Below are 72,089 nucleotides of genomic sequence, written 5' to 3' on the forward strand. Positions count from 1 at the left end.
AAAGAGCACCCTACCCAAGGTCCACACCTCCACCCTATCCCCATAACCCAGTAACCCCACCCAACACTAAGGGCAATTTTGGCCACTATGGGCAATTTAGCATAGCCAATCCACCTAACCCGCACATCTTTGGACTGTGGGAGGAAACCGGAGCACCCGGAGGAAACCCACGCACACACGGGGAGGATGTGCAGACTCCGCACAGACAGTGACCCAAGCCGGAATCGAACCTGGGACCCTGGAGCTGTGAAGCATTTGTGCTATCCACAATGCTACCGTGCTGCCCCAGGTGGGTATTCACTGAGGGTGGCATTCCGAAAAACCAGCATTAGAGTTATAGGCTATGAATATTAACCTTCATGCTCCAAGCAAACTGCTCGGCCTGGCAGTGCAGGTTCAGCTAATGCTTGCGTTTGAGCTGAGAGCACAGGATGCAATTGAAAAGTAAAAGTTGCTGCCATTATATCATGACCTCCATCTGCAACAATCACAGGTTCGCACTAGCAACAATGGATGCTACCTTTAAAAGGTGGAGACGGGGTGGGGGGGGGGGGGTGGGGGTGGGGGGGCGGGAACACAGTTAGGGACTTCTACACGGATGACAGATTATCAACGCTCGAGAAGCTGACGGAGAGGTTTCAACTGCCCAATGGGAATGAACTACGACACTTACAAATCAAAATCTTCCTCCGTAAAGAAACAAAATACCCACGGACACCAGGACACTCACTGATAGATGAGCTGTTGGACACGGGCGACTTTAGGGGCGGGGGAACTGCAAAGACCTGTAAAGCCAACTATTAGAAGAGGCACATTACCCGCTGGATGAGGCAAGGGAAAAATGGAAGGAAGAACTAGGGATAGAAATAGGGTGGGGGTTCTAGAGCGAAGCACTGAATAGCGTAAATTCCACTTCCAAATGTGCCTAATGCAGCTGAGAGTGGTGTAGAGTGCATCCAAGCAGAACCCGAATGAGGTTCTGCCGGAGGTGGAGGACAAATTTGAATGGTGCCAGGTAGGCCCGGCCAACCACATCCACATGTTCTGGGCATGCCTCAGACATTTGGGGTTCTGGACAGCCTTCTTCGAGGCAACGTCCAAAGATTTATTTTTATTCATTTACTGGATGTGGGCGTCGATGGTTAGGCTAACATCCTAGTTGCCTGATAAGCCACCAATAAACACACGACGAGTGATGAACGTAACTGAGGCTTAAATACACTAAACAGCAAGCATCCTGGCCTCTGATCCCGAACTAGGTCGGAGGCGGAGACTTTCCACCTTTATACATAAGCCTGAGGGGAGGAGCCACAGGCGGAGCCAGCCTGGACAAGCCCAGGCATGCACAATACAGTACTGATGCAACCATCAATTCACGCGAGACAGTGAGTGGAAGTGAACTGTGGCCTCAATCGACTAGAACAGTGCCTGCTTCTCTGCTAGTGAGAGCCGCCTACAGGGCAGCTGCTCTTTATACCTCCCCTCAAGGGGTCGGAGTCAGGGGCGGAGCCCACAAGGGCACCAACATGATACATTCCGTGTAGTACAGTACAATGGTCCATAGGTGGAGCCCACATGGGCAACAGCATGATACAACGTGATACACAATGTGATACAGTGGTGAATGGTTGGTACAATACATTCACCACCTGTTAAAAAAATTGAAGTCCGGCGGGGGTGAAGGGCTCACAGGTTCAGTCAGTCTGGCGCCCTGATCGTGCGCTGTGATCGCCGGAGCTCTGGTACCGCAGCGGGCCCGGGTGTCGAACACGTCAGTGCGGCACGGGTGGTAAACCCGTCGGTGCGGGCACAGGCGTGGACTCTGGGAGCGTGTCTTCAGGAGGAAGTATAGGAGGGGGTGTGGAGGCCATGTAGGGGCGGGGGCATTGGTCGGTGTAGGTTGAGGGGGGCAGGTTGGGGTGGTGGTAGGGGAGCCTGTGGGTGACAGGTCCCGGAGGGAAATCGTATCCTATCGGCCGTCAGGGTGTTCTATGTATGCGTACTGGGAGTTTGCGTGAAGGAGCTGGACCCTCTCGACCAGGGGGTCGGACTTAATGGCTCCTTACGTGTTTGCAGAGTAGGAGCGTCCCTGGTGTCTTCAGCCAGAACGGAAGCGAGACCCCGGAGGTGGATTTCCTAGGGAAAACAAAGAGACTGTCATGAGGGGTCTCGTTTGTGGCTGTGCAAAGGAGGAACCTAATGGAGTGGAGCGCGTCGGGGAGGTCCTCCTGCCAGTGGGAAACTGGGAGATTCATAAACCGTAAGGCCAGGAGGACGACCTTCTATACCGTCGCGTACTCCCTCTCCACCTGTCCGTTTCCCCGGAGGTTGTAACTGGTAGTCCTGCTTGAGGCGATGCCCTTACTGAGCAGGTACTGACGCAGTTCGTAGCTCATAAACGAGGAACCCCGGCCACTGTCGACGTAAGTGGGGAAACCGAACAAGGTAAAGATACTATGTAGGCCCTTGATGACGGTGGCAGCGGTCATGTCGGCACAGGGGATTGCAAAGGGGAAGCGGGAGAACTCGTCAACGACGTTGAGGAAATACGTGTTGCCGTTAGTAGAGGGGCACCAGGTCAGCCTTATCTGGTCGATAGAAGTGCGGTTTACACTCCGCACAGATTTGGCAGTCCCTGGTCATGGCCCTGACCTCCTCAGTGGAGTTGGGCAGATTGCGGGCCTTGATGTCGTGGAAAAGCCAGGTGACCCCCGGGTGGCAGAGGTCATCGTGGATGGCCCGGAGTCGGTCATCTTGCGCGCTGGCGCACGTGCCGCTGGACAGGGCATCTGGGGGCTCATTGAGCTTCCCAGGACGATACACTGTATCGTAATTATAGGTGGAGAATTCGATCCTCCACCTCAAGATCTTATCGTTCTTGATCTTGCCCCACTGTGTATTATCGAACATGAAGGCTACCAACCATTGGTCGGTGACAAGGGTGAACCTCCTCCCGGGGAGTAGTCCCTCCAATGCCGCACAGCTTCCACGATGGCTTGGGCTTCTTTCTCGACTGAAGAGTGTCGAATTTCTGAGGCGTTGAGGGTACGGGAGAAAAATGCTACTGGCCTGCCAGCCTGATTGAGGGTGGCGGCGAGGGCGACCTCTGACGCGTCGCTCTCCACCTGGAAAGGGACGGACTCGTCCACCGCGTGCATCGCGGCTTTGGCAATATATGCCTTGATGCGGCTGGAGGCCTGGCGGGCCTCAGCCGCCAGTGGGAAGATGGCAGCATTGATTATTGGGCGGGCTTTGTCCACGTAGTTGGGGACCCACTGGGCGTAATAGGAAAAGAACCCGTAGCACCGTTTCAGGGCCTTGGGGCAGTGGGGAAGAGGGAGTTGCAGGAGGGGACGCATACGGTCGGGGTCGTGCCCTAGAACTCCGTTTTCCACGACGTAGCCGGGATGGCTAGTTTGTTTGTGCAGAAAACGCATTTCTCCTTGTTATAAGTGAGTTTGAGGGCTTGGGCGGTTTGGAGAAATTTCTGGAGGTTGATGTCATGGTCCTGCTGGTCGTGGCCGCAGATGGTGACATTGTCCATGTACGGAAATGTGGCCCGCAGCCCGTACTGGTCCATCATTCGGTCCATCATTCTTTGGAAGACCGAGACCCTGTTTGTGATGGCGAAGGGGACCCGGATGAAGTGGAAGAGGCGACCGTCTGCCTCAAAGGCCATGTAGTGGCGGTCCTCCGGGCGGATTGGGAGCTGGTGCTATGCGGACTTCAGATCCACCATGGAGAAGACCAGGTAGTGTGCGATCTGATTAACCATGTCCGCTATCCGGGGGAGGGAGTACGCATCAAGGTGCGTGTACCGGTTTATGGTTTGGCTGTAGTCTACAATTATACGGTTCTTTTACCCGGTCCTGACGACCACCACCTGAGCTCTCCAGGGGCTGTTACTGGCCTCGATGATCCCTTCCCGCAAGAGTCGCTGGACCTCGGACCTGATAAAAGTCCTGTCCTGGATGCTGTACCGCCTGCTTCTGGTGGGGACTGGCTTACAGTCGGCAGTGAGATTTGTGAAGAGCGGGGGAGGATCGACCTTCAGGGTCGCGAGGCTACATACGGTGAGTGGGGGTAGGGGCCTACCGAACTTCAGGGTTAGGCTCCTGAGGTTGCACTGGAAGTCCAGTCCCAACAGGAGAGGAGCGCAGAGATCGGGGAGTACATATAGTTTGAAGTTGGCGTACTCGGCGCCCTGTATTGCGAGGTTCGTGACAGTGTACCCCCGGATCTGTACTGAGTGCAACCCGGAAGCGAGGGAGGTTGTTTGAAGTGCGGGGAGGATTTGGAGCAAACAGGGCCTTACCGTGTCGGGGTGAATGAAGCTCTCCGTGCTCCCGGAGTCAAACAGGCAAGGCGTTTCGTGTCCTTTGACCCGGACGGTCATCATGGAGTTCCGAAGGTGCTTTGGTCGTGACTGGTCGAGGGTGACTGCGCCGAGTTGCGGGTAGCTGGCGTGGTCGGAGGTGGTGGGGTGGTCCCAAGATGGCTGCCCCCGTCGGTCGTACGTGTCGAGCGGCGTTGCCGATGGCGGTCCCCGTCGGTCGTACGTGTCGGGCGGTGAGGAAAATGGCATCCAAAATGGCGGCCCCCATGAGTCGCACGTTACAGGCCGCGTGGGAGACGGCGGCCAAGATGGCGGCCCCCGTGAGTCACACATGGTGTGCCGAGTTGAAGATGGCTGCCCCCACAGACAACACGAGGCAGATGATGCGTCCAGAGGGGGCGGAGCCGGCAGGCACGCAGCCACACTGCGGGGTCTGCGGGCCTGTGAGTCCGAGAGTCAGGCTTGCGATTTGGAGGATTTGGACCTGGCCAGGCAAACTTTGGCAAAGTGTCCCTTTTTGCCGCAGTCGCTGCAGTCCGCGTTCCGTGCCGGGCAACGCATCCTGGGGTGCTGGAGCTGGCCGCAGAAATAGCAGGGTAGCCTCCCGGGTTGGGCGGGCAGCCGCGCGGCACAGGCCTGGGGTACTCTCTGGTCGGGGGTCCACGAGGCGGTCGCATGATCAGATGAGAACGCGTTGAGGCTTTGGAACGCTACTTCTAGGGAGGTGGCTAGTTTTACCGTCGCTTCTAGGTCGTGGGCGTCTTTCTAGAGCAGGCGCTGGCTGACGTAGTTGGACCTGACTCCAGCCACGTAGGCGTCCCGGGCGGCGAGGTCCATATGTTGAGAGGCCGTGACGGCCTGGTAGTTGCAGCTTCGCGCGAGGACTTTGAGGTCGCGTAGGTACTCCTCCAGCGATTCCCCGGGGCGTTGGCGGTGAGGAGATGCCGCACGTACACTTTGTTCACCGGTCTCACGTATAGGCCCTTCAGCATCACGAGGGCGTCCGCGTATGTGGAGACTTCCTCGAGTTGTACAGAGATTCAATGGCTCACCCAGGCGTGGAGGAGGCTCAGCTTCTGATCGTCAGTGATGGAGGGCGAGGAGGAGGCGGCCAGTTAGGCCTCGAAACATCGGAGCTAGTGTGAAAAAATCCCTTGGGCTTCCGCGGCCTGTGGGTCGAGTTCCAGTCGGTCAGGTTTGAGGGCTGATTTCATTGTGGTGCTATAGTCGATTAAATTGATGCGACCATCAATTCACGCGAGTGGCTTTAATCGACTCGAACAGTGCCTGCCTACGACTTCTCAGCTCGTGAGAGCCGCCTACAGGGCAGCTACTCTTAATACCTCCCCTCAAGGGGTCGGAGCCAGGGGCGGAGCCCACAAGGGCACCAACATGATACATTCCGTGTAGTACAGTACAATGAACCATAGGTGGAGCCCACATGGGCAACAGCTTGATACAATGTGATACACAATGTGATACAGTGGCGAATGATTGGTACAATACGTTCACCACAAATACAATGCCATACAATGCAACACCGTGGTTTAACACATTCACCCCCTGTTTAAAAAAAAGAGTCCGGCGGGGGTGAAGTGGTCTTAAAGGTCAAGTCTATCAGGGGCCTTGACCTTCCGCCGTGATCGCCTCAGTCCCGGCTGCGGTGTGGGCACCGGTGTCCAGACCTGCGTGTTCGGGATCGTGTTGTTTTCTTCTTCTTCACTCAGATGTTGAGTCGGCGAGGGGGGGGGGGGGCGAGGGTGTATGGGCGGAGGTGGTGGTGATTGTCGCTGGTGGGCCTGTGGGTGCTAGTTCATGAGGTAGATGGGTAGAGGTGGGGGGAGACGGTGTAGGGTGGGGGGTGGTGGTGATGGTCGCTGGGGAATCTGCAGGTGCCAAATCCCGAAGGGAGACCGTGTCCTGCCGCCCGTCCTGGTGTGTCACGTAGGCATATTGTGGGTTTGCATGGAGGAGCAGGACCTTCTCGACGAGGGGTTCGGTTTTATGTCTCCTCGCATGCTTCCATAGGAGGACGGGCCCTGGAACTGTCAGCCAGGATGGGAGCGAGACCCCGGAGGTGGATTTCCCCGGAGGCACTGACTGCTTCCTCCTTGATGCATGATCAATGACCACTAAAGCGAGGTTGTAGTCCAACTGAAGACTTTAATAAGCTAGATGTTTCCCCCAGCAGCTCAGGTACAGAATGAAGGCTGCTGGGGCGGCACAGGCTCTTATACCTCGCCTTGCAGGGCAGAGCTACCATACAGCTTGACCAATAGGAAACATACAATATCTACCAATGGTGTTCCAGCATTACCAGGTACCGTAATACCTCTACATAGACTACCACATTCACCCCCTGTTAAAAAAAGAGTCCGGCGGGGGTGGTGGCTTGATATTACAACATGGTAACGTGGTAGAAATTATAGTTATGGAGGTACCGTAATACCACCGTACAGCATTTTGTAACTATTTACAGATTCATAATTCACTATACACTTTAAAATGAAGCAATCAGTCGATCGGGGGCCCTGGTTGTCCTCTGTGATCGTCAAAGCTTCGGTGGTGACTCCAGTGGAGGCTCGGGCGTCTGTGACTCCGGGAGCGTGGCCTCGATCTCTGTGGCAGCTTCAACACCTCTAGATGGCGCTGGTGGGGAAAACGGTTGACCTGGTAAGGGAGCGTCTGCGGGGTGCGTCGGTGGGTGGGGGGGCCTAGGCGGGGCCGGCGGAAGGACCGATCCTCCTGTAAGGTGCACTGGTGGGAGGGAGGGTGGGACTGGTGGCTGGGGTGTGCGTGGGGATCCGGTGGGCGGCAGGTCTCGTAGGGAGACCGTATCTTGACGGCCGTCGGGGTACGTAGGCGTACTGGGGGTTAGCATGAAGAAGATGGACCCTCTCTACCAGCGGGTCCGACTTGTGCACCCGCACGTGTTTACGGAGCAGGATGGGTCCGGGAGCTGCCAGCCAGGTTGGGAGCGAGGTCCCAGAGGAGGACTTCCTGGGGAAGACAAGGAGACGTTCGTGAGGCGTTTGGTTGGTCGTGGTACAAAGCAGTGACCGGATGGAGTGGAGGGCATCCCGGAGGACTTCCTGCCAGCGGGAGACTGGGAGATTCCTGGACCGTAGGGCCAGTAGGACGGTCTTCCAGACCGTTCCGTTCTCCCTCTCTACCCGCCCATTACTCCTGGGGTTGTAACTGGTCGTCCTGCTCGAGGCGATGCCCTTGCTGTGCAGGAATTGACGCAGATCGCCGCTCATAAAGGAGGACCCCCTATGACTATGTATGTAAGCGGGGAACCCGAACAGTGCAAAGATGCTATGGAGGGCCTTGATGACGGTGGTCGCGATCATGTCGGGGCAGGGGATGGCGAATGGGAACCGGGAGTACTCGTCAATCACGTTCAGGAAGTACGTGTTGCGGTCGGTGGAGGGGAGGGGGCCTTTGAAGTCCATGCTGAGGCCTTCAAAGGGATGGGACACCTTTATCAGGTGCGCCTTCTCTGGCCGGTAGAAGTGCGGTTTGCACTCCGCGCAGATTTGGCAGTCCCTGGTGGCTGTCTTGACCTCCTCGATGGAGTAGGGCAGGTTGCAGGTCTTGATAAAGTGGAAAAAGCGAGTGACCCCCGGGTAGCAGAGGTCCTCGTGGAGGGCTTGGAGGCGGTCCACTTGTGCGTTGGCACATGTGCCATGGGACAGGGCATCAGGAGGCTCGTTTAGCTTCCCGGGACGATACAAGATCTTGTAGTTGTAGGTGGAGAGTTTGATCCTCCACCGCAAAATCTCATTGTTTTTTATCTTGCCTCACTGTGCATTATCGCACATGAAAGCAACCGACCATTGGTCAGTGAGGAGAGTGAATCTCCTGCCGGTCAGGTAATGCCTCCAATGTCGCACAGCTTCTACTATGGCCTGGGCCTCCTTTTCGACTGAGGAGTGGCGGATTTCAGAAGCATGGAGGGTACGTGAGAACAAGGCCACGGGGCTGCCCACTTGGTTGAGGGTGGCCGTCAGAGCTACGTCAGACGCGTCGCTCTCGACCTGGAAAGGGAGGGACTCATCGATGGCATGCATCGTGGCCTTTGCAACGTCTGCTTTGATGCGGCTGAAGGCCTGGCGGGCCTCTATCGACAGGGAAAAACTATGGATTGGATCATGGGACGGGCCTTGTCCGCATAGTTGGGGAATCACTGGGCATAGTAAGAGAAAAATCCTAGCCAGCGCTTCAGGGCCTTGGAGCAGTGAGGGAGAGGGAACTCCATAAGGGGGCGCATGCGTTCAGGGTCGGGGCCTATAACTCCATTTCGCACTACGTCGCCGATGATGGCTAGGCGGTCGGCGCTAAACACGCATTTATCCTTGTTATATGCAAGGTTAAGGATCTTTGCGGTCTAGAGGAATTTTTGGAGGTTTAAGTCGTGGTCTTGTTGGTCGTGGCCGCAGATGGTGACATTATCGAGATACGGGAATGTTGCCCGTAAACTGTACCGGTCAACCATTCGGTCCATCTCGCGCTGGAAGACCGAGATCCCATTGGTGACACCGAAGGAAACCCTTAAGAAGTGATAGAGCCGCCCATCTGCCTCGAAGGCAGTGTATTTACGGTCACTAGTGCGGATGGGGACCTGGTGGTAGGCAGACTTAAGCTCCATCGTGGAGAAGACCTAGTAATGCGCAATCCTGTTTACCAGGTCGGATATGCGGGGGAGAGGGTACGTGTCGAGCTGCGTAAACCTGTTGATGGTCTGACTGTAGTCGATGACCATCCCAGTGAGTTCTTCCAGTGAGCCAGCGAGAAGACAGAGCCAGGAGTGAGACACAGCTAAGAGTGAGTTTGGGAATTTGAATCGAGGTGGGAATTCAAAGCTGGGTGGGGAGGAAGTGCGTTTTATCCCTGGTAAGTGACTGGTAAGTAGTGTTTCTGTTTTTCTGTTTCTTTTCATTGGTATATTTATTTATTTTTTTGTTCGTTGTTTATTTATTTATTTAAATTTTTTTGGGGGAAATTGAAATTGTTGAAGTTAACCGAAGGTTTAAGACATGGCAGGAGATCTCAGACCCGTGTCATGCTGCTCGTGTGCGATGTGGGAGCTCAGGGACACGTCCACTGTCCCTGGCTCCTTCACGTGCAAGAAGTGTGTCCATTTGCAGCTCCTGTTAGACCGCTTGACGGCTCTGGAGCTGCGGATGGACTCACTTTGGAGCGTCCGCGACGCTGAGGACGTCGTGGATAGCACGTTTAGCGAGTTGGTCACACCGCAGGTGAAAGGTACTGAGGGAGATAGTAAATGGGTGACCAAAAGACAGAGCAAGAGTAGGAAGGCAGTGCAGGTGTCCTCTGCGGTCACCTTCCTGCAAAACAGATATACCGCTTTGGATACTGTTGAGGGAGATGGCTCACCAGGGGAAGGCAGCAGCAGCCAGGTTCATGGCACCATGGCTGGCTCTGCTGCGCAGCTGGGCAGGAAGAAGAATGGCAGGGCTATAGTGATAGGGGACTCAATTGTAAGGGGAATAGACAGGCGGTTCTGCGGACGCAATCGAGACTCCAGGATGGTATGTTGCCTCCCTGGTGCAAGGGTCAAGGATGTCTCGGAGCGGCTGCAGGACATTCTGGGTGGGGGGAGGGTGAACAGCCAGCTGTCGTGGTGCACATAGGCACCGACGATATAGGTAAAAAACGGGATGAGGTCCTACAAGCTGAATTTAGGGAGCTAGGAGTTAAACTAAAAAGTAGGACCTCAAAAGGTAGTAATCTCAGGATTGCTACCAGTGCCACGAGCAAATCAGAGTAGGAATGTCAGGATAGAGAGGATGAATACGTGGCTCGAGAGATGGAGCAAGAGGTAGGGATTCAAATTCCTGGGACATTGGAACCGGTTTTGGGGGAGGTGGGACCAGTACAAACCGGACGGTCTGCACCTGGGCAGGACTGGAACCGATGTCCTAGGGGGGGTGTTTGCTAGGGCTGTTGGGGAGAGTTTAAACTAATGTGGCAGGGGGATGGGAACCGATGCAGGAAGTTGGAAGGTAGTAAAACAGGGACAGAAATAAAAGGCAGTAAGGGGGAAAGTGTAAGGCAGAGAAGCCATAGTCAAAAATCAAAAAGGGCGACAGTACAAGGTACAGTGACTGAGGGGAGCTCAGTGAATAGGACCAGGAATACTAAAAGAAATAAAACGGGAAGTGAAAACATTAATGGTAAGTGACGCGGCAGGTTGTTACAGGAATATATGGGTTCGGGAACAAGGAAAATTAGGAGAAAGGTTAAGAGGAAATATAACTCAGGAGAGGTTACTGATCGAGGTGTTAAGATTCAGAACAGAGGTAAAAAAGCCAACATAAGTGTACTTTACCTGAATGCTCGTAGTATTCGGAATAAGGTAAATGAGTTGATGGCGCAAATCATCGTGAATGACTATGATTTAGTGGCCATTACTGAAACATGGTTAAAGGATGGTCACGACTGGGAGTTAAATATCCGAGGGTATCAAACCTTTCGGAAGGACAGAGTGGATGGTAAGGGAGGTGGTGTAGCTCTGTTATTTAAGGATGACATCCGGGCAACAGTAAGGGATGACATTGGTGCTATGGAGGATAAGGTTGAATCCATTTGGGTGGAAATCAGGAATAGTAAGGCGAAAAAGTCACTGATAGGAGTAATCTATAGGCCACCAAATAGTAACATTATGGTGGGGCAGGCAATAAACAAAGAAATAACAGATACATGTAGAAATGGTACAGCAGTTATCATGGGGGATTTTAATCTACATGTCGATTGGTTTAACCAGGTCGGTCAAGGCAGCCTTGAGGAGGAGTTTATAGAATGTATCCGCGATAGTTTCCTAGAACAGTATGTAATGGAACCTACGAGGGAACAAGCGGTCCTAGATCTGGTCCTGTGTAATGAGACAGGATTGATTCAGGATCTCATAGTTAGGGATCCTCTCGGAAGGAGCGATCACAATATGGTGGAATTTAAAATACAGATGGAGGGTGAGAAGGTAAAATCAAGCACTAGGGTTTTTTGCTTAAACAAAGGAGATTACAATGGGCTGAGAGAAGAACTAGCTAAGGTAGACTGGGAGCAAAGACTTTATAGTGAAACAGTTGAGAAACAGTGGAGAACCTTCCAAGTGATTTTTCACAGTGCTCAGCAAAGGTTTATACCAACAAAAAAGAAGGCCGGTAAAAAGAGGGAAAATCGACCGTGGATATCTAAGGAATTAAGGGAGAGTATAAAATTGAAGGAAAAAACATACAAAGTAGCAAAGATCAGTGGGAGACTAGAGGACTGGGAAATCTTTAGGGGGCAACAGAAAGCTACTAAAAAAGCTATAAAGAAGAGTAAGATAGATTATGAGAGTAAACTTGCTTGCTCAGAATATAAAAACAGATAGTAAAAGTTTCTACAAATACATAAAACAAAAAAGAGTGGCTAAGAGTGGTAAATATTGGTCCTTCAGAGGATGAGAAGGGAGATTTAGTAATGGGAGATGAGGAAATGGCTGAGGAACTGAACAGGTTTTTTGGGTCGGTCTTCACAGTGGAAGACACAAATAACATGCCAGTGACTGATGGAAATGAGGCTATGACAGGTGAGGACCTTGAGAGGATTGTTATCACCAAGGAGGTAGTGATGGGCAAGCTAATGGGGCTAAAGATAGACAAGTCTCCTGGACCCGATGGAATGCATCCCAGAGTGCTAAAAGAGATGGCTCGGGAAATTGCAAATGCACTAGTGATAATTTACCAAAATTCACTAGACTCTGGTCCCGGCGGATTGGAAATTAGCAAATGTGACACCACTGTTTAAAAAAGGAGGTAGGCAGAAAGCGGGTAATTATAGGCCAGTGAGCTTAACTTCGGTAGTAGGGAAGATGCTGGAATCTATCATCAAGGAAGAAATAGCGAGGCATCTGGATGGAAATTGTCCCATTGGACAGACGCAGCATGGGTTCATAAAGGGCAGGTTGTGCCTAACTAATTTAGTGGAATTTTTTGAGGACATTAACAGTGCGATAGATAACGGGGAGCCAATGGATGTGGTATATCTGGAATTCCAGAAAGCCTTTGACAAGGTGCCACACAAAAGGTTGTTGCATAAGATAAAGATGCATGGCATTAAGGGGAAAGTAGTAGCATGGATAGAGAATTGGTTAATTAATAGAAAGCAAAGAGTGGGGATTAACGGGTATTTCTCTGGTTGGCAATCAGTAGCTAGTGGTGTCCCTCAGGGATCAGTGTTGGGCCCACAACTGTTCACAATTTACATAGATGATTTGGAGTTGGGGACCAAGGGCAATGTGTCCAAGTTTGCAGACGACACTAAGATAAGTGGTAAAGCAAAAAGTGCAGAGGATACTGGAAGTCTGCAGAGGGATTTGGATAGGCTAAGTGAATGGGCTAGGGTCTGGCAGATGGAATACAATGTTGACAAATGTGAGGTTATCCATTTTGGGAGGAATAACAGCAAAAGGGATTATTTAAATGGTAAAATATTAAAACATGCTGCTGTGCAGAGAGACCTGGGTGTGCTAGTGCATGAGTCGCAAAAAGTTGGTTTACAGGTGCAACAGGCAAATGGAATTTTGTCCTTCATTGCTAGATGGATGGAGTTTAAGAGTAGGGAGGTTCTGCTGCAATTGTATAAGGTGTTAGTGAGGCCACACCTGGAGTATTTGTGTTCAGTTTTGGTCTCCTTACTTGAGAAAGGACGTACTGGCACTGGAGGGTGTGCAGAGGAGATTCACTAGGTTAATCCCAGAGCTGAAGGGGTTGGATTAAGAGGAGAGGTTGAGTAGACTGGGACTGTACTCATTGGAATTTAGAAGGATGAGGGGGGGGGGGAGATCTTATAGAAACATAAGATTATGAAGGGAATAGACAGGATAGATGCGGGCACGTTGTTTCAACTGGCGGGTGAAAGCAGAACTAGGGGGCATAGCCTCAAAATAAGGGGAAGTAGATTTAGGACTGAGTTTTGGAGAAACTTCTTCACCCAAAAGGGTTGTGAATCTGGAATTCCTTGCCCAGTGAAGCAGTAGAGGCTCCTTCATTAAATGTTTTTAAGATAAAGATAGATAGTTTTTTGAAGAATAAAGGGATTAAGGGTTATGGTGTTCGGGCCGGAAAGTGGAGCTGAGTCCACAAAAGATCAGCCATGATCTCATCGAATGGTGGAGCAGGCTCGAGGGGCCAGATGGCCTACTCCTGCTCCTAGTTCTTATGTTCTTATGCTTCTCCCCGGTCTTTACCACCACTATGTGAGCTCTCCAGGGAGCTAGCTTCAATGACTCCTTCCCTCAGTAGCCTTTGGACCTCTGACCTAATAAAGATCCGATCCTGGGCACTGTACCATCTGCTCTTGGTGGCGACGGGTTTGCAATCTGGGGTGAGGTTCCCAAACAGGGAAGGCAGATCGACCTTGAGGGTTGCGAGGCCGCAGACAGTGAGGGGGGGTATAGGGCCGCCGAATTTGGAAAGTTAGACTTTGGAGATTACACTGGAAGTCTAAACCTAGGAGTGTGGCCGCGCAGAGGTGGGGAAGGACGTAGAGACGGTAATTTTTAAACTCCCTTCCTTGGACTGTGAGGTTTGCTACACAAAACCCCTTTATCTCTACTGAGTGGGAACCGGAGGCCAGGGAGATTTTTTGATTAACGGGGTGGAGGAGGGGAAAACAGCGCCTTACCGTGTCAGGGTGTCTGTAACTCTCCATGCTCCCAGAGTCAATTAGGCCCGTTGATTAGTAATGTTGTTATAGCAGTTGAGAGTGTTCGAGGCCGGGACTGATCCAGGGTCACCGAGGCTAATCGCAGCAGTTGAGTGTTCTCTTCGGGCAGTGTGCGGTCAGCCAAGCTGGGGTCCTGGGATTCCATCCAAGATGGCGGCTCCCATTGGTCGCACATGGCTGGGGGTGCACAAAATGGCAGTGCCCATCCTTCGAACATGGCCTCTGCAGGACAAGATGGCGGCGCCCGCTGGCCTCATGGGGACCGTGGAGAGGTTTGTGGTGGCGAATTCGCCGCCGGAGACCACAGCGACCACACGGGCCTGGCATACCACCACAAAGTGGCCCTTTTTACCGCATCTCATGCAGGTGGATGTGCGGGCCGGGCAGCACTGCCGGGGGTGCTTGGGCTGCCTGCAAAAGTAGCAGCGGGGCTCCCCGGGGTTGCCAGGCCACCTTGCAGCATAAGCTTGTGGGGGGGATGAGGGAAATCTCGGGGTTGGCTGCGGAGAGATTCCACGCTGCCCAGGGGGCTGCCGCGCGGTCGGGAAAGTAAGCGCGGGCGTTTCTGGAGGCCACATCCAGGGAGCTGGCAAGGGCCCGTGCCTCCTTGAGGCCTGGGGTGTCTTTTTCCAGCAATTGCTGGCGGATTTGGGAGGACAGCATACTTGCCATGAAAGCATCCCGGATCAAGAGTTCTGTGTGGGTGCTCGCCGAAACTTGCAGGCAGCTGCAGTTTCTCCCCAACACCAGGAGCGCACGGTAGAATTCTTCCAGCGATTCCCCAGGGATTTGTCACCTCGTTGCTAGCAGATGTCGGGCGTAGACCTGGTTTACTGGACGAATATAATGTCCTTTTAGCAGCTCTATTGCTGCATCGAAGTCTTCCGCGTCCTCAATGAGGGTGTAAATTTCCGGGCTCACCCTCAAGTGCAGGACTTGAAATTTCTGTTCTCCCGTGGGTGTATTTTCGGCCGTTCCGAGATATCCTTTAAAACACGCCAGCCAGTGCTTGAAGATTGCCGCTGAGTTTGCCGTGTGGGGGCTGAGTTGCAGACACTCCAGCTTGATTCGGAGCTCCATCCTTTTAAATCTAGCTTATTAAATTGATGCACGATCAATGACCACTAAAGCGAGGTTGTAGTCCAACTGAAGGCTTTAATAAGCTAGATGTTTCCCCCAGCAGCTCAGGTACAGAATGAAGGCTGCTGGGGCAGCACGGGCTCTTATACCCCGCCTTGCAGGGCGGAGCTACCATACAGCTTGACCAATAGGGAACATACAATATCTACCAATGGTGTTCCAGCATTACCAGGTACCGTAATACCTCTACACAGACTACCACACTCCTCTTCTCACCTCTCACTGTTACGCAGCTACCTTTGTTCTCAGGTGTAACTATGTCCCTGTAGCTTCTATCTATCACCCTCTCAGCTTCCCGAATGATCCTCAGTTCATCCAGCTCCAGTTCCCTAACACGATCTGTGAGGAGCTGGACATGGCTGCACTTCCCGTAGGTGAAGTCAGCAAGGACAACGGTGGTCTCCCTTACCTCAAACATTCTGCAGGAGCATTCCACTGCCCTAGCTGCCATCACCTCTACTTAGTCTCCCAGTGAAAAAGAAAGAAAGAAAAAAAAAAGTAAATAGCTTACTGCTCACAGCACTGAGTCTTTCTTTTTAGGTTAGAGGAGGAGGGAGGGTGGGAGACACTACACGTGTAGTGTCTCGGGTTTCCTTACCGTTCAAATTTATTGGGCAATACAAACCTTCCCAGGTCTCACCACGGCTGACTTCCGGTTTCCTGCTTCCAGCTCTCCCCTCCAAACATCGCTCCCCTCTCTGCTCGCTCCGTTGGAAGAATGACAGCGTTCAAAAGGCATCTTGACAAACACATAGATAGGATGGGTATAGAGGGATACGGCACAACGAAGTGCTGAGGGTTTTGGCAAAGGTTGGTATCATGACCAGTACAGTCTTGGAGGGCCGAAGGGCCTGTTCCTGTGCTGTATTGTTCTTTGTTTTTTGTACAGACCAGTCACTTTGACTTTAGTTGACAAGGGCCGGATAATTAAGGAAAGCCACCATGATTCATCAAGGAAAAATGTGTTTAACTAACTTACTGGAGTTTTTTTGAGGAGTTAACGGAGAAGGTTGAACTGGGAAACGCTGGTGTATATGGAGTTTTAAAGGGTTTTTAACACAGTGTCACACAACAGGGCAGCACGGTAGCAGTGTGGATAGCACAATTGCTTCACAGCTCCAGGGTCCCAGGTTCGATTCCGGCTTGGGTCACTGTCTGTGCGGAGTCTGCACGTTCTCCCCGTGTGTGCGTGGGTTTCCTCCGAGTGCTCCGGTTTCCTCCCACAATCCAAAGATGTGCAGGTTAGGTGGATTGGACATGATAAATTGCCCTTAGTGTCCAAAATTGCCCTTAGTGTTGGGTGGGCTTACTGGGTTATGGGGATAGGGTGGAGGTGTTGACCTTGGGTAGGGTGCTCTTTCTAAGAGCCGGTGCAGACTCGATGGGCCGAATGGCCTCCTTCTGCACTGTAAATTCTATGATAATCTATGAAACAGACTTGTGAGCAAAATTCCAGCTCATGGAAGAAAAGGGAAACTAGGCTTTTGGATAAGAAATTGGCAGAATGATAGGAAATAGAGCAGTGATAAATAGGTGTTTTTTCAGATTGGAGGGAAATTTGGCGTGTAGTTCCTCAGGGGGCAGTGTTGGATCCTTGCTCATCCTGAAATATATTAATGTATGGTGTTTGGGCATGATTTCAAAATGTGCAGATGATATGAAGATTGGAAGCGTTGTCAACTGTGATGAGGATAGACTTAAACTTCAAAAGGACATAGACATATTGGTGGAATGCAGAGAAGTGTGAGGTGATTCATTTTGTCAAGAATAACATAAAGGGAGAAACTCTAAGCAGGAACAAAGAGTACCCAGTGTGAGTTTACATAACTTATCGAAGGTTGAAGGGCATGTTCAGAGAGCAGTTAATAAAGTATAGAGTACCCAAGGTTTTATTAATAGGGGCATTGAGTACAGGAGTAAGGAGGTCACATAGAAATTGTAGAAGACACTAGTCAGGCCTCACCTGGAAGACTCTGTCCAGTTCTGGCTGCCCTACTTGAGGAAGGGTGTGAAGACATTGGAGAGAGTGCAGGGGAGATTCACAAGAATGATTCCAGGGTTAAAGAACTGTCGCTGTGGGGATAGACTGGAGAGGTTGGGACAGTTTTCCTTAGTGAAAATAAGACTGAGAGGAAACGTGATAGAGGTGTTCAAGGTTCTGAGGATTATAGACTGGGTAAATAGTGAGAAATTGTACCCTCTCAAAAGGTACAACAAGAACTGGAGGGCACAAATTCAACATAATTCGTAAAAGGTGTAGAAGTGACGTGAGGAAAAGTATTTTCACCAAGATTGTATGGAGGCACAAAGAACTTCCTGAGCTGATGGTGGAGGAAGGTTTGCTCGTGTTATTCAAAAGGGAATTGGATTGCTATCTGAAAAGAAACAATGTGCAAGGTTACTGGGATATGGGGAGGAAGTGGGACAGAATATAATGTTCTTTCAGAGAGCCAGTGCATACACGATGGGCCGAATGGCCCCCTGCACTGTAAAGACTCTCTGATTCTAACTTTTAATTTTTTTAAAAATATGTTTTATTGAAATTTTTTTCCCAAACAACAATTTTTCCCCTCTTACAAAGCAAACGCAACAATAACAATACAGAAATTTTTAACAATACACAAGTAACAAAACCCCTTTATCTTTGACCTAAACTAAACTAACCCCCCCCCCCCTCCCCCCTCCCCCCCCCCCCTTCCCCCTGGGTTGCTGCTGCTGGTCATCTGTCTTCCCTCTAACGTTCCCCTAGGTAGTCGAGAAATGGCTGCCACCGCCTGGTGAACCCTTGAGCCGATCCTCTCAGGGCAAACTTTATCTGCTCCAGTTTAATGAACCCCGCCATATCATTTACCCAGGCCTCCAGTCCGGGGGGTTTCGCCTCCTTCCACATGAGTAGGATCCTGCGCCGGGCTACTAGGGACGCAAAGGCCACAACGTCGGCCTCTTCCGCAACTCCAAATAGAGCTAACCCCCAGCCTGGTTTGACCCGGGCCTTCACCACCCGCGAAATCACTCCCGTCACTCCCTTCCAATACCCCTCCAGTGCCGGGCACGCCCAAAACATATGTGCGTGGTTTGCCGGACTCCCACCACACCTCCCACATTTGTCCTCCACTCCAAAGAACCTGCTCAATCTTGCTCCCGTTATGTGTGCTCTATGTAGCACCTTAAATTGAATCAGGCTAAGCCTGGCGCATGAGGAAGAGGAATTTACCCTGCTTAGGGCATCAGCCCACATACCCTCCTCTATCTCTTCCCCTAGTTCTTCTTCCCACTTTCCTTTTAGTTCGCCCACCGACTCCTCCCCCTCTTCCCTCATCTCTCGGTAAATCTCTGACACCTTGCCCTCTCCGACCCACACTCCTGAAAGCACCCTGTCCTGTATCCCCTGTGTCGGGAGCAACGGAAATTCCCTCACCTGTTGTCTAGTAAACGCCCTCACCTGCATATATCTCAAGAAATTTCCCCGGGGCAACTTATACTTTTCCTCCAATGCTCCCAAGCTCGCAAAAGTCCCATCTATAACTACATCTCCCACCCTCCTAATTCCCAACTGGTACCAGCTCGGAAATCCTCCATCCATTCTTCCTGGGGCGAACCTATGGTTGTTCCTGATTGGGGACCCCACCAGGGCTCCCCGCACCCCTCTCTGTCGCCTCCACTGTCCCCAGATATTCAATGTTGCCGCCACCACCGGGTTCGTGGTAAACTTTTTAGGTGAGATCGGTAGCGGCGCCGTCACCAGCGCCTCTAAACCCGTCCCTTTACAGGACTTTCTCTCCAGTCTTTTCCACGCCGCTCCCTCACCCTCCATCATCCATTTTCCTATCATTGCCACATTGGCGGCCCAATAGTAATCGCCCAAGTTCGGTAGTGCCAATCCTCCTCTGTCCCTACTACGCTGAAGGAACCCCCTCCTTACTCTCGGAACTTTCCCTGCCCACACGAAGCTCGTGATGCTCCGGTCTATTTTATTAAAAAAGGTCTTGGTGGTTAGTATAGGGAGACATTGAAATACAAATAAGAACCTCGGAAGGACCATCATCTTAATTGCTTGCACCCTGCCCGCCAGCGATAGAGGCTGCATGTCCCACCTCTTGAAGTCCTCCTCCATTTGTTCTACCAACCGTGTCAGATTAAGTCTGTGCAAGGTTCCCCAGCTCCTAGCGATCTGAATCCCCAGGTATCGGAAGTTTCTTTCCACTTTCCTTAGAGGCAAGCCTTCTATCTCTCTACTCTGGTCCCCAGGATGTATCACAAATAATTCACTCTTCCCCATGTTTAGCCTATACCCAGAGAAATCCCCGAACCCCCTCAAAATTCGCATAACCTCTATCATCCCCCCCGCTGGGTCCGACACGTATAACAATAGGTCATCCGCGTATAACGAGACTCGGTGTTCTTCTCCCCCTCTAATCACCCCACTCCATTTCCTGGAGTCTCTCAACGCCATGGCCAGAGGTTCAATTGCCAACGCGAACAACAATGGAGACAGCGGGCATCCCTGTCTTGTTCCCCTATATAGTCGGAAATACTCCGATCTATGTCGACCTGTAACTACGCTTGCCGTTGGAGCCCCATAAAGAAGTCTAACCCAGCTAATAAACTCGTTCCCAAACCCAAACCTCCTTAACATTTCCATAAATACTCCCACTCCACCCTATCAAATGCCTTCTCTGCGTCCATTGCCGCCACTATCTCTGCCTCCCCCTCCACTGGGGGCATCATTATCACCCCTAATAGTCGTCGCACGTTAACATTCAGTTGTCTCCCTTTTACGAACCCTGTCTGGTCTTCGTGCACCACCCCCGGGACACAGTCCTCTATCCTCGATGCCAGTACCTTTGCCAACAATTTGGCGTCCACATTCAATAATGAAATGGGTCTATAGGACCCGCACTGCAACGGATCTTTATCCCTCTTCAAAATTAACGATATCGTCGCCTCCGACATCGTCGGGGGTAGAGTCCCCCCTTTCCTGGCCTCATTGAACGTCCTCACCATCAACGGGGCCAACAAGTCCACATATATTCTGTAATACTCCACCGGGAACCCGTCTGGTCCTGGGGCCTTCCCTGCTTGCATGCTTCCCAGTCCCTTAATAACCTCGTCCACCCCAATCGGTGCCCCCAGGCCTACCACCCCCCGCTCCTCCACTTTCGGGAACCTCAATTGGTCCAGGAACTGCCGCATCCCCTCCTCTCCCTCTGGGGGTTGAGACCTATACAGTTCCTCATAGAAGGTCTTGAACACCTCATTTATCTTTCCTGCCCTTCGCACCGTGTCTCCCCTTTCGTCTCTAATTCCTCTAAGTCTCTAATTTGTGGAGGCTTATCTACTTCAGTTACATGAGAAATGTTGCTGGACATTTCAGGGGGCCTCGTTCCTGCAGGGACTACTCTGTTCAGGAAGTTTCCTGCTGCTGTTGAATCAGACTCAGAGAAGGTTGAAGAGATCCCAGGTGTAGATGTAGTGGTCAGAATGCCATTAGAAGAAGAATCACTTTCCATCGTGCTGAGTGTTATCACAGAGGTTGAAATATAAGATTCAAGCATGGCTGGCAGGTGTTGATCACCAACTTTCAATAAACCCTCAAGTCTATCTACATATGGGGTATAGTCACTCGTTACGGTAGACAAATCCAGGTTTAAACCTGGTTGTGATTTTAATGACAAGCTATCAAAAATAGAAGTGACCTGAGAAATGGAACTAAGTATCAGATTAGTTGGTAAGGCAGGAAGAAATGATGTCTGTAAAATCTTTTCTTCTGTAACTTGCCAGAGATTTTTAAGGTTGTGCAGGTTGTCGGTCTCATTTGAAAATTTAAGCATAGTAAATTTATGAATATCAGAGGATCTTAAAACTAGTTCGGGCTGAAGGTTAACCGATGAAGAAATTGTCTCAAATTCATTGTGGTACATTCTAGTCATAAATGAAGAATGCAATATTACATTTCCATGAAGTTGTACAGGCTGCACCAATTCATTTTTATGAAGTAGAGACGGTCTTTTCTTTAAAGATGTCGGCTCTGGATACAAAGTGCTTCGATTATACATGGAAACAGAGACCTCCATTGTTCTGAGATAATTATGGGCAATGTCCTGTGGTGAGACTGATGGTGGTAACTGGATGACAGTAGGCGTAGGTTCTATTAAGCTGGTATCCATCATCTTGATGTTATCGACTATTTGAAGATATTTTAAGATACCTCCATGAGAATCTGAGGTCCTGTGCCAGTTAGTATGATCCATAATTTTGGAATTAGCACTAGGTTTGGAAAGCACTGTGCTTACAGTAGTTAAGTCTATTAGATGATTTTGAGAACTTGAGTTAAGAGGCAATTCTTGTGCAGTGGATATTAGTTCTTCTGTCAATGCCAGGATCAGTAGAACTAAATGCAAATAAGAATGAGATGTTACTTGAAATCAAGCAGCCCTGTACAACAATACATCATGTAATCATAGAATAATATGGCTATTTGGCCGATCATCCCTGTACTGGCTCAGAGGATGAATATCAAACAAATCCCACTCACCTGCTCTGGGAGCATCATTTCTGTAGCTCTGCAAACTGGCCTTCTGTAAGCACTGACTCAATTCCCTTTTAAAGTTTATTGTGATCCCAGGCTAGACCCCACCAGTGGCTAGGATACTCGACTGAAACCCCAATATTTTAGTTTATTTTAAAACTGTGCGGAAAGAATGATTCGCTCAATGATTGATTGCATGAGAAAATTAGGGCTTTGGTATTTTTAAAACAAAACTTTATTATAAATACACTGTTCAACTTTTTAACTTCACACCCAAAAAAGAGCAGCTTACAATTAACCCTTAATACCACTACTCAATTTTCCATTAAACAATAAGAAAATAAACATACAGCTCTCAATCCAGCTTAAACCAGCATGGCATAAAGTAATACTTGCGTTACAGAACAGATTCTGACTCGTGTTGGAACCCTTTAAGAATCTGGTTGTTTCAACCTCTACCTTGTCTTCAGACAATACTGCTCTCCTTTAAAATGTTATTACGTTTTTTAAAAATATCTTACTGGTAAAGAAAATTGCTTTTTCTTGTGGTCTAAAAAGTCAAGAGTTGCCAGATCAGACTTCAAATCCAAAAACATTTCTCAAAAAACATTTCTCCAAAACTCTCTCTCTCTGACGGCTTTCTCCAAAACGACCTCTCTGCACAGTTTCTGAAAATGTCTCTCTGCCTTCCTTGGCTCCACCTAGCAATAGCCTCATCTCCCCAATCTAAAAAAACCAAATGATCTCTGCAGGCTGCAAAGCACATCAACTTCCCCGGGACTTCCCTAGGCAAACCACTGTGCATTATTAGCCCAGCCTGAAAAATGCATTCCTTCATCAATTTCACCTGCTGGCTGCAAAAACCACTCAGGCCCTGCAGAACAGAATTATTTTGAAACAAACACATTCTAACCCCAGCTCTTAACCCTTAAAATTGCCCACTACATTTATAACACAATTTTCCTAACAGCTTCCAATCGTCACAATATTTTCCAATCGTCACAAGTTACCAATGCATTTGGTTTTGGCAACCTTCAGGTAGTACATTCAGGTCATTAAAAACCCACTCTGTAAAATAAACATGCTTCCCCTTGTCTCCTTTGATTCTTTTGCCAATCACCTGAAATCTGTGGCCAGGATTTTCCGCACCAGATCAGTGAGGGTGTGTTTGGTGGCACGACTGGAAAAAATCATGAGAGAGCCCTAGGCATGTTTCCTGACAGTGTAAATGCAGGAAAGGATTGTCCTCTCCTCCCCCGCCCCCCCATCAATGCCACTGAACATCAGAGCTGCGCAATTGGAAAAGCATTTAAAGATTGAGCATTTTTCCGCAGCTGTGACAGTTCAATTTCAGCTCCATTGCCATGCTTAGAGTCTGGCTTCTCAAGCAATTGTGGCCATTCAAGCAACACTAATTCCGGAGAGTGACGATCATTGTTCCTGCTGCATTAACCCCTAATACACACACTTTCGAATCAACCCAGTGTTATGGGGCTGCTGAACTATCGGGCGACTGGGCAAGTTTGAGAATCCTATTGCGACAGGTCATAGAATCATAGAATTTACAGTGCAGAAGGAGGCCATTGGGCCCATCGAGTCTGCACCGGCTCTTGGAAAGAGCACCCTACCCAAGGTCCACACCTCCACCCTATCCCCATAACCCAGTAACCCCACCCAACACTAAGGGCAATTTTGGCCACTATGGGCAATTTAGCATAGCCAATCCACCTAACCCGCACATCTTTGGACTGTGGGAGGAAACCGGAGCACCCGGAGGAAACCCACGCACACACGGGGAGGATGTGCAGACTCCGCACAGACAGTGACCCAAGCCGGAATCGAACCTGGGACCCTGGAGCTGTGAAGCATTTGTGCTATCCACAATGCTACCGTGCTGCCCCAGGTGGGTATTCACTGAGGGTGGCATTCCGAAAAACCAGCATTAGAGTTATAGGCTATGAATATTAACCTTCATGCTCCAAGCAAACTGCTCGGCCTGGCAGTGCAGGTTCAGCTAATGCTTGCGTTTGAGCTGAGAGCACAGGATGCAATTGAAAAGTAAAAGTTGCTGCCATTATATCATGACCTCCATCTGCAACAATCACAGGTTCGCACTAGCAACAATGGATGCTACCTTTAAAAGGTGGAGACGGGGTGGGGGGGGGGGGGGGGTGGGGGTGGGGGGGCGGGAACACAGTTAGGGACTTCTACACGGATGACAGATTATCAACGCTCGAGAAGCTGACGGAGAGGTTTCAACTGCCCAATGGGAATGAACTACGACACTTACAAATCAAAATCTTCCTCCGTAAAGAAACAAAATACCCACGGACACCAGGACACTCACTGATAGATGAGCTGTTGGACACGGGCGACTTTAGGGGCGGGGGAACTGCAAAGACCTGTAAAGCCAACTATTAGAAGAGGCACATTACCCGCTGGATGAGGCAAGGGAAAAATGGAAGGAAGAACTAGGGATAGAAATAGGGTGGGGGTTCTAGAGCGAAGCACTGAATAGCGTAAATTCCACTTCCAAATGTGCCTAATGCAGCTGAGAGTGGTGTAGAGTGCATCCAAGCAGAACCCGAATGAGGTTCTGCCGGAGGTGGAGGACAAATTTGAATGGTGCCAGGTAGGCCCGGCCAACCACATCCACATGTTCTGGGCATGCCTCAGACATTTGGGGTTCTGGACAGCCTTCTTCGAGGCAACGTCCAAAGATTTATTTTTATTCATTTACTGGATGTGGGCGTCGATGGTTAGGCTAACATCCTAGTTGCCTGATAAGCCACCAATAAACACACGACGAGTGATGAACGTAACTGAGGCTTAAATACACTAAACAGCAAGCATCCTGGCCTCTGATCCCGAACTAGGTCGGAGGCGGAGACTTTCCACCTTTATACATAAGCCTGAGGGGAGGAGCCACAGGCGGAGCCAGCCTGGACAAGCCCAGGCATGCACAATACAGTACTGATGCAACCATCAATTCACGCGAGACAGTGAGTGGAAGTGAACTGTGGCCTCAATCGACTAGAACAGTGCCTGCTTCTCTGCTAGTGAGAGCCGCCTACAGGGCAGCTGCTCTTTATACCTCCCCTCAAGGGGTCGGAGTCAGGGGCGGAGCCCACAAGGGCACCAACATGATACATTCCGTGTAGTACAGTACAATGGTCCATAGGTGGAGCCCACATGGGCAACAGCATGATACAACGTGATACACAATGTGATACAGTGGTGAATGGTTGGTACAATACATTCACCACCTGTTAAAAAAATTGAAGTCCGGCGGGGGTGAAGGGCTCACAGGTTCAGTCAGTCTGGCGCCCTGATCGTGCGCTGTGATCGCCGGAGCTCTGGTACCGCAGCGGGCCCGGGTGTCGAACACGTCAGTGCGGCACGGGTGGTAAACCCGTCGGTGCGGGCACAGGCGTGGACTCTGGGAGCGTGTCTTCAGGAGGAAGTATAGGAGGGGGTGTGGAGGCCATGTAGGGGCGGGGGCATTGGTCGGTGTAGGTTGAGGGGGGCAGGTTGGGGTGGTGGTAGGGGAGCCTGTGGGTGACAGGTCCCGGAGGGAAATCGTATCCTATCGGCCGTCAGGGTGTTCTATGTATGCGTACTGGGAGTTTGCGTGAAGGAGCTGGACCCTCTCGACCAGGGGGTCGGACTTAATGGCTCCTTACGTGTTTGCAGAGTAGGAGCGTCCCTGGTGTCTTCAGCCAGAACGGAAGCGAGACCCCGGAGGTGGATTTCCTAGGGAAAACAAAGAGACTGTCATGAGGGGTCTCGTTTGTGGCTGTGCAAAGGAGGAACCTAATGGAGTGGAGCGCGTCGGGGAGGTCCTCCTGCCAGTGGGAAACTGGGAGATTCATAAACCGTAAGGCCAGGAGGACGACCTTCTATACCGTCGCGTACTCCCTCTCCACCTGTCCGTTTCCCCGGAGGTTGTAACTGGTAGTCCTGCTTGAGGCGATGCCCTTACTGAGCAGGTACTGACGCAGTTCGTAGCTCATAAACGAGGAACCCCGGCCACTGTCGACGTAAGTGGGGAAACCGAACAAGGTAAAGATACTATGTAGGCCCTTGATGACGGTGGCAGCGGTCATGTCGGCACAGGGGATTGCAAAGGGGAAGCGGGAGAACTCGTCAACGACGTTGAGGAAATACGTGTTGCCGTTAGTAGAGGGGCACCAGGTCAGCCTTATCTGGTCGATAGAAGTGCGGTTTACACTCCGCACAGATTTGGCAGTCCCTGGTCATGGCCCTGACCTCCTCAGTGGAGTTGGGCAGATTGCGGGCCTTGATGTCGTGGAAAAGCCAGGTGACCCCCGGGTGGCAGAGGTCATCGTGGATGGCCCGGAGTCGGTCATCTTGCGCGCTGGCGCACGTGCCGCTGGACAGGGCATCTGGGGGCTCATTGAGCTTCCCAGGACGATACACTGTATCGTAATTATAGGTGGAGAATTCGATCCTCCACCTCAAGATCTTATCGTTCTTGATCTTGCCCCACTGTGTATTATCGAACATGAAGGCTACCAACCATTGGTCGGTGACAAGGGTGAACCTCCTCCCGGGGAGTAGTCCCTCCAATGCCGCACAGCTTCCACGATGGCTTGGGCTTCTTTCTCGACTGAAGAGTGTCGAATTTCTGAGGCGTTGAGGGTACGGGAGAAAAATGCTACTGGCCTGCCAGCCTGATTGAGGGTGGCGGCGAGGGCGACCTCTGACGCGTCGCTCTCCACCTGGAAAGGGACGGACTCGTCCACCGCGTGCATCGCGGCTTTGGCAATATATGCCTTGATGCGGCTGGAGGCCTGGCGGGCCTCAGCCGCCAGTGGGAAGATGGCAGCATTGATTATTGGGCGGGCTTTGTCCACGTAGTTGGGGACCCACTGGGCGTAATAGGAAAAGAACCCGTAGCACCGTTTCAGGGCCTTGGGGCAGTGGGGAAGAGGGAGTTGCAGGAGGGGACGCATACGGTCGGGGTCGTGCCCTAGAACTCCGTTTTCCACGACGTAGCCGGGATGGCTAGTTTGTTTGTGCAGAAAACGCATTTCTCCTTGTTATAAGTGAGTTTGAGGGCTTGGGCGGTTTGGAGAAATTTCTGGAGGTTGATGTCATGGTCCTGCTGGTCGTGGCCGCAGATGGTGACATTGTCCATGTACGGAAATGTGGCCCGCAGCCCGTACTGGTCCATCATTCGGTCCATCATTCTTTGGAAGACCGAGACCCTGTTTGTGATGGCGAAGGGGACCCGGATGAAGTGGAAGAGGCGACCGTCTGCCTCAAAGGCCATGTAGTGGCGGTCCTCCGGGCGGATTGGGAGCTGGTGCTATGCGGACTTCAGATCCACCATGGAGAAGACCAGGTAGTGTGCGATCTGATTAACCATGTCCGCTATCCGGGGGAGGGAGTACGCATCAAGGTGCGTGTACCGGTTTATGGTTTGGCTGTAGTCTACAATTATACGGTTCTTTTACCCGGTCCTGACGACCACCACCTGAGCTCTCCAGGGGCTGTTACTGGCCTCGATGATCCCTTCCCGCAAGAGTCGCTGGACCTCGGACCTGATAAAAGTCCTGTCCTGGATGCTGTACCGCCTGCTTCTGGTGGGGACTGGCTTACAGTCGGCAGTGAGATTTGTGAAGAGCGGGGGAGGATCGACCTTCAGGGTCGCGAGGCTACATACGGTGAGTGGGGGTAGGGGCCTACCGAACTTCAGGGTTAGGCTCCTGAGGTTGCACTGGAAGTCCAGTCCCAACAGGAGAGGAGCGCAGAGATCGGGGAGTACATATAGTTTGAAGTTGGCGTACTCGGCGCCCTGTATTGCGAGGTTCGTGACAGTGTACCCCCGGATCTGTACTGAGTGCAACCCGGAAGCGAGGGAGGTTGTTTGAAGTGCGGGGAGGATTTGGAGCAAACAGGGCCTTACCGTGTCGGGGTGAATGAAGCTCTCCGTGCTCCCGGAGTCAAACAGGCAAGGCGTTTCGTGTCCTTTGACCCGGACGGTCATCATGGAGTTCCGAAGGTGCTTTGGTCGTGACTGGTCGAGGGTGACTGCGCCGAGTTGCGGGTAGCTGGCGTGGTCGGAGGTGGTGGGGTGGTCCCAAGATGGCTGCCCCCGTCGGTCGTACGTGTCGAGCGGCGTTGCCGATGGCGGTCCCCGTCGGTCGTACGTGTCGGGCGGTGAGGAAAATGGCATCCAAAATGGCGGCCCCCATGAGTCGCACGTTACAGGCCGCGTGGGAGACGGCGGCCAAGATGGCGGCCCCCGTGAGTCACACATGGTGTGCCGAGTTGAAGATGGCTGCCCCCACAGACAACACGAGGCAGATGATGCGTCCAGAGGGGGCGGAGCCGGCAGGCACGCAGCCACACTGCGGGGTCTGCGGGCCTGTGAGTCCGAGAGTCAGGCTTGCGATTTGGAGGATTTGGACCTGGCCAGGCAAACTTTGGCAAAGTGTCCCTTTTTGCCGCAGTCGCTGCAGTCCGCGTTCCGTGCCGGGCAACGCATCCTGGGGTGCTGGAGCTGGCCGCAGAAATAGCAGGGTAGCCTCCCGGGTTGGGCGGGCAGCCGCGCGGCACAGGCCTGGGGTACTCTCTGGTCGGGGGTCCACGAGGCGGTCGCATGATCAGATGAGAACGCGTTGAGGCTTTGGAACGCTACTTCTAGGGAGGTGGCTAGTTTTACCGTCGCTTCTAGGTCGTGGGCGTCTTTCTAGAGCAGGCGCTGGCTGACGTAGTTGGACCTGACTCCAGCCACGTAGGCGTCCCGGGCGGCGAGGTCCATATGTTGAGAGGCCGTGACGGCCTGGTAGTTGCAGCTTCGCGCGAGGACTTTGAGGTCGCGTAGGTACTCCTCCAGCGATTCCCCGGGGCGTTGGCGGTGAGGAGATGCCGCACGTACACTTTGTTCACCGGTCTCACGTATAGGCCCTTCAGCATCACGAGGGCGTCCGCGTATGTGGAGACTTCCTCGAGTTGTACAGAGATTCAATGGCTCACCCAGGCGTGGAGGAGGCTCAGCTTCTGATCGTCAGTGATGGAGGGCGAGGAGGAGGCGGCCAGTTAGGCCTCGAAACATCGGAGCTAGTGTGAAAAAATCCCTTGGGCTTCCGCGGCCTGTGGGTCGAGTTCCAGTCGGTCAGGTTTGAGGGCTGATTTCATTGTGGTGCTATAGTCGATTAAATTGATGCGACCATCAATTCACGCGAGTGGCTTTAATCGACTCGAACAGTGCCTGCCTACGACTTCTCAGCTCGTGAGAGCCGCCTACAGGGCAGCTACTCTTAATACCTCCCCTCAAGGGGTCGGAGCCAGGGGCGGAGCCCACAAGGGCACCAACATGATACATTCCGTGTAGTACAGTACAATGAACCATAGGTGGAGCCCACATGGGCAACAGCTTGATACAATGTGATACACAATGTGATACAGTGGCGAATGATTGGTACAATACGTTCACCACAAATACAATGCCATACAATGCAACACCGTGGTTTAACACATTCACCCCCTGTTTAAAAAAAAGAGTCCGGCGGGGGTGAAGTGGTCTTAAAGGTCAAGTCTATCAGGGGCCTTGACCTTCCGCCGTGATCGCCTCAGTCCCGGCTGCGGTGTGGGCACCGGTGTCCAGACCTGCGTGTTCGGGATCGTGTTGTTTTCTTCTTCTTCACTCAGATGTTGAGTCGGCGAGGGGGGGGGGGGGGCGAGGGTGTATGGGCGGAGGTGGTGGTGATTGTCGCTGGTGGGCCTGTGGGTGCTAGTTCATGAGGTAGATGGGTAGAGGTGGGGGGAGACGGTGTAGGGTGGGGGGTGGTGGTGATGGTCGCTGGGGAATCTGCAGGTGCCAAATCCCGAAGGGAGACCGTGTCCTGCCGCCCGTCCTGGTGTGTCACGTAGGCATATTGTGGGTTTGCATGGAGGAGCAGGACCTTCTCGACGAGGGGTTCGGTTTTATGTCTCCTCGCATGCTTCCATAGGAGGACGGGCCCTGGAACTGTCAGCCAGGATGGGAGCGAGACCCCGGAGGTGGATTTCCTGGGGAAGGCAAACATATGTTCATGAGGAGTCTCGTTGGTGGCTGTACACAGGAGCGAGCGGATGGAGTGGAGCGTGTCGGAGAGGACCTCCTGCCAGCGGGAGACTGGAAGACTTCTAGACCGTAGGGCCAGAAGGACGGCCTTCGAGACCATCGCGTTCTCCCTCTCCACCTGTCCGTTTCCCCGGGGTTTATAGCTGGTCGTCATGTTGGAGGCGATGCCTTTGCTGAGCAGGAACTGACGCAACTCGTCGCTCATAAAGGAGGAGCCCCGATCACTGTGGATGTAGGCGGGGAACCCGAACAGGGTGAAAAGTCTGTGCAGAGCCTTGATGACGAAGGCAGAGGTCATGTCAGAGCACGGGATGGCAAAGGGGAATCTTGAGTACTCGTCAATGATGTTGAGGAAGTACACGTTACAGTCAGTGGAGGGGAGGGGCCCTTTGAAGTCGATGCTAAGGCGCTCAAAGGGGCGAGAGGCCTTTACCAGGTGTGCTCTGTCTGGCCGATAGAAGTGCAGCTTGCACTCCGCGCAGATCTGGCAGTCCCTGGTCACGGTCCTGATCTCCTCGATGGAGTAAGGCAGGTTGCGAGCCTTGATGAAGTGAAAAAAACGGGTGACCCCCGGGTGTCAGTGGTCGTTGTGGAGGGCCCGGAGTCGGTCTACCTGTGCGCTGGCACATGTACCGCGGGATAGGGCATCTGGGGGCTCATTGAGCTTCCCGGGTCGATACAAGATATCATAGCTGTCGGTGGAGAGCTCGATCCTCCATCTCAGAATCTTGTCATTCTTAATCTTGCCCCGCTGTGTGTTATTGAACATGAAGGCAACATGAAGCATGTTGGTCAGTGAGGAGAGTCAATCGCCTGCCGGCCAGGTAATGCCTCCAATGTCTCACAGCTTCTACGATGGATTGGGCTTCCTTTTCAACGGAGGAGTGTCGAATTTCAGAGGCATGGAAGGTACGGGAGAAGAAAGCCACGGGCCTGCCCGCCTGGTTGAGTGTAGCAGTCAGAGCAAAGTCTGACGCAACACTCTCCACTTGGAATGGGATGGACTCGTCCACAGCATGCATCGCGGATTTGGCAATATCTGCCTTGGTGCGATTGAAGGCCAGTCGGGCCTCAGGCGTCAGGGGAAAAATGGTGGATTTGATCAGTGGACGGGCCTTGTCCGCATAGTTGGGGACCCACTGGGCATAGTAGGAGAAGAACCCTAGGCATCTCTTCAGGAGGGGGCACATGCGGTCGGGGTCGGGCCCTAGGACTCCGTGTTCCACGACGTAACCGAGGATGGCTAGGCGGGTTATGTGGAAGACGCATTTTTCTCTATTATAGGGGAGGTTCAGGAGTTTAGCGGTGTGGAAGAAGTGCCGGAGGTTCTCGTCATGATCCTGCTGGTCATGGCCGCAGATGGTGACATTGTGCAAGTACGGGAACGTGGCCCGCAGCCTGTACTGGTCAACCATTCGGTCCATTTCTCTTTGGAAGACCGAGACCCTGTTGGTAACGCTGAAGGGGACCCTGAGGAAGGGGTAGAGGCAGCCATCTGCCTCGAAGGCAATGTATTGACGGTCCACCGGGCAGATAGGGAGCTGGTGGTACGCGGACTTCAAGTCGAGTGTGGAGAAGACTCGATACTGCGCAATCTGATTGACCATGTCAGGTATGCGGGGGAGGGGGGACACATCGAGCTGCGTGTACCGGTTGATGGTCTGGCTGTAATCGATGACCATCCGGTGCTTCTCCCCAGTCATGACGTCCACCACTTGGGCTCTCCAGGGGCTGTTACTAGCCTCAATGATCCCCTCTCGCAGGAGTCGCTGGACCTCCAACCTGATAAAGGTCCTGTCCTGGGCACTGTAGTGTCTGCTGCTGGGTGAGTATTGAAGTTTAAATTAACTTACCTTACAGGAGCATCTCTTGGAGTTTCAGCGGGAGCGGAGTGCGGGGGCTGCTGGTGGGTGAGTATTTAAGTAAACACTTACCTGGTCCCGTTTCTGTTCCTCTTTGCTGCTGTTGTATTTTTTTTTTAAATTTTATATTTTTTAAGGCGGGAACAGGAAGTTCGACCCGCGGACTTCTGGGAAGTCCCTCAACAATAAATTCTGGTGGAGAGGAAACCCGAGACACTACACGTGTAGTGTCTCCCACCTGCCCTCCTCCTCTAACCGAATAATAAAACCCATTGGTGTGAGGTAAGTACCATATTGTATGATTATTATTTTTTTTTTTTAAATTTAGTTGTTAGCCAGATCTTGGTTGAAAGTTAGAGGGATGGCAGGGAAGGGAGTGCAATGTTCCTCCTGCAGGATGTTTGAGGTGAGGGATGCCGTTAGTGTCCCTGCTGATTTTACCTGCAGGAAGTGCTGCCATCTCCAGCTCCTCCAAGGCCGAGTTAGGGAACTGGAGCTGGAGTTGGAAGAACAGGAAAGGAGAGGTCACCCTGTTGGGACTTTTTTATAGGCCTCCTAATAGTTCTAGGGATGTAGAGGAAAGGATGGCGAAGATGATTCTGGATATGAGCGAAAGTAACAGGGTAGTTATTATGGGAGACTTTAACTTTCCAAATATTGACTGGAAAAGATATAGTTCGAGTACAATAGATGGGTCGTTTTTTGTACAGTGTGTGCAGGAGGGTTTCCTGAAACAATATGTTGACAGGCCAACAAGAGGCGAGGCCACGTTGGATTTTGTTTTGGGTAATGAACCAGGCCAGGTGTTGGATTTGGAGGTAGGAGAGCACTTTGGGGACAGTGACCACAATTCGGTGACGTTTACGTTAATGATGGAAAGGGATAAGTATACACCGCAGGGCAAGAGTTATAGCTGGGGGAAGGGCAATTATGATGCCATTAGACGTGACTTGGGGGGGATAAGGTGGAGAAGTAGGCTGCAAGTGTTGGGCACACTGGATAAGTGGGGCTTGTTCAAGGATCAGCTACTGCGTGTTCTTGATAAGTATGTACCGGTCAGACAGGGAGGAAGGCGTCGAGCGAGGGAACCGTGGTTTACCAAGGAAGTGGAATCTCTTGTTAAGAGGAAGAAGGAGGCCTATGTGAAGATGAAGTGTGAAGTTTCGGTTGGGGCGATGGATAGTTACAAGGTAGCGAGGAAGGATCTAAAGAGAGAGCTAAGACGAGCAAGGAGGGGACATGAGAAGTATTTGGCAGGAAGGATCAAGGAAAACCCAAAAGCTTTCTATAGGTATGTCAGGAATAAGCGAATGACTAGGGAAAGAGTAGGACCAGTCAAGGACAGGGATGGGAAATTGTGTGTGGAGTCTGAAGAGATAGGCGAGATACTAAATGAATATTTTTCGTCAGTATTCACTCAGGAAAAAGATAATGTTGTGGAGGAGAATGCTGAGCCCCAGGCTAATAGAATAGATGGCATTGAGGTACGGAGGGAAGAGGTGTTGGCAATTCTGGACAGGCTGAAAATAGATAAGTCCCGGGACCTGATGGAATTTATCCTAGGATTCTATGGGAGGCCAGGGAAGAGATAGCTGGACCTTTGGCTTTGATTTTTATGTCATCATTGGCTACAGGAATAGTGCCAGAGGACTGGAGGACAGCAAATGTGGTCCCTTTGTTCAAAAAGGGGAGCAGAGACAACCCCGGCAACTATAGACCGGTGAGCCTCACGTCTGTAGTGGGTAAAGTCTTGGAGGGGATTATGAGAGACAAGATTTATAATCATCTAGATAGGAATAATATGATCAGGGATAGTCAGCATGGCTTTGTGAAGGGTAGGTCATGCCTCACAAACCTTATTGAGTTCTTTGAGAAGGTGACTGAACAGGTAGACGAGGGTAGAGCAGTTGATGTGGTGTATATGGATTTCAGCAAAGCGTTTGATAAGGTTCCCCACGGTAGGCTATTGCAAAAAATACGGAGGCTGGGGATTGAGGGTGATTTAGAGAGGTGGATCAGAAATTGGCTAGCTGAAAGAAGACAGAGGGTGGTGGTTGATGGGAAATGTTCAGAATGGAGTACAGTCACAAGAGTACCACAAGGTTCTGTTCTGGGGCCGTTTTTGTTTGTCATTTTTATCAATGACCTGGAGGAAGGCGCAGAAGGGTGGGTGAGTAAATTTGCAGACGATACTAAAGTCGGTGGTGTTGTCGATAGTGTGGAAGGATGTAGCAGGTTACAGAGGGATATAGATAAGCTGCAGAGCTGGGCTGAGAGGTGGCAAATGGAGTTTAATGTAGAGAAGTGTGAGGTGATTCACTTTGGAAGGAATAACAGGAATGCGGAATATTTGGCTAATGGTAAAGTTCTTGAAAGTGTGTATGAGCAGAGGGATCTAGGTGTCCATGTACATAGATCCCTGAAAGTTGCCACCCAGGTTGATAGGGTTGTGAAGAAGGCCTATGGAGTGTTGGCCTTTATTGGTAGAGGGATTGAGTTCCGGAGTCGGGAGGTCATGTTGCAGCTGTACAGAACTCTGGTACGGCCGCATTTGGAGTATTGCGTACAGTTCTGGTCACCGCATTATAGGAAGGACGTGGAGGCTTTGGAGCGGGTGCAGAGGAGATTTACCAGGATGTTGCCTGGTATGGAGGGAAAATCTTATGAGGAAAGGCTGATGGACTTGAGGTTGTTTTCGTTGGAGAGAAGAAGGTTAAGAGGAGACTTAATAGAGGCATACAAAATGATCAGGGGGTTGGATAGGGTGGACAGTGAGAGCCTTCTCCCGCGGATGGATATGGCTGGCACGAGGGGACATAACTTTAAACTGAGGGGTAATAGATATAGGACAGAGGTCAGAGGTAGGTTCTTTACGCAAAGAGTAGTGAGGCCGTGGAATGCCCTACCTGCTACAGTAGTGAACTCGCCAACATTGAGGGCATTTAAAAGTTTATTGGATAAACATATGGATGATAATGGCATAGTGTAGGTTAGATGGCTTTTGTTTCGGTGCAACATCGTGGGCCGAAGGGCCTGTACTACGCTGTATTGTTCTATGTTCTATGTTCTAACTTCGGATCATTCGGGAGGCAGAGGGGGTTATAGATAGCAGCATCAGGGAATTAGTTACACCAAAGATTGAAGATAGATGGGTAACTGTAAGAGGGACTGGGAAGAAGCAGTCAGTGCAGGGATCCCCTGCGGTCGTTCCCCTGAGAAACAAGTATAACGCTTTGAATACATATGGGGGGGGGGGACTTACCAGGGGTAAGCCATGGGGTACGGGCCTCTGGCACCGAGTCTGTCCCTGTTGCTCAGAAGGGTAGGGGGGAGAGGAGCAGAACATTAGTTATTGGGGACTCGATAGTCAGGGGCACAGAGAGGAGATTTTGTGGGAGCGTGAGAGACTCACGTTTGGTATGTTGCCTCCCAGGTGCAAGGGTACGTGATGTCTCAGATCGTGTTTTCCGGGTCCTTAAGGGGGAGGGGAAGCAGCCCCAAGTCATGGTCCACATTGGCACTAACGACATAGGTAGGAAAGGGGACAAGGCAGGCTTTCAGGGAGCTAGGATGGAAGCTCAGAACTAGAACAAACAGAGTTGTTATCTCTGGGTTGTTGCCCTTGCCACGTGATAATGAGATGAGGAATAGGGAGAGAGAGCAATTAAACACGTGGCTACAGGTAGGAGGGATTCAGATTTCTGGATAACTGGGGCTCTTTCTGGGGAAGGTGGGACCTCTACAGACAGGATGGTCTACATCTGAACCTGAGGGGCACAAATATCCTGGGGGGGGGGAGATTTGTTAGTGCTCTCTGGGGGGGTTTAAACTAATGCAGCAGGGGCATGGGAACCTGGATTGTAGTTTTAGGGTACGGGAGAATGAGATATAGAGGTCAGGAGCACAGATTTGATGTCGCAGGAGGGGGCCAGTGTTCAGGTAGGTGGTTTGAAGTGTGTCTACTTCAATGCCAGGAGTACAGGAAATAAGGTAGGGGAACTGGCAGCATGGGTTGGTACCTGGGACTTCGATGTTGTGGCCATTTCGGAGACATGGATAGAGCAGGGACAGGAATGGATGTTGCAGGTTCCGGGGTTTAGGTGTTTTAGTAAGCTCAGAGAAGGAGGCAAAAGAGGGGGAGGTGTGGCGCTGCTAGTCAAGAGCAGTATTACGGTGGCGGAGAGGATGCTAGATGGGGACTCATCTTCCGAGGTAGTATGGGCTGAGGTTAGAAACAGGAAAGGAGAGGTCACCCTGTTGGGAGTTTTCTATAGGCCTCCAAATAGTTCTAGGGATGTAGAGGAAAGGATGGCGAGGATGATCCTGGATGATCCTGAAAGTAACAGGGTAGTTATTATTGGAGACTTTAACTTTCCAAATATTGACTGGAAAAGATATAGTTCGAGTACATTAGATGGGTCGTTTTTTGTACAGTGTGTGCAGGAGGGTTTCCTGACACAATATGTTGACAGGCCAACAAGAGGCGAGGCCACGTTGGATTTGGTTTTGGGTAATGAACCTGGCCAGGTGTTGGATTTGGAGGCAGGAGAGCACTTTGGGGACAGTGACCACAATTCGGTGACGTTTATGTTAGTGATGGAAAGGGATAAGTATACACCGCAGGGCAAGAGTTATAGCTGGGGGAAGGGCAATTATGATGCTATTAGACGTGACTTGGGGGGGATAGGTTGGAGAAGTAGGCTGCAAGTGTTGGGCACACTGGATAAGTGGAGCATGTTCAAGGATCAGCTACTGCGTGTTCTTGATAAGTACGTACCGGTCAGGCAGGGAGGAAGGCTTAGAGCGAGGGAACCGTGGTTTACCAAAGAAGTGGAATCTCTTGTTAAGAGGAAGAAGGAGGCCTATGTGAAGGTGAGGTGTGAAGTTTCAGTTGGGGCGATGGATAGTTACAAGGTAACGAGGAAGGATCTAAAGAGAGAGCTAAGACGAGCAAGGAGGGGACATGAGAAGTATTTGGCAGGTAGGATCAAGGAAAACCCAAAAGCTTTCTATAGGTATGTCAGGAATAAGCGAATGACTAGGGTAAGAGTAGGACCAGTCAAGGACAGGGATGGGAAGTTGTATGTGGAGTCTGAAGAGATAGGCGAGATACTAAATGAATATTTTTCGTCAGTATTCACTCAGGAAAAAGATAATGTTGTGGAGGAGAATGCTGAGACCCAGGCTATTAGAATAGATGGCATTGAGGTACGTAGGGAAGAGGTGTTGGCAATTCTGGACAGGCTGAAAATAGATAAGTCCCCGGGGCCTGATGGGATTTATCCTAGGATTCTCTGGGAGGCCAGGGAAGAGATTGCTGGACCTTTGGCTTTGATTTTTATGTCATCATTGGCTATAGGAATAGTGCCAGAGGACTGGAGGATAGCAAATGTGGTCCCTTTGTTCAAAAAGGGGAGCAGAGACAACCCCGGCAACTATAGACCGGTGAGCCTCATGTCTGTAGTGGGTAAAGTCTTGGAGGGGATTATAAGAGACAAGATTTATAATCATCTAGATAGGAATAATATGATCAGGGATAGTCAGCATGGCTTTGTAAAGGGTAGGTCATGCCTCACAAACCTTATCGAGTTCTTTGAGAAGGTGATTGAACAGGTAGACGAGGGTAAAGCAGTTGATGTGGTGTATATGGATTTCAGTAAAGCGTTTGATAAGGTTCCCCACGGTAGGCTATTGCAGAAAATACGGAGGCTGGGGATTGAGGGTGATTTAGAGATGTGGATCAGAAATTGGCTAGCTGAAAGAAGACAGAGGGTGGTGGTTGATGGGAAATGTTCAGAATGGAGTTCAGTTACAAGTGGGGTACCACAAGGATCTGTTCTGGGGCCGTTGCTGTTTGTCATTTTTATCAATGACCTAGAGGAAGGCGCAGAAGGATGGGTGAGTAAATTTGCAGACGACACTAAAGTCGGTGGTGTTGTCGACAGTGTGGAAGGATGTAGCAGGTTACAGAGGGACCTAGATAAGCTGCAGAGCTGAACTGAGAGGTGGCAAATGGAGTTTAATGTAGAGAAGTGTGAGGTGATTCACTTTGGAAGGAATAACAGGAATGCGGAATATTTGGCTAATGGTAAAGTTCTTGGAAGTGTGGATGAGCAGAGGGATCTAGGTGTCCCTGTACATAGATCCCTGAAAGTTGCCACCCAGGTTGATAGGGTTGTGAAGAAGGCCTAGGAGTATTGGCCTTTGTTGGTAGAGGGATTGAGTTCCGGAGTCAGAAGGTCATGTTGCAGCTGTACAAAACTCTGGTACGGCCGCATTTGGAGTATTGCGTACAGTTCTGGTCACCGCATTATAGGAAGGACGTGGAGGCTTTGGAGCGGGTGCAGAGGAGATTTACCAGGATGTTGCCTGGGATGGAGGGAAAATCTTATGAGGAAAGGCTGATGGACTTGAGGTTGTTTTCGTTGGAGAGAAGCAGGTTAAGAGGAGAATTAATAGAGGCATACAAAATGATCAGGGGGTTAGATAGGGTGGACAGTGAGAGCCTTCTCCCGCGGATGGAAATGGCTGGCACGAGGGGACATAGCTTTAAACTGAGGGGTAATAGATATAGGACAGAGGTCAGAGGTAGGTTCTTTACGCAAAGAGTGGTGTGGCCGTGGAATGACCTACCCGCAACAGTAGTGAACTCGCCAACATTGAGGGCATTTAAAAGTTTATTGGATAAGCATATGGATGATAATTGCATAGCGTAGGTTAGATGGCTTTTGTTTCGGTGCAACATCGTGGGCCGAAGGGCCTGTACTGCGCTGTATCGTTCTATGTTCTATGCTTCTGGTAGCGACGCGCTTACACTCCGGGGTGAGATTTGCGAAGAGGGAGGGTGGGACGACCTTAAGGGTCGCGAGGCTACAGACGGTGAGGCGGGGCAGGGGTCCGCTGAACTTTAAGGTAACAGAACATAGAACATTACAGCGCAGTACAGGCCCTTCAGCCCTCGATGTTGCGCCGACCTGTGAAACCACTCTAAAGCCCATTTATACTATTCCCTTATCGTCCATATGTCTATCCAAAGAACAAAGAACAAAGAAATGTACAGCACAGGAACAGGCCCTTCGGCCCTCCAAGCCCGTGCCGACCATACTGCCCGACTAAACTACAATCTTCTACACTTCCTGGGTCCGTATCCTTCTATTCCCATCCTATTCATATATTTGTCAAGATGCCCCTTTAATGTCCCTATCGTCCCTGCCTCCACTACCTCCTCCGGTAGTGAGTTCCAGGCACCCACTACCCTCTGCGTAAAAAACTTGCCTCGTACATCTACTCTAAACTTTGCCCCTCTCACCTTAAACCTATGCCCCCTAGTAATTGACCCCTCTACCCTGGGGAAAAGCCTCTGACTATCCACTCTGTCTATGCCCCTCATAATTTTGTATACCTCTATCAGGTCGCCCCTCAACCTCCTTCGTTCCAGTGAGAACAAACCGAGTTTATTCAATCGCTCCTCATAGCTTATGCCCTCCATACCAGGCAACATTCTGGTAAATCTCTTCTGCACCCTCTCTAAAGCCTCCACATCCTTCTGGTAGTGTGGCGACCAGAATTGAACACTATACTCCAAGTGTGGCCTAACTAAGGTTCTATACAGCTGCAACATGACTTGCCAATTCTTATACTCAATGCCCCGGCCAATGAAGGCAAGCATGCCGTATGCCTTCTTGACTACCTTCTCCACCTGTGTAGCCCCTTTCAGTGATCTGTGGACCTGTACTCCTAGATCTCTTTGACTTTCAATACTCTTGAGGGTTCTACCATTCACTGTATATTCCCTACCTGCATTAGCCCTTCCAAAATGCATTACCTCACATTTGTCCAGGTTAAACTCCATCTGCTGGTTAAACTCCATCTGCCATCTCTCCGCCCAAGTCTCCAGACAATCTAAATCCTGCTGTATCCTCAGACAGTCCTCATCGCTATCCGCAATTCCACCAACCTTTGTGTCGTCTGCAAACTTACTAATCAGACCAGTTACATTTTCCTCCAAATCATTTATATTTACTACAAAGAGCAAAGGTCCCAGCACTGATCCCTGTGGAACACCACTGGTCACAGCCCTCCAATTAGAAAAGCATCACTCCATTGCTACCCTCTGCCTTCTATGGCCTAGCCAGTTCTGTATCCACCTTGCCAGTTCACCCCTGATCCCGTGTGACTTCACCTTTTGTACCAGTCTACCATGAGGGACCTTGTCAAAGGCCTTACTGAAGTCCATATAGACAACATCTACTGCCCTACCTGCATCAATCATCTTAGTGACCTCCTCGAAAAACTCTATCAAGTTAGTGAGACACGACCTCCCCTTCACAAAACCGTGCTGCCTCTCACTAATACGTCCATTTGCTTCCAAATGGGAGTAGATCCTGTCTCGAAGAATTCTCTCCAGTAATTTCCCTACCACTGAAGTAAGGCTCACCGGCCTGTAGTTCCCGGGATTATCCCTGCCACCCTTCTTAAACAGAGGAACAACATTGGCTATTCTCCAGTCCTCCGGGACATCCCCTGAAGACAGCGAGGATCCAAAGATTTCTGTCAAGGCCTCAGCAATTTCCTCTCCAGCCTCCTTCAGTATTCTGGGGTAGATCCCATCCGGCCCTGGGGACTTATCTACCTTAATATTTTTTAAGACACCCAACACCTCGTCTTTTTGGATCACAATGTGACCCAGGCTATCTACACCCCCTTCTCCAGACTCAACATCTACCAATTCCTTCTCTTTGGTGAATACTGATGCAAAGTATTCATTTAGTACCTCGCCCATTTCCTCTGGCTCCACACATAGATTCCCTTGCCTATCCTTCAGTGGGCCAACCCTTTCCCTGGCTCCCCTCTTACTTTTTATGTAAGTGTAAAAAGCCTTGGGATTTTCCTTAACCCTATTTGCCAATGCCTTTTCATGACCCCTTCTAGCCCTCCTGACTCCTTGCTTAAGTTCCTTCCTACTTTCCTTATATGCCACACAGGCTTCGTCTGTTCCCAGCCTTTTAGCCCTGACAAATGCCTCCTTTTTCTTTTTGACGAGGCCTACAATATCACTCGTCATCCAAGGTTCCCGAAAATTGCCGTATTTATCTTTCTTCCTCACAGGAACATGCCTGTCCTGTATTCCTTTCAACTGACACTTGAAAGCCTCCCACATGTCAGATGTTGATTTGCCCTCAAACATCCGCCCCCAATCTATGTTCTTCAGTTCCCGCCTAATATTGTTATAATTAGCCTTCCCCCAATTTAGCACATTCATCCTCGGACCACTCTTATCCTTGTCCACCAGTACTTTAAAACTTACTGAATTGTGGTCACTGTTACCGAAATGCTCCCCTACTGAAACATCTACCACCTGGCCGGGCTCATTCCCCAATACCAGGTCCGGTACCGCCCCTTCCCTAGTTGGACTGTTTACATATTGTTTTAAGAAGCCCTCCTGGATGCTCCTTACAAACTCTGCCCCGTCTAAGCCCCTGGCACTAAGTGAGTCCCAGTCAATATTGGGGAAGTTGAAGTCTCCCATCACCACAACCCTGTTGTTTTTACTCTTTTCCAAAATCTGTCTACCTATCTGCTCCTCTATCTCCCGCTGGCTGTTGGGAGGCCTGTAGTATACCCCCAACATTGTGACTGCACCCTTCTTATTCCTGATCTCTACCCATATAGCCTCACTGCCCTCTGAGGTGTCCTCTCGCTGTATAGCTGTGATACTCTCCTGAACAAGTAGCGCAACTCCGCCTCCCCTTTTACATCCCCCTCTATCCCGCCTGAAACATCTAAATCCTGGAACGTTTAGCTGCCAATCCTGCCCTTCCCTCAACCAGGTCTCTGTAATGGCAACAACATCATAGTTCCAAGTAGTAATCCAAGCTCTAAGTTCATCTGCCTTACCCGTAATGCTCCTTGCATTAAAACATATGCACTTCAGGCCACCAGACCCGCTGTGTTCAGCAACTTCTCCCCGTCTGCGCTGCCTCAGAGCCACACTGTCCCTATTCCCTAGTTCTCCCTCAATGCTCTCACCTTCTGACCTATTGCTCCCGTGCCCACCCCCCTGCCATACTAGTTTAAACCCTCCCGTGTGACACTAGCAAACCTCGCGGCCAGGATATTTATGCCTCTCCGGTTTAGATGCAACCCGTCCATCTTATACAGGTCACACCTGCCCCGGAAGAGCTCCCAGTGGTCCAGATAACAGAAACCCTCCCTCCTACACCAGCTGTTTAGCCACGTGTTTGTCTGCTCTATCTTCCTATTTCTAGCCTCACTGGCACGTGGCACAGGGAGTAATCCCGAGATTACAACCCTCGAGGTCCTGTCTTTTAACTTTCTGCCTAGCTCCCTGAACTCCTGCTGCAGGACCTCATGCCCCTTCCTGCCTATGTCGTTAGTACCAATATGTACAACGACCTCTGCCTGTTTGCCCTCCCCCTTCAGGATTCCCTCTACCCGTTCGGAGGCATCCTGGACCCTGGCACCAGGGAGGCAACATACCATCCTGGAGTCTCTTTCACGTCCACAGAAGCGCCTATCTGTGCCCCTGACTATAGAGTCCCCTATAACTATTACTCTTCTGCGCTTTGACCCTCCCTTCTGAACATCAGAGCCAGCCGTGGTGCCACTGCTCTGGCTGCTGCTGTTTTCCCCTGATAGGCTATCCCCCCCGACAGTATCCAAAGGGGTATATCTGTTCGAGAGGGGGACAACCACAGGGGATTCCTGCACTGACTGCCTGCCCTTTCTGGTGGCCTATCCAATGACCATTTGAATGCCCTTAGTGTTGGCGAGTCCACTACTGTTGCAGGCAGGGCATTCCACACCCTTACTACTCTCTGAGTAAAGAACCTACCTCTGACGTCTGTCTTATATCTATCTCCCCTCAATTTAAAGCTATGTCCCCTCGTGCTGGACATCACCATCCGAGGAAAAAGGCTCTCACTGTCCACCCTATCCAATCCTCTGATCATCTTGTATGCCTCAATTAAGTCACCTCTTAACCTTCTTCTCTCTAACGAAAACAGCCTCAAGTCCCTCAGCCTTTCCTCATAAGATCTTCCCTCCATACCAGGCAACATTCTGGTAAATCTCCTCTGCACCCTTTCCAATGCTTCCACAGCATTCCTATAATGCGGTGATCAGAATTGCACGCAATACTCTAAATGCGGCTGCACCAGAGTTTTGTACAGCTGCAACATGACCTCATGGCTCCGAAACTCAATCCCTCTACCAATAAAAGCTAACACACTCAATCCCTCTACCAATAAAAGCCTTCTTAACAACCCTCTCAACCTGAGTGGCAACTTTCAGGGATCTATGTACATGGACATCGAGATCTCTCTGCTCATCCACACTGCCAAGAATCTTACCGTTCGTCCAGTACTCTGTCTTCCTGTTATTCCTTCCAGAATGAATCACCTCACAATTTTCTGCATTAAACTCCATTTGCCACCTCTCAGCCCAGGTAAGGCTCTGGAGATGGCATGGAAGTCGAGCCCCAGTAATAGGGCAGCGCAGAGATGGGGAAGGACATAGAGCTTAAAGTTAGTGTACTCTACGCCTTGTACAGTAAGGGTCGCGACACAGTACCCCTGGATTTCTACTGCGTGGGATCCGGAAGTCATGGAGGTTTTCTGGGTCGTGGGTAGGATTGGGAGGGAGCAGCGCCTTACCGTATCTGGGTGTGTGAAGCTGTCTGTGCTCCCGGAGTCGAAAAGGCAGGCCGTCTCGTGCCCGTTGATCCGGGCGGTCATCGTGGACTTTGCGAGGTGGTACGGCCGGGACTGGTCGAGCGTGATGGAGGCGAGCTTCGGAAGGCAGTTGGTAGGCCGGTCGGAGGTAGCGGCGGCCAGCGTACGGTTGGGTGAGCTGGGCTCCCGGGAGGCTGCGGAGTGGTCCCAAGATGGCGGCCCCCATGAGTCGCGCGTGGTGGATGGCGTCCAAGATGGCGGCCCCCATGAGTCGCGGGTGTCAGCGGCAATGGCGTCCAAGATGGCGGCCCCCGTGGGTCACGCGTGGCGGTTGAAGTATGCGTTAAAGATGGCGGCCCCCATGGGTCGCATGTGGCGGCCGAAATTGAAGATGGCGGTGCCGACGGGTCGCGCGTGGCGGATGGCGCGGCAGCAGGGGGCTGCCCCGACAGGTAGCAGGCAGCGCTGCTGGGCCTAGAAGATTTAGGGGGAGATCGGGCATGGCAGGCTTTTGTAAAGTGGCCATTCTTCCCACAGCAGTTACAAGTTGCGTTCCATGCCGAGCAGCGTTGTTTGGGGTGATTACTCTGGCCACAGAAGTAGCACCTCGGGCTTCCGGCGTTGGCGGGCCGCTGCGCGGCACAGGCTTGCGTCCCACTCGCGTCCGTTGATGGTTACGCCCAAGAGGCCCACGAGAGTGCCGCGTGGTCGGAGGTGTAGGTCCCCATGTTCTGGGAGGCCACCTCCAGCGAGTTGGAGAGTTGTACTGTCCCTGGGAGGCCGAGTGTCGCCCCTTCTAGTAATCGCTGGCGGATATATTTAGAGTTCATGCCCGCGACATAAGCGTCCCTGATCAGCAGCTCCGCGTGCTGGGTAGCTGATATCGCCCGGCAGTCACAGTTCCGGCAGAGTATGCGCAAGGCACGCAGGAATTCTGCAAGTAATTCCCCAGAGCATTGCCGTCTCATGGCAAGGAGGTGCCTAGCATACACCTCGTTAACGGATTTCACGTATTGTCCTTTTAGCAGCGTTATTGCCTCCAAATACGAGGGGGCGTCCCTGATGAGGAGAAAGACTCTTGGGCTCACCCGTGCGTGGAGGATCTGCTTCTTCTGGAGGTATGTGACATCTTCGGTGAAGGATGCGAGGTACGCTTCGAAGCAGCCTAGCCAGTGTTCAAACATTTCTGTCAGGGGGGGCCAGTGCCTCCTATGGAGGTTGGACACAGCCCTCCTCGCCGACAAGACGTTTTGCGAGAAAATGTCACAAGCCATCAAGGGATACACAACCTGCAACCAGAAATAGGGGTCAAAGAGTCGATGGTGTGCAGGTCATATAGATCTATCTCATTCCTAAACACTGATTCCAAAGTCTAGGCAACTAACAACGAACATCAGCCTCCTGCTGAAAGTGATCATGACCCACTAGGGGAAGAGACACCAGAAGTGACCATCTCCCTTATTGCAGAGAAGGCTTCGACAGAGTCAAATGGAAGTACCTCCTTGGAGGTACTAGAATGGTTTCGGTTTGGGCAAGGATTCATCTCATGGATGAAACTGCTGTGATGCCCCTTATCCCCGCTGCTATTTGTCCTGGCCACCAAGCCACTGGCCATCACCCTCGGATCAACGAACGTGTGGAGAAGCATCCAGAGGGGAGACAGAGAGCACAGAGTATCATTCGGTGCAGATGACCATCTCCTCCTTTTGTGTGTGTGGGGGGGGGGGGGCACCCGATTTTCAGCCCCAAGGCCTTCTTCACCAACCTAGACAAATCAATCATGGTGTTTGTGTGGGGGGAGAAAGAATCGTAGGATCCGCAAGAGCGTCCTTCAAAGAAGGAGAAACGTGGAGAGGCTGGCCCTTCCGAACTTCCTGCTCCGCCATTGGGCAACCACCACAGAGATAGTGTGCTGCTGGGTCAAAGACCCAGGTAAAAAATGGCTAAAAAGTGAGGAAAGCTCCTGCACGGGGACATCCCTCCAGGCACTGGCCATGGCAGCACTCCCATTTACCCCAGCCAAGTATTTGAAAAAGCCAGTGGTAGTGGCTATACTCAGAGCATGGAACCAACTCAAACAACACTGCAGACTAGTAGCAATGTTCGCCATGGCCACCATCTGCAAGAACCATAAATTCATCCCGGCAACATTAGAGGTCTCCTTCAAAACCTGGAGACAGGATGAGGGGACAATGGCACTAGGGGACCTATGCACAGATGACAGGATAGCAATCCTGGGGGAACTGGCGGACAAGCTACAGTTCCTAAAAGGGAAAGGGATGCGACAGATGCAATTGAGGAACTTCGTCCACAAGGAGATGGCAACGTCCCTCCCCCCAACGACCAGGACACTCCCTACTGGCCAGATCTCTACAGGCGAACTAGGGGACGGCAACTATACTGTCATGTACGGACGACTACTGAAGGAGATAAGGTCAACACTGGAGGAGACAAAGGAAAAATAGGGGGAAGAACTATGCATGAAAAGAGGGAGAGGCATTGTACAGGGCGAACTTCACCTACTCATATGCAGGGCTGAGCCTAACACAGCTAAAAGTAGTGCACATGGCGTATTTGACCAGAATACGCATGAGCGGGTCCTTCCCAGAGGTTAAGGACAAATGTGAATGGTGCCGGGGAGGCCAAGCCAATCATGCCCACATGTTCTGGTCATGTCCCAAACTTGTCGGGTATTGGACCGCCTCTTTCGAGGCCATTTCCAAGGTTGTGGGGGTGAGGGTGGAGCCATGCCCAAAAGTGGCGGTCTTCGGGTATCAGAACAGCCAGAACTCTTTATGGGGAGAGGGCAGATGCCCTAGTCTTTGCCTCCTTGATCACCTGCTGGAAACTCCTACTTATCTGGATATCAGCAGCGCCACCTAAGGACTGGCTGTTTGACCTTGCCGAAATCCTCAAATTGGAAAAAATAAAATTCACCATCAGACGATCGAAAGAAAGTTTCCACAATACATGGCAGTATTTACTAACTTGTTTGAGGACCTGTCCGTAACCAGCCTACCAACCAATAAGGGAAGAGTGAGGAGGGACCGAAATAGACAAAGAAGGAAATGGAGAGAGGGAAGAAGATAGGAAGAGTTTCTTAACATATATAAAAGGTAAGCGAGAGGCAAAAATAGACTTTGGACCACTGGAAAAATGGCTAGAGAAGTAATAATAGGAAACAAAGAAATGGCAGATGAACTGAATAGTTACTTTGCATCAGTTTTCACGGTGGAAGACACCAGTGGGATGCCAGAGCGCCAGGAGAATCAGGGGGCAGAGCTGAGTGCAGGGGCCATCAATAAGGGGAAGGTTCTGGGGAAACTGAAAGGTCTGAAGGTGGATACGTCACCTGGACTGTATGGACTACATCCCAGGATCCTAAAAGAGATAGCTGAGGAGATTGTGGAGGTATTGGTGGTGATGTTTCAGGAATTACTGGAGGCAGGAAGGTCCCAGAGGACTGGAAAGTGGCTAATGTAACACCACTGTTTAAGAAGGGAGGAAGGCAGAAGACGGGAAATTAGAGGCCGGTTAGCCTGATTTCGGTCTTTGGTAAGATTTTAGATTCCGTTATTAAAGATGAGATAAAATAGGACTTTGCTTTGTGAAAGGGAGGTCATGTCCGACAAATCTGTTAGAGTTCTTTGAGGAGGTAACAAGGAAGTTAGACAAAAGAGATCTAGTCAATTAGATTTATTTAGATTTACAGAAGGCCTTTGACAAGGTGTCGCAAAGGAGATTGTTAAATATGTTAAGAGCCCATGGTGTTAAGGGTAAGATCCTGGCATGGATAGAGGATTGGCTGACTGGCAGAAGGAAGAGAGTGAGGATAAAAGGTTTTTTTTCAGGATGGCAGCCAGTGACTAGCGGTGTGCCTCAGGGGTCTGTGCTGGGACCACAACTTTTCACAATATACATTAATGATCTGGAAGAAGGAACTGAAGGCACTGTTGCTAAGTTTGCAAATGATACAAAGATCTGTCGAGGGACAGGTAGTATTGAGGAAGCAAGGGGGATGCAGAAGGAATTGGAAAAGCTAGGAGAGTGGGCAATGAAGTGGCAAATGAATTACAATGTGGAAAAGAGTGAGGTTATGCACTTTGGAAGGAGGAATTTAGGCACAGACTATTTTCTAAATGAGGTAATGCCTGGGAAATCCGAAGCACAAAGGGACTTGGGAATCCTTATTCACGATTCTCTTAAGGTTAACGTGCAGGTTCAGTTGGCAGTTAGGAAGGCAAATGCAATGTTAGCATTCATGTCAAGAGGGCAAGAACATTGACCAGGGATGTACTTCTGAGGCTGTATAAGGCTCTGGTCAAACCCCATTTGGAGTATTGTGAGCAGCTTTGGGCCCCATATCTAAGGAAGGATGTGCTGGCCTTCGAAAGGGTCCAGAGGAGGTTTACAAAAATCATCCCTGGAATGAAGAGCATGTCGTATTAGGAACGGTTGAGGACTCTGGGTCTGTACTCGTTGGAGTTTAGAGGGCTGAGGGGGGATCTTATTGAAACTTACAGGATACTGCAGGGCCTGGATAGGGTGGACATGGAGAGGATGTTTCCACTTGTAGGAAAAACTAGAACAATCCTTTAAAACAGAGATGAGGAGTAATTTCTTCAGCCAAAGGGTGGTGAATCTGTGGAACACTTTGCCGCAGAAGCCTATGGAGGCCAAATCACGGAGTGTCTTTAAGACAGAGATCGATAGGTTCTTGATTAATCAGGGGGTCAGGGGTTATGGGGAGAAGGCATGAGAATGGGGATGAGAAAAATATTAGCCATGATTGAATGGTGGAGCAGACTCACTGGGCTGAGTGGCCTAATTCTGCTCCTATGTCTTATGGTCTTATGGGAGGGATCAAAGGAAGAGGGAGAGGAAGGCGCAACCCAGAACACAAGGGAAACAGGGCAGAGGGGCATCAAGGGTGCCGAAGAGGGGAGGAAATCCCAGGAAGGATGTCCAAAACAAAAACAACAAGGGCACACCTCAGTGACCTTGATGTCAGAGGTAGGTTCTTTACACAGAGAGTGGTGGGTGCGTGGAATGCACTGCCAGTGGAGATGATGGAGTCAGAGTCATTCAGGACATTTAAGCGACTCTTGGACAGCAGTAAATTGAAAGGGTGTAGGTTAGGTTGATCTTAGATTAGGATAAATGGTCGGCAGAACATCGTGGGCCGTAGGGCCTGTACTGTGCTGTACTGTTCTACGTTCTATGTTCTCCTAACTCACTTTTAAATCAGAGAAAGATAGAAAATGGGAAAATGGGAGAAAAGACAGTCAAGCTAAAGAGAGAGTGATTGAAAATTCCAAGAAGACTTCACCGCAAAACAAAAAAGTTGGTGCTGAGGAAATTAAAGATCTGAGGGATGCTTTAGAAACATGCATAGAAAATAGAGGGGGGAGGCTATTCGGCCCTTTGAGCCTTCTCCGTCATTCAATGTAATCATAGAATCATACAATTTGCAGTGCCAAAGGAGGCTATTTGCCCCATTGAGTCTGCACCGGCCCTTGGTAAGAGCACCCCACTTAAGCCCACACCTCCACCCTATCCCTGTAACCCCACCTATCCTTTTTGGACACTAAGGTCAATTTAGCACGGCCAATTCACCTAACCTGCACGTCTTTGGACTGTGGGAGAAAACCGGAGCACCCGGATGATATCCACGCAGGCACAGAGAGAACATGCAGACTCCACACAGACAGTGACCCAAGCCGGGAATCGAACCTGGGACCCTGGAGATGTGAAGCAAGAACATCCTTCTCCGATAAGGTTAGCAAAACTGCACACAATACTCCAGATATGGCCTCACCAATGCCCTATACTATTGCAGTAAAACATCTTTATTCCTATACTCAAATTCTCTCGCTGTGAAGTCCAATATACCATTTGCTTTCTTTACCACCTGCTGTACCTGCGCGCTTACTTTCAGAGACTGATGCACGAGGACACCAAAGTCTCACTGAGTATCCACCTCTCTCAATTTACACCCATTCAAATAATAATCTGCCTTGCTAGGTTTGCTACCAAAGTGGATAACTGCATATTTATCCACATTATACTGCATCTGCCATGCATGTGATCACTCACTCAGCCTGTCCAAATCCTGCTGAAGAATCTCTGCATTCTCCTCAGAGCTCACCCTCCCACCCACTTTGTATCATCTGCAAATTTGGAAATACTACATTTATTTCCCTCATTCAAATCATTAATATATAATGAGACCAGTTGGGGTCCTAACACAGATCTCTGCACTACCCTTGTTGTAATTATAATAAACTGGGCCAAATCATCAGGCTGGGAGTTACACAGAAGCAAGTTGGAGTTACAGATCTTACGAAATCTGAGACAGGGAACAAGAGAAGCCGATAGGGTTTATACACAGAGAAGACCAAACAATAGTGGTGAAAGTGTGTGCACAACTTGTACAGGAGCAGAGTGATCGACAGGTGGTTGATGTGTTTAGGAATTATTAATAATAATAATCTTTATTATTGTCACAAGTAGGCTTTCATTAACACTGCAATGAAGTTACTGTGAAAAGCCCCAAGTCGCTACATTCCGCCACCTGTTCGGGTACACAGAGGGAGAATTCAGAATGTCCAAATTATCTAGCAGCACGACTTACGTGGAGGAAACCGGAGCACACAGAGGAAACCCACTCAGACACGGGGAGGATTCCACACAGAAAGTGACCCACGCCGGGAATTGAACCTGGGACCCTGGAGCTGTGAAGCAACAGTACTACCCATTGTGCTACCATGTTGCCCATGTGGAACGTTTAGAAAGCAGTGGCAGGATCAGTCAGCGTCAGCATGGATTTATGAAGGGAAAATCATGCTTGGCAAATCTGTTGGAATTCTTTGAAGATGTAACTCGTACAGTTGACAAGGGGGAATGAGTCGATGTGGTATATTTTCAGAAGGCGTTTGACAAAGTCACTCATAAGCTGAGTCCACAAAAGATCAGCCATGATCTCATTGAATGGTGGAGCAGGCTCGAGGGGCCAGATGGCCTACTCCTGCTCCTAGTTCTTATGTTCTTATGTTCTTACAAGAGATTATTGTGCAAGATTAAAGCGTGTCAGATTGGGGGAAGTATATTGAAGTGGATAGAAAACTGGTTGGCAGAGAGGAAACGAAGAGTAGGAATTATTGGGCCCTTTTCAAATTGGCAGGCAGTAACTAGTGGGGTGCCACAGGCATCAGTGCTGGGACCCCAGCTATTAACAATATATATTAATGATTTGGATGAGGGAACAAAATGTAACATCTCAAAGTTTGCAGATGATACTAAGTTGGGTGGGAGGGTGAACTGTGATGAGGATTCAGAGATCCTACAGCATGATCTGGACTGGTTGGGCGAGTGGGCAAATCAATGGCAGATGCAGTATAATTTGGATAAGTGTGAAGTTATTCACTTTGGAAGCAAAAACAGGAAGGTAGATTACTACCTCAACGGTTGTAAATTGGGAGAGGAGAGTGTGATGCGGGACCTGGGTGTCCTTGTGCACCAATCACTGAAGGTAAACATGCAGGTGCAGCAGGCGGTAAAGAAGGCTAATGGTATGTTCACCTTCATTGCGATCTGTTTTGAGTACAAACTTGCCCATGTGATATCGATAACTCTTTCAGGTCAGTCTGTTTTTCCTGTGAAAGGTAACTCAACAATTTATCCCAATTTTTAAGAACATCCTCGTTTTCCAATTTAATTTGAGGTACGTCAAATTCACAGTCATCTGGATTTGGTTCGTCACTTTTGAGTTAGAATCACTAAAACCGCCTCCTTTTTCTCCCCTTCCCTTTCAAAGTACCTTTTAAGCATATTCACATAACACACTCGGTGAGTCTTCCTTCTATCTGGTGTTTTTAACCACATAATTCACCTCACTTAATTTCCTTCCAATCTGAAAAGGTCCACAAACCCTAGCTTTTAAAGGCTCACCTAACACTGGTAACAACACTAAATCTTTATCTCTACTGGCAAAACTACGAACTTTGGTTTCTTGTCCACGACCCGTTTCATCACATTTTGTGCAACTTTCAAATGTTGTCTGGAGCACCCTACCCAAGGTCAACAGCTCCACCCTATCCCCATAACCCAGTAACTCCACCCAACACTAAGGGCAATTTTGGACACGAAGGGCAATTTAGCATGGCCAATCCACCTAACCTGCACATCTTTGGATGTGATTTAAATTGTTTTATTCCTAAGCTATCCATAACTTCTTTGAATAACCTTGAGGTAAAATTTGATCCTTGATCTGATTGTATTTCTGTGGGTAGTCCATATCTAGTTAAAAATTTAAGTAACTCCTCCACAATCTTTTTAGCTGTAATATTACATACTGGAATGGCCTCTAGAAACCTAGTAGACACATCCATTATAGTCAAAAGATATTGATTCCCACTTTTCGTTTTAGGAAGCGGTCTTACGCAATCAATTAGGACCCTTGTAAAAGGTTTTTCAAATGCTGGATTGGGTATTATGGGCACTGGTTTTTTCACTACTTGAGATTTCCCTATCACTTGACATGTGTCACATGATTGACAAAATGCAACTACATCTTTATGTAGTCCAGGCCAATAAAAATGTTTCTGGATTTTAGCTTGAGTTTTCCTTATTCCCAAATGGCCTCCCACTGGTAACTCATGTGCAACTTGCAACACCTCCTTTCTATACCCGACCGGCAATACTACTTGATGAACTTCTGCCCACTTTTCATCCGCATGCATATGTAAAGGTCTCCATTTTCTGATCAAGACATCACTTTTACGGTAATAACACTCTGGTATACACTCAGATTCCTCTTCCGTGTATGCTTTCTGATACATCCGTTTTATTTCTACATGAGTAAACTTTACCCACACAAGTAAATTCTTCAAAGAGATCTGGCACCTCCTTATCAATCACTTCTTGATCAGGCTGTACAATCTTTTGCACCTCCTTCGCTTCACTTGGGCTTTTCTTTACCACTTTAACAAACCCCACTGTCTTATCCTGTTTTACCACATCAGCTTTCCCAGTGCTTTTCTTCAACTACCAACACTGTGACTTTACATGGCCTAGTTTATTACAGTGAAAACATTTGAAACTTTTCATTTCTTTTTCACCCTCCTGGATTTCGTTTTTAGTCTGAGGCACACTCTCCTTATTATCTCCCATCAGATCACCTTTGCCTCGACCACGTGAGTATTTCTCATGTCCCCAGTTTCTATCCCTCACAGGCTGAAACTGATGTCGGAAACCAAGCTTTGATTTATGAACTAATTCATAATCATCTGCCATTTCTGCTGCTATCCTTGCAGTTTTAACCCTCTGCTCTTCCACATGAGTTCTCACTACATCAGGAATTGAATTTATAAAGTCCTCCAAAAGCATAATTTCTCTGAGAGCTTCATATGTTTGGTTTACTTTCAAAGCCTTTATCCACCTATCAAAATTACTCTGTTTGAGCCTTTTAAACTCCATTTATGTTTGACCAAATTCTTTCCTTAAATTTCTAAACATTTGTCTGTAAGCTTCAGGCACTAGTTCATATGCACCTACGATGGATTTTTTTCACCTCCTCATACATCCCAGATACCTCCGCCGGTCATGATGCAAACTCTTCACTAGCCCTACCTATCAGCTTTGTTTGAATCAGTAATACCCACATGCCCTGTGGCCATTTCTATGTTTAGCGACCTTCTCAAATGAAATGAAAAAGGCTTCCACTTCCTTCTCATCAAACCTTGGCAATGCTTGGAAATAGTTAAATAGATTCCCACCAAGCCTTCGACTTTGACGCTCCTTCTCACTATCCTCATCACTATCATCCAACTGTACGTTTCCCTTTACGTCTGCCAATTTTAACTGACTCATGTTTCATGGCCATTTTCCGAAGTTCAAATTCTCTCTCTTTATCTTTTTCCCTGATCTGTATAACCCTTTCTCTTTCTTTTTGTTCTGCTAGGGCTATTCTTTCTTTTCTCCTTTCTTCTCTCTCCTTTTCTTTTTCCTCTCTATCTCGTTCTCCTCTCTCTCTTTCTTTTTCCTCTCTTTCGTATTCAAGCTTCTTTAATTCTTTCTCATATTCCATTTGTTTAATTTGAAACTGAATTTTTGCCATTTCCAATGAGTCAAACTGTATCTCAGGCAACTTTAAATGCTTAGCCACCGCCATAATTACCTCATCTTTGCGAATTTTGTCAGGCAATGTTAATTGCAATGCTTTTGCCAAATCTAAGTCTGCTTTTAGTCTCTGTCCGTAAGGTACTGCATGTGACCGTCTCCACCCCCAAAAACTTCAGAGCCTCTGAAAGAGCCATTGTCCACAACTCACTCCCTACTTAAACTAAAATACCACACCTGAAAAGCAACCAGAATATGCCCCCCCCTCACCGTCTTTAAGTTCACTAAGCCAATCCAATAGATAGACTTTTATCCCGGACGAGCCCCCAATTTGTTATGAATCAGGGTTTAGAAAACCCCAAAGTGTAGCAGGGAGTTCACCTGACCCACAACTTTTAATAGATTGTGGTATGGGGGGCACACGGCCAACTCTACAGGTGTGGCACAGCAGAAATCGAAAAGTATTGTTTAAAACAAAACAATGTTTATTCTATGAACTCAAGTTAACCTTTTTAAAACATAAAGTGAATATCTTAGCAACCATCAATTTAAATACAACCCCCAATGAATACAACACTAAGTAATCCTTAATATCGTCCCAAACAACATTCAGAAGACAAAAGAAACACCTTTTAACAGAAGCACATTAGGTTTAATTCACTACTGAGAACATTTATAATTCTGAATCACCAAATGATCAAGAGATAGTCTTTTCAAGGCAGAGAGATCAACAATACACCTGCTCTGTCTGGCTTCAGCTCTAACACTGAAAACAAAACTAAAACACACCCTGCAGCAAACAGCCTAAAACTAAAGTAAAAAGCTGACAGACAGCCCAGCTCCACCCGCTCTCTGACATCACTGCAGTACTAAACACCCATTTCTTAAAGGTACATTTCTTAAACACCCATTTCTTAAAGGTACTCTCACATGACACTGAGAAACCCGGCTATGTCACTAACCCATACCCCCGAATCCGGGGGCTCCGAGTCCTTCCACGCTAACAGGATCTGTCTCCGGGCTACCAAGAAAGCAAAGGCAAAAACGTCAGCCTCTCTCCCCTCTTTACTCTCGGGTCTTCCGACACTCCAAAGATCGCCACCTTTGGACTCGGCGCCACCCTCGCTTTTAGCACAGTGGACATGACATTGGCAGACCCCTGCCAGAATCCTCTAAGCTTCGGACATGTCCAAAACATGTGGATATGATTTGTGGGCCCTCCTGCACACCTCACACACCTGTCCTCCACTCCAAAAAGCCTGCTCATCAGGGCCCCCATCATGTGTGCCCGGTGAACCACCTTGAATTGTATCAGGTTGAGCCTGGCACATGATGAGGACATGTTGACTCTACTCAGAGCATCCTCCCACAGACCTGCCTCTAGCTCCTTACGCAACTCATCGTCCCATTTGCACTTTACCTCCCCTATCTGGGTTCCCTCCCACTCCATAGGCTCTTTATAAATTTCCGAGACCTTCCCCTCCCCTACCTCCATTTTAGAAACTATCTTATCCTGTATCCCCTGTGGCGATAGAAGCGGAAAGGTAGAAACCTGCCTTCGCACAAAGTCCCTCACCTGCAGTTAGCGAAACCCATTACCACCCGGCAATTTGAATTCCTCCTCCAAATCCTCCAAACAAGAAAAGCTCCCATCGATAAACAGATCCCCATGCCTCTCACTACCTGCTCTCTGCCACCTCCAAAACCCCCCATCCAACCTCCTTGGGACAAACCGGTGATTGCCACAAATTTAAGCTCACACCGATGCTCCCTCCACTCCCATATGTTTCCGCCACTGTCCCCAAAGTCTCCGAGCCACCATTACCACCAGGCTTGTCGAGTACCGGGCCAGCGAGAATGGCAGAGGTGCCATTACCAGTGCTCCTAAACTTGTGCCCCTACATGATGCCACCTCTACCTGCTCCCATACCGACCCCTCCCCCACTACCCTGGTGGGGTGTTTGTTGATGGCTGCGTTGCTGAGATCGCAGCACACATTTAACGGCAGGTAGTGGCGGAAATAAGCACCAATGAGCTTCTCGCCATGACTGGCTGTCTTGCAGTCTCATTCACCCGAGTCACAACTCAGCGTCTCGCTGCTAAGGGGGAGCTGCTTTTATTTTCTTAAATAGATTTAGAGCACCCAATTCTTTTTTTCCAATTAAGGGACAATTTAGTATGGTCAATCCACCTTCTCTGCACATCTTTTTGGGTTGTGGGGGTGAGACCCATGCAGGCACGGGGAGAATGTGCAATCTCCACACGGACAGTGACCTGTTGCTGAAATCGAACCCGGGTCCTCGGCGCAGTGAGGCAGCGCCACCATGCCACCCAGGATAACTGCTTTTAATGCTCCCTCACCACTCACTTCAAGTCAACAGACAAGCATGGCAACATGCAGACCTGCTCATCACTTTCGGAATGCCGACCTGACCAGACGTCTCGATGCTGTCGATGAGAGACCGGACAACCTGTTCCCCTGAGTGGGTCAGAGAGCCAGCAGCAGTCACCAATACCGCCTGGGAGGCAGTGGCAGCAGCTGTCAGACCAGACAGCATGACAAGGAGGACCACCATCCAATGCAGGAAGAAGTCCAATGACCTCCACCGAGCTGCAAGCGTAAGTTACCACCTGCCCCCTGGCATCACGGCAACACGGTAGCACAAGTGGATAGCACTGTGGCTTCACAGCGCCAGGGTCCCAGGTTCGATTTTCCGCTGGGTCACTGTCTGTGCAGAGTCTGCATGTTCTCCCCGTGTCTGCGTGGGTTTCCTCCAGGTGCTCCGGTTTCCTCCCACAGTCCAAAGACATGCAGGTTAGGTGGCTTGGCCGTGCCCTTAGTGACCAAAAAGGTTCGGGAAGGTTATTGTTACGGGGATAGGGTGGAAGTGAGGGCTTAAGTGGGTCGGTGCAGACTCAATGGGCCGAATGGCCTCCTTTTGCACTGTATGTTCTTTGTTCTATGTTCTACCAGTTCCGCCTGCCACCCTTCAAATTTCTAACCCCCCCGCCCCACAATCACTGACTAACACCTCACATCCTCCCCATATCTGATCTTCATGCTTGTTCCTCAGACCCCATTGGCACCCACCGGCACAACCCCTTTTATGTCCGGGTGCGGTTCCCACACATATCAACTGCAATAGACCAGCCCCCCAATCCAAAGTGTGCAGCTCACAATGCCCTCTCTTTGTCCCCACAGGAGAAGATATCCCATAATAACGGGAAAGGTCCCAGATGGGGAGAGTAGTACCAGAGATTTGAGTCCTCACCTGCTTTGAGGAACGGGCCATGGAAATTGCAGGATTGCCCAAGGGGAGAACAATCACCAAGAGCGAGGTTGGCCTGCGCTGCAGGGGGTGAGGATTCACTGTCGCTTCACTATGATGACCTGTCGCAAGTTATTTGTTCATGTCAGACTAAATGATCCTTGCCTCTTACTGACCACATGCCCATTGTCATGCAGGATCTCCTTCTGATGGGGCTGGGCCATCCGGAGTTGTCGTCCTCTCTGCCACCCAAGAGACCACCTTAGAAGAGAGCTCCGAGGAGACAATCATTGACTGTCGCAGCTATCATCCCCACCCTCCACCAACGCAGGGACACATACCTCGGTGGGTGACTTTAGTGGACAGGATTCTGGGGAACAGTCTGGTGAACACCACACAGTTGCTGAGTCACATCACCTGGAGGCAAGAACATCCAAAGGACTCAGCAGTCGGAGGCCTTCTGGATCCCAGGTCTCTGCTGAGTCACAGTCAGATGCCGAGCCTCTGGATAAGGTTCTCCTAGAGCTGCTGCAGATGATAAGACACAGCCGTGAGATTCATGAGAGTATGTCAGTGACATTCCATCAAGTGCATAGCCGATTGGAGGAGTCCCATAGGCTACGGGTGTAGGAGATGATGCCAACAATGCGTGTCACTGAGGCCAACACTACTAGGGTGGCTACAACAGTGGAAAGACTGGAGTACGAGGTCAGTGTCTTTAGTGGGTCCGGCTCATTCTGTGATGACCACAGATCATGCCCAAGTCAATGAGGGACAGGTCACAGGCGCAGTTTGACATTGCCGAGGCATGGCAGAGCGTGGCCCAATCACTGAGGACCATCACTGAGGGTGCAGACAATGGGGAGCCACAAGGATTGGTAGAGTCAGATGACGCAGAGGCCTCTGGAGCTCACTCCAGCTGCCCCTCCATCCCATGGAGACCCCGGGGCATCATCAGGGAGGAGCAAGCACTGGAGGCAAACCTGGGTCCTGCCACCAAGGAGACGATGGCAGTCCTAGTTCTTCCGAATCCCCCCCACCTGACACTGGCACAGTGGGCAGAAATGTGCCACGCGATGCCAGTGACACTGGTAAGTCGGCCAGGGCCCCCTGGCTCCTGGCCCTCCAGAGGACATTCGGCAAGGGTACCAGGCTGCCTCCACCTCTAATGTGCATCAAGGGACACACCTAGACGTAGCAGTAGACCATGAGACATCAAGAAGAGAGATGATCATAGTGGCCACTGGGGGACGGGAGGGGGGGCACTATCTGTAGCTAGGAGGAATGGTAAAACATGTTATATCTGGTACACGTGAAGCCTTGATCACGTTAATCTTCACAGCGGGCCTGCCTGCACCCCCACACTGTTGCCCTCTGCGCTGCTCATTCCCGCCACCAAGACACAGTAGTCCAAGATTAAACATTCCCGATGCAGACGGTATTCAGAGAATGGGTGTCAGTGCGCTGTCAGCAGAAAGACAGGAGTCAGATATTGGAATAAATGGAGGAGCACCAGAGCTTTCCTCATCTTGAGTTACCATCACTCTCCTGCCTTGCATATTGACCTGCTGACTGTGCCAACACAGGCCCATCACCCTAGGGTGATGTTACACAGACACTTGGAGGGTGGAACAGGATAGTCGGAGGTGGGGGGAAGGGATGGACAATTCACCCTGTGCGAATCAGGTGAGGTTGAGGACCTCCCTGGTCCTCCAGGCATGCTGGACCCTTGCCACCGCATGTCCTGCATCCTCTGGCTCCTCCTGTGATTATTTCCTGGGCTCATCCTCCATCTCCTCATGGTCTGCCTCCTCTTCCTCCTCAGGTGAGTCCGCATGTTCCTCCTCCTCTACCAGCATGTCACTCCGCTTTTGTGCCAGGTTGTGGAGGGCACAGCAGACCACCACAAAGCGGGAGACCCTCTGGTGGGGCGGGGATGGGGATGTACTGCAGTGCACCACAAGAGCAGTCCAGGAATCAGAAATGTATTTTGAGCAGTACACCACTCAATGACAACACGGGTGGAAACATGGCCCTCATTATATCGGGTCTCCGACATCCACACTGGTCATCAGCCAGAACCTCAGCGGGTACTCCTTAACTTTCGAGAGCCAACCTGTCATCCTTGGGTGGTCTTGAAATACCCCGGGGATCTCAGAGTGTCCCAGGATGTAGCTGTCAAGCATGTTCCTTGGGAAGTGTACACACACATGCATGATCCAGAGGTGGTGGTCAAACATGAGTTGAAGATTCAGGGGATGGAACCCCTTAATGAAGAGCACTCCGATGCCCCAGTGCGTGCAAGGTGTCATGCATGCCATTAATTACCCACTGGACCTGGGGCTTCAAGAACCTGAGAGATGGTAACCAGCCTTTTGCTCAGCTGGTCTGCTCGAGGCCTTTTCAGTTAGTGTTTAAACAGCAGTCTCAGGATTTCCCAGTTCTTAAAGGAATACTGGGATTTCAAATGGTCAGTCCCTGACCCATAATAATTTGAAAAGCTTGGTTTGTCCAGTGTCTGGAACTGGCTTTGGTTTCAAGACTGATAATGTCCCAGCCATTAGCTATTAAAAGAGTTACCATCCATACTGAGGTTTTTAGGTTAGGAAGCCATTAGCTAGGCAGACCATCACTTCGCTATGAAGGTTAAAATAATCAAGACGAAAAAGACGGTCCTTTAATGGTTCCCTTTTGAAATAAACTTGGATAGCTCCAGTCGTGAGAGAAGCCTGTTGATAGCTCTTCATTCAGGCATAACTAGTTTTGATCTGTGATTTACCTGGTTTCATGATTACAAGGGGTTTGTACAATGAGGTGTGAGATTCCATAGGTTGAGAGAAATTATTTTTTTTTGTAACTGCTTTTGGTGACTTCCAGAACAAAGGGCCAATCCTATGGTCATGTGACTTGTAGCATCTATGTTTTTTTAGTTCAGCAGAAAGTCAATATTAAAAATAGCAAAATGAATAATGTCTTGAAAAGTTGGATTTCTTCTCACATCATAGGGACCCAACACTACCATTTCTATCAAGCCCAGGGATCAATCCTGGTTCAGTGAGTGTGCACGGCATACCAGGAAAAACAACAGGCATACTGAAAATTAAGTAGCCAACCTGGTGATGCTGGAACACAGGACTACTTGCATGCCACATAGTGATAGCTGCAAGCAATAGACCACGCTAAGCATCCTGCAGCCAACGGATAAGATAAAAGCTTTGTAGTCATGACACATTCATTTGTGAATTGAGATTTACAATTAACAACTTGGAGGAGGTGACTCCACAAATATGCTATCCTCAATGTAATGGATCCTAGAACATCAGTGCAAAAGACAAGCCTGAAGCATTTTCAACCATCTTCAGCCGTAAGTGCCAAGTCGATGATCTATCACAGCATAACAGATGCCTGTCTTACTCCACATGAAATGTTTTAATTTTTTAAAAATAAATTTAGATTACCCAATTATTTTTTCCAATTAAGGGGCAATTTTAGTGTGGCCAATCCACCTACTCTGCACATTTTTGGGTTGTGGGGGCGAAACCCACACAGACATGGGGAGAATGTGCAAACTCCACATGGACAGTAACCCAGAGCCGGGATCGAACCTGGGACCTCAGTTCCGTGCTAACCACTAGGCCACAGTGCTGCCCCAATGAAATCATGAAATGGCTGAGGACACGGAATAAAACAAAGGTTATAGGCCCTGATAGCACTAAAAACCTATACTCCAAGACTAGTTACGTCCCTCGTTAAGCTGTTTCAGTACATCTAAACACTGGACATGTGGAAAATTGCCCAGGGCGGTCCTGAACACAAAAAAGCAGAACAAGTTCAATCCAGCTAATTACCATGCAATTAATCTGCTCTATCATCAGCAAAGTGACGGAATGTGTCCATGACATTGTTGTCAAGAAGCGCTTATAACTTGCTCAGTTCCGGTTTGCCAGGGCCACTGGCTCCCGGACCTGGAACTCATTGTCTATAAAAGTGGCAGAAGCAGAAATAAAACCATACAATCACTGCAGTGCAGAAGGAGACCATTCGTCCATCGAGTCTGCACCGACCCTCTGAAAGAGCCCCCACCTTATCCCCATAGCCCAGTAACCCCACCTAACCTTTTGGACACCATGGACAATTTAGCATGGCCAATCCACCTAACCTGTACATCTTAGGACTGTAGGAGGAAACCTGAGAAAAACCCACCCAGACACGTGGAGAACGTGCAAACACCACACAGTCACCCGAGGCCGGAATTGATCCCGGGTCCCTGGCACTGTGAGGCAGCAGTGCTAACCACTGTGCCACCAGGCCACCCTGATTAATGATTTCAAAAAAGGTATGGATTGACACTAAAGAGAAATAAACTTGCAGTGTTATCGCAATATACAGGGGAAAGTGACTGATTGAATTTGCTGACATGTTGATTGACCTCCTTGTGTTTCCTAATGACTATGGCCAGGATTTTCTGGCACTGAAATGATGGGTCCCACTGCCGTCAGGCAGCCAAAAGTCCATGGACTTCACCAAGCCTGGAAAATACCAGTGGTGGGTGTGGCAGCCTGGAAAGTTCCACTCCATGACTCCACACTTTTTTTGACACTTTTTTTGATGACACTTCAAATGTACATCATTGGCTGGACGCTCCTGGTCATGAAAGGCACCACATAAAAGCAAGTCTTTCCTTTCTAATTCATTCTTCTTTCTAATCCTTCATCTGTTTAACTCTCAATCTTTAACCTCTTTGTTTAAGATGATACTTTGTTGATCTTGGCATTTGCAAAGGTCCGAGATATCCCGACTGCAGCTTTTGGCAAAGATTCCGCTTTTCATATTTACACCTCCTTGAAACACACCTTTTGTTTCTTTGCTTATCCCTTTACAACTTTTTTTGCCTTGGACTATTTTCTTTCTATTATTTAATCTCTCCTGTTTTCCGCCCTAAATCTTTTGTTCTTTCCACCCAGAGGGAGATAGAAGATCAGGGGCGTCATTCTCCGACCCCCCCGCCGGGTTGGAGAATCGCTGGGGGCTGCCGTGAATCCCGCCCCCGCCGGTTGCCAAAGTCTCCGGTACCGGATATTCGGCGGGGGCGGGAATCGGGCCGCGCCGGTTGGCGGGCCCCCCCCGCTCGATTCTCTGGCCCGAAGTCCCGCCGATAAATTGCCTGTCCCGCCGGCGTGGATTAAACCACCTTTTGAACGGCGGGACAAGGCGGCGTGGGCGGGCTCCGGGGTCCTGGGGGGGGCACGGGGCGATCTGATCCCGGGGGGTGCCCCCACGGTGGCCTGGCCCGTGATTGGGGCCCACCGATCCATGGGCGGGCCTGTGCCGTGGGGGCACTCTTTCCCTTCCACCTCCGCCACGGTCTCCACCATGGCGGAGGCAGAAGAGACTCCCGCCACTGCGCATGCGTGGGAAACTGTCAGCGGCCGCTGACGCTCCCGTGCATGCGCCGCCCCGAGATGTCATTTCCGCGCCAGCTGGTGGGGCAACAAAGGCCGTTTCCGCCAGCTGGCGGGGCAGAAATTCCTCCAGCGTCGGCCTAGCCCCTCAATGTTGGGGCTCGGCCCCCAAAGATGCGGAGCATTCCGCACCTTTGGGGCGGCGCGATGCCCGTCTGATTGGCGCCGTTTTGGGCGCCAGTCGGCGGACATCGCGCCGTTTCGGGAGAATTTCGCCCCAGATATGCAGACAGAGCTTTTTACAGCCAGCAGGAGATAGAGGAGCAGATCTTGGAAAGATGCGTAAATTATAGGGTTGTTGTGGTGGGTGATTTTAACTTTCCCTATATTGACTGGGACAAGCTTACTACTAGGGGCATGGATGCAGCAAAATATGTAAGGCGTGTCCAGGAGAGTTTCTTGAAACAACTTGTAAATAGCCCAACTCAGGAAGTGGCCATATTAGATCTGGTGCTGGGGAATGAGCCCTGACTGGTGATCAAAGTTTCAGTTGGAGATCATTTCAAGAATAGTGATGATAATTCTGTAAGTTTTAAGCTGCTTATGGATAAGGACAAGAGTGGTCCTCAGGTGAAGGTGTTATACTGGAGGAAGGCTAATTACAACAGTATTAGGCAGGGTCTGGAGAGTGTTGACTGGGCGAGGCTGTTTGAGGGAAAATCAACATCCAGCTTGTGGGAGGCTTTTAAATGTCAGCTGATTAGAATTCAGGACCGGCATGTACCTGTGAGGACGAAAGATAAGGATGGTAAATATAGGGAACCCTGGATAACGAGGGACATTATGAACCTTGTTAAAAAGAAAAAGGTCTAAAAGGCTTCGGACAGATGAAGCCCTTGAAGAATATAAAGCAAGTAGGAAAGAACCCAAGGTAGGAGTTAGGAAGGCTAAAAGAGGTCATGAAATGTCGTTGGCAAATAGGATTAAGGAAAATCCTAAAGTGTTTTATACATATGTAAAGAGCAAGAGGGTAGCCAGAGAAACAGTTGGTCCATTCAAGGATATTGGAGGGAATCTATGTATGGAACCAGAGGAAATGGGCGAGAAACTAAATGAATACTTTGCCTCAGTATTCACCAAAGGGAAGAACTTGGTGGATGAGGGGTATAGGGTAGAGTGTGTAGATATGCTGAGTCATGTTAATATTAATAAAGAGGAGGTGTTGCGCATCTTAAAAAGCACTAAAGTAGGTAAGTCCCCAGGGTCTGATGGGATCTACCCAAGAATACGGAGGGAGGCAAGGGAGGAATTTGCTGGGGCCTTGACAGTAATCTTGGTATCCTCATTGGCTACAGGTGAAGTTCCAGTGGACTGGAGAGTAGCCAATGTTGTTCCATTGTTTAAGAAGGGCAGCAGGGATAATCCAGGAAATTATAGGCCGGTGAGCCTTACGTCAGTGGTAGGGAAATTATTGGAAAAGATTCTTAGAGATAGGATTTACTCACATTTAAAAAGAAATGGACTTATGAGTGATGGACAGCATGGTTTATTAACGGGGAGGTCATGCCTCACTAATTTTATCGAGTTTTTCGAGGAAGTGACAAAGATGATCGAGGAGAGAAAGGCAGTAGATGTTGTATACATGGACTTCAGTAAAGCCTTTGACAAGGTAGCTCATGATAGACTGGTACAAAAGGTGAAGTCACATGGGATCAGAGGAGAGCTGGCAATTGGATACAGAACTGGTTCCGGCACAGAAGACAGAGGGTGGCAGAAGAAGGGTGCTTTTCTGAATGGAAGGCTGTGGCTAGCGGCGATCCACAGGGATAAGTTCCAGGGCCTTTGTTGTTTGCGGTGTGTATAAATGATTTGAAGAAAATGTAGCTGGCCTGATTAGTAAGTTCGCAGATGATACAAAAATGGTGGAGTTGCGGATAGTGAAGAGGATTGTCAGAGGATACAGCAAGATATAAACTAATTGGAGTCTTGGGCGGAGAAATGGCAGATGGAGTTCATCCGAACAAATGCAAGGTAATGCACTTTTAAATGCATGTAGGAATGACACAATAAATGGTAGAACTCTTGAGAGTACTGACTGGCAGAGAGATCTGGGTGTGCATATCCACCGATCACTGAAAGTGGCAACACATAAGGTGGTCAAGGAGCATGCTGGCCTTCATCAGTTGGGGCGCTGAATATAAAAATTGTCAAGTCATTTTTAAAAAAATGCATTTTATTACAAACATGTATCAAAACTGGTTGCATCGAATAAACACCCCGGGAAACATCCTTCCCTACAATCAACCAAACAGTCTGTACAGATTTTCCCCCTTTTTCACCCCCCCCCCCCCCCCTGCGATGAACAGCCCCTCAAACACGGTCACAAACATCCCCCACCTTTCCCAAAACTCCCCTGAACAGCCCCTTAACTCATCCCCTCGGGCCCCGGAGGGGGTTCCGAGGTGTAAAGCTTACTATCGAACTCCCTGAGCACCTTGTTCAGCCCTGCCAGTTCTCCTACCAAGTTTTCCCTCCCGTCGATTACCGTCCCTATTTTCCTGATCACCTCCCTCTTCCTCAGTTGCTGTGCCAGCATTCTACTGTCCTTCTCCCCATGCTCATAAATTGCGCCCCTCGCCTTCCTAAGCTGCTCCACAGCCTTACCTGTGGACAACACCTCGAACTCAGTCTGTCGCCTTCATCATTCCCTTAAAAGCTCTACCCTCGAGGTCTCCACATATTTCCTATCTGTCTGTATAATCTCCTTCACCAGTCGGTCTGTTTCTGCCCTGTCTGTCCTGTACCTATGCGCTCTAATCGAGATCAGCTCCCCTCTCACCACTGCCTTCAGCACCTCCCAGAGCACCGCACTGAGACTTCCCCTGTGTCATTGATCTGCAGGTAGTTTTGCATACATTTCCTCACCCTCTCACACACCGCCTCATCCGCCAACAGACAGACATCTAGCCTCCATTGAGGGCGCTGAAAGCTTTCCTTACAGACCTGCAGATCAACCCAATGTGGAGCATGGTCCGAAATAGCGATCGCCGAATATTCTATGTCTGTCACCCCCACCAGCAAATCCCTGCTCATGATGAAAAAATCAACTTGGGAATACATCTTATGAACATGTGAATAGAACGAAAACTCCTTCCCCGTCGGCCGACTAGCCCTTCATGGGGCAGCCCCCCCCCCCTCATTTGCCCCATGAACCCCCTCAGTTCCTTTGCCATTGCCTGCACCTTACCCGTTTTTGAACACCACATGTCCAGGCCGGAGTCAAGGACTGTGTTAAAATCACCTCCCATAATCAGCCTGTGCGAGTCCAGGTCATGTATCTTCCCCAGCAGCCTCTTAACAAAATCCACATCACCCAATTTGGGGCATATACATTGACCAAAACTACCCTCATCCCCTCGAGCTTGCCACTCACCATGACAAATCTGCCTCCCCCATCTGAAATTGTGCAACCCACCTCGAATTGCACCCGTTTATTAACCAAAATCGCGACCCCCCTGGTTTTAGTGTCCAGCCCCGAGTGCAAGACCTGGCTAATCCAGCCCTTCCTTAATCTGACCTGGTCAGCTACTTTCAGATGAGTCTCCTGAAGCATTATTATGTCCGCGTTCAGCGCCCTTAGATGCGCGAACACACGTGCCCTCTCTACCGGCCCGTTTAACCCTCTTAACGTTCCAGGTGATCAGCCTGGTTGGGGGGCACCATGCCCCCCCCTCGTCGATCAGCCATCTCCTTTCTTGGGGTCGCCCCTAGCCCCTGTGTCGCCTCCTGGCAGCCCCCACCTCCGACCTCCTCCATGTTACTAAACCTAAGTCCCTCCCTCGTCAGCAGATCAACTACACCCCTCCCCCCTCCCCCTCGCAACACCACCCTGTAACCTAACCCCTGCCATAAAGTGGCTATGTACACACCCCCCCACCTGGCTTCCGTAGACCAGCTCACCCAGCTAGCCTGGTGACTCTTGACTCCGGCGCCAACAAGTCTCCCACCTATTGTTCCCTTGACCCATCCCCCCCACCCATCGACACCACTTCCCCAAACCAGCCATCCTCGAGCAATTGCTCTGAAAAAAAAAACAAGGAACAAAGAAAACCCCGACATGAGTGCAAATCAAGTAATACAAAATACGTAATAGGCACATCCAACCACCCCGATCAGAACACAAAAAGCCCCCAGCACCATATACCTTAACTGCCCTCTTTTCCAATGAAAACTCGAATACAGAAGGAAAAAAACAAGACACAAGAAAAACACGTAAACATCGCTTAGTAACTTTTTAACTTCAGTCCAAAGGTCCTCAGTTCGGCACCAGCCCTTCTCTCTTGGCGAAGTCCATCGCGTCCTCGGGCTCCTCAAAGTAATGGTGCCATCCCTCATGCATGACCCAGAGGCATGCCGGGTATAGCAGCCCAAACTTCACCTGCTTCTTAAACAAAATCTCTTTGACTTGCCTGTAGCCTGCCCTTCTTCTGGCCACCTCCACGCTCAGGTCCTGGTAGATGCACAAGACACGATAGTTCCAATTACAACTCTGCGTGCGCTTGGCCCACTGTAGCACCCGCTCCTTGCCCAGGAACCTGTGGAACCTGACCACCATCGCTCGCAGGGGGGAGGGGGGGGGCACTCGCGGGTGCCTCGCCAGCGCTCTGTGCGCCCTGTCCACCTCCAACGGGCGAGGGAAGACATCATTCCCCTAACAGCTTCTGGAACATGTCTGCCACATACGCCACGGCATCCTCTCCCTCAGCCGTCTCCGGGAGACCAACGATTCTCAAATTCTGCTGATGGGACCTATTTTCGAGGTCCTCCACCTTTTTCAGAGGCCTTTTTTGTTGGTCTTTCAGCCTCCCCATCTCAACCTCCACCACCATTTGGTGATCCTCCTACTCCTCCAGTGCCTTCTCCAGCTTCTGGATCGTCCGATCCTGGGCATCCAGCCTGTGCTCCAGGCGTTCGATTGATTTCTTGATCGGGTCTAAACTATCCCGTTTCAACGCGGTGAAGCCCTCTAGGATGACCTTCAGCAGATGCTCCGTTGTTGGCTGGGCTGTCATCACCGGGGTCCGGGCATCGGCCATATTGTCCTCAGCAGCAGCTTCTAAACTGCCCTTGTTTGCCCACTTCTTCAACTGTTTACGATTCTTTCTGCTTCTTAATTCCATACACCTATATCTGGAGTCAGTGCCTGAGTGCCTATGCCTTCAGGTCCAGCGCTCAAAAGAACCAAAAAGTCGGGGGAAAAGGTCCAAAAGTCCGACTGGAGCGAGAGCCACCAAATGTGTGACTTACTCCATAGCCAGCACCGGAAGCCGGGGAGAAATTTCTTTAACGTGTTCAAGAAAACGTCCTTGACCAGTGTGTTCTCAGACCAACTAGGAAGGAGGAGTAGCTGGATTTAGGAATGGGGTGGTGGGGCAATCTGGTAAGAATAGTCATTATATTATAAGGTTTAAAATAGTAACAGAGGAGAGCAAGACGCAATTCAAAGTAGAACTTCTAAATTGAATAATAGACTAATGTCAGTGGGATGAGTCAAGATCTGGCCAGGATAAAATGGAATCTAAGACTGGATAACTGTAACAGAACAAGAGATGATCCTTGAGGAAGGGATGCTTCCAGTACAAGCTAGGTAGATTCCAACAAGGGCGAAAGGTAGGGTAATCAAAACCACAACTCCTTGCATGACAATGGAGGTAGAATATATGATGAAACAAAATGAGTATGGTTCATGTCAAATGTCTTCTCAAGCAAGAACTGGGCAACATAAAATAAGTTGAGAGGTGCAACTCCACAATCTGGCCACTATTATCTCTTCTATCCATTCACATCCGGGGGGACTCCCTTCTATGTCGTCTCACAGTGGGTTTAGCCTTCGAAAATTGCCGTTGGGGCTCCCCATAAGAGCCCAAAAGTCCGTTAAAACGGGAGGTGCCGAAACGTGCGACTTAGCTGGCCATCGCCGCACCCGGAAGTCCGTCTTTTGGATGTTTAAAGGATTATTTAGTGTTGTAGTCTTTTGGGGTTTCTTTGAAGTAATGGGTGTTAAGATATTCAATGTTTGTTTTAAAAGGGTTAACTTGAGTTCATAGAATAAACATTGTTTTGTTTTAAAAAACACTTGTCCATTTCTGCAGTATCACACCTGGAGAGTACGCCGTGAGCTTCCCACACCACAATCTATTAAAAGTTGTGGGTCGGTTGAACTCCATGAAACATTTTGAGGTTCTGTAAACCCGGACCTATAACACTCCTTAAAGCTGCACTGGGTCAAATGTGGCCTTGCTGTCAAGGGCAGCACTCTCACCTCACCTCCGAAGTTCAACTCCTTTTTTTTCCATGTTTAAACCAAGGCTGTAATGAGGTCAGGAGCTGAGTGACCCTGATGGAACGAAAACTGAACATTAGTGAACCGATTATTGATAATCAAATGCCGCTTGATCACATTGTTGATGAACCATTCCATCACTTAACTGATGATAGAGATTTAATTGATGGGGCAATAATTGAGTTGGATTTGTCCTGCTTTTTGTGTAAAGGACATTGCTGGGTAAATGCCAGTGTTATAGCTGTACTTGAAAAGCTTGGCTAGGGACATACTAAGTTCTGGAGCACGAGTCTTCAGTACTATTGCCAGAATATTATCCAGGCCCAGAGTCTTTGCAGTATCCAATGCCTTCAGCCATTTTTGATATCACATGAGCGAATCAAATTGGCTGCACCATCTGTGATGTTGAGGACCTCTGGAGGAGGCCGAGATGGATAATCCACTCAACACCTCTAGCTGAAGATTGTTGCAAATGCCTCAACCTTGCTTTTGAGATGATGTGCTGGGCTCCCCCATCATCTAGGATGGGCCCCAACACCAAGTCCACAAAGTGTAGAGCATGATCGGAAATAGCTATTGCCTCATCCCAGAAAGGAGAGACCTACCCACCACAAAGAAAGTCAATTTGAGAGTAGACCTGATGGACGTGAGAGATAAAAGAAACGTCCTTCTCACTCAGATGTAAAAATCTCCACGGTTTTGGGCCTTAAGTTTTTATCTTGTTTGCTAGTAAGGAATTTTCCCAGGAATCCTGGAGAGTTATTGGACAGTAAAACTGATAAGATTTTTCTGTAATGTTTCTTGAATATTTCTTTATCGGATATGAAACAATTAAAAATAGAAGAAAAATGGTTGTGTGGATGACAGTTGAGCATTATCCAATTGTAATAAGTTTTTTTGCTTTCCAATTGACATAGGAAGCAGTATTGTTGTGTTGACTGATGAATCTCTGCAGGGTCATGAATTATAGAATTTACAGTGCAGAAGGATGCCATTCAGCCCATCGAGTCTGCACCGGCCCTTGGAAAGAGCACCCTGCCCAAGCCTACACCTCCATTCTATCCCTGTAACCCAGGAAACTCACCCAACCTTTTTTATTGGACACAAAGGGCAATTTGGCATGAGCACTCCACCTGACCTGCGCATCTTTGGACTGTGTGAGGAAACCCTCGCAGACACAGAGGAACATGCAGACTCTGCACAGACAGTGACCCAAGCCGGGAATCGAACCCGGGTCCCTGGAGCTGTGAAGCAACAGTGCTAACCACTGTGCTAACGTGTGGGCAAGCATGTGAAAAGGCTCCAGGAATACACAAACACCTTGCGTTTATGTGGGGCCTTGAGTGAGGAGAGAGAGAGAGGTAGCAAGGCTTAAGAGGTTTAAAAAGGAAATTGAAAATCTTAGAGCCTAGGCAACTGAAAGCATGGCCACTGACCTTGCTGGGGCAATGGAAATCAAGGGTGCATTCGAGACCAGAATTGGAGAACAGTGGGAATTTAGAAAAGATGTTGGGATGAAGCGATAGGAAAGAGGATGACCATGGGAGAATTTTAACACAAGAATGCGAATTAGCTTGCTAGATTCTTTGTACAGAATTCAGTAAGTTTCCTTTCAGACTTTATAATATTCTCCAAATTGTAAACCCTAGGATCTGAAATGTTACTATGTTCATGGTAGAGATTTTCAATGTGTCATAGAATTTGGTTACATAATTTCTATATACTGTTTAACACAAGTGTTTTATTTTAATTTCTAGAGTGCATCATGAATAAAGTGGAGGGCAAGCTTGAGCAGATGATACCATGAAGAAAAGCTCACAGGTCCTCTATCACCAACTATCGAGTAAGAATTATGTACATTATTGACTTTGCATGAAGCACAGGAATTGTTTGCAATGTAGATGACTTATATACCAAATCAAAATTTTGGTTATTAGATGTAGAAACAAGTTAACAGGATAAAAAGAAATTGAAAAAGAATTTGCTTTTAAAAAAAAGCAAGAAGGTAAGAGCCCATGGGATTCAGGACAATTTGGCAAATTAAATCCAAAAGTGGCTCAATAACGGGAGGCAGAGGGTGATGGTTGAAGGTTGGTTTTGTGACTAGAAGCTTGTGCCCAATAATGTCTTGCATGGAATGGTGCTGGGTCCCTTTCTGTTTGTGGTGTACATTAATGATCTAGACTTGAATGTAGGGGCTATGATCAATAGGTTTGCAGATAACATGAAAATTGGTGATGTAGTAAATAGTGAGGAGGAAAGCCTTAGATTACAGGGCAATATAGTCGAGCTGGTCAGAGAGGCAAAACAGTGGTAAATGGAAGTTAGTGTGAGGTATTGCATTTTGGGATGACTAACCAAAGCAGGGGGGTTATGATGGGGTTGTATAAAGCACTTGTTAGGCCATAGTTCAAGTACTGTGCAGTTCTGGTCGTCGCACTACAGAAAGAATGTAATTGCAGTTGAGAGGATGCAGAGGAGATATCGTCTGGGTTGGAGCGTTTCGGCTATGAAGAGAGTCTGGTTCGGCTGAGGTTGTTTTCCTTCGAGCGGACTTGAGTGAGGTGTACAAAATTGAGGGACATAGATAGGGTAGATGGGAAGAAACCTTTCCCTTTAGTAGAGGTGTCAACAACCAGACAGCATAGATTTAAGGTAAGGGGCAAGAGACTTGGACGGGAAAAAAAACTTTTTGACCCAGAGGGTGGTGGGAATCTGGAACTCTCTACCTTAAAGGGTGGTAGAGGTGGAACACTCACAACGTTTAAGAAGCATTTAGATAAGCATTTGAAATGCCATAGCATGCAAGCCTATGGACCACGTGCTGGAAAATGCAATTAGAATAGATAGGTGCTTGATGACTTGCTTGATAACCGTAAGACATAGGGGCAGAATTAGGCCACTCGGCCCATGTATGATGTCATTGCTATTACTGAGACTTGGTTGAGGGAAAGGCATGATTGGCAACTAAATATCCCAGGAGATCGATGCTTCAGGCAGGTTAGAGAGGGAGGTAAAAGCGGTGGAGGAGTTGCATTACTGGTCAGAGAGGATATCACAGCTGTGCCGAAGGAGGGCACTATGGAGGAATGGAGCAGTGAGGCGATATGGGCAGAGCTCAGAAATAGGAAGGGTGCGGTAACAATGTTGAGGCTGTACTACAGACCTCCCAACAGCGAGCGTGAGATAGAGGTACAAATATGAAAACAGATTATGGAAAGATGTAGGAGCAACAGGGTAGTGGTGATAGGAGATTTTAATTTTCCCAACATTGACTTGGATACACTTAGTGTCAGAGGTCTAGATGGAGCAGAATTTGTAAGGAGCATCCAGGAGGGTTTTCTAGAGCAGTATGTAAATAGTCCAACTCGGGAAGGGGCCATACTGGACCTGCTGTTGGGGAATGAGCCCGGCCAGGTGGTTGAAGTTTCAGTTGGGGATTACTTCGGGAATAGTGATCACAATTCTGTAAGTTTTAGAATACTCAGACTTCCGGTTAGCACATTTCGGCAGCTCCCGCTATAACGGACTTTTGGGCTCTCCGGAGGAGCCCCAATGGAAATTTT

General features: G+C 49.6%; 1 protein-coding gene across 1 annotated transcript; it reads right to left on the reverse strand.

Annotated features, from left to right (window-relative positions):
- Positions 1-20,448: 20,448 nt before the first annotated feature.
- LOC140425801 (uncharacterized) lies at positions 20,449-44,616 on the reverse strand. The gene is made up of 2 exons (XM_072510212.1): positions 43,373-44,616; positions 20,449-21,602 (listed from the first exon to the last, which is right to left on the reverse strand). Exons 1-2 carry the CDS (start codon positions 43,656-43,658, stop codon positions 20,470-20,472), a joined length of 1,419 nt encoding a protein of 472 aa, XP_072366313.1. The 5' UTR covers positions 43,659-44,616; the 3' UTR covers positions 20,449-20,469.
- Between the last annotated feature and the right edge of the window lie 27,473 nt (positions 44,617-72,089).

The sequence above is a fragment of the Scyliorhinus torazame genome, chromosome 6 (assembly GCF_047496885.1).
Source record: "Scyliorhinus torazame isolate Kashiwa2021f chromosome 6, sScyTor2.1, whole genome shotgun sequence".
NCBI classification, from domain to species: domain Eukaryota; kingdom Metazoa; phylum Chordata; class Chondrichthyes; order Carcharhiniformes; family Scyliorhinidae; genus Scyliorhinus; species Scyliorhinus torazame.

Coding starts and splice junctions, on each gene's coding strand:
- LOC140425801 (XM_072510212.1), bottom strand. CDS start 43,658: ATGGGGGCCGCCATCTTGGACGCCATCCACCACGCGCGACTCATGGGG. Junction 21,603..43,372: donor GCTTCACACACCCAGATACG/GTAAGGCGCTGC, acceptor ATTTGCATTTAG/TTCTACTGATCCTGGCATTG.